This window comes from Hemitrygon akajei, chromosome 3 (genome assembly GCF_048418815.1).
Source record: "Hemitrygon akajei chromosome 3, sHemAka1.3, whole genome shotgun sequence".
Taxonomy (NCBI): domain Eukaryota; kingdom Metazoa; phylum Chordata; class Chondrichthyes; order Myliobatiformes; family Dasyatidae; genus Hemitrygon; species Hemitrygon akajei.
The window spans coordinates 128622077-128694165 of NC_133126.1; the positions used below are offsets into that span (position 1 = coordinate 128622077).

At 41.1% G+C, this 72089-nt stretch overlaps 1 long non-coding RNA gene across 1 annotated transcript; it reads right to left on the reverse strand.

The window, feature by feature from the left end:
* Window positions 1–32062: 32062 nt before the first annotated feature.
* On the reverse strand, window positions 32063–42555 carry LOC140725391 (uncharacterized). Its single transcript, XR_012098335.1, has 3 exons — window positions 40318–42555; window positions 34640–34844; window positions 32063–34166 (listed from the first exon to the last, which is right to left on the reverse strand). It is a non-coding gene; the product is annotated as an uncharacterized lncRNA (long non-coding RNA).
* Window positions 42556–72089: the final 29534 nt, after the last annotated feature.

The window sequence follows — 72089 nt, forward strand, 5'->3', positions numbered from 1 at the left end:
TCTCTCACCTTCTCTCCTTACCTGTCTATCACCTCCCTCTGGTGCTCCTCCCCCTTTCTTTCTTCCATCACCTTCTGTCCTTTCCTACCAGATTCCCCCTTTCACTAATCAAGATCCCAGCTCTTTACATCACCTCTCCCCGCTCCCGGTTTCACCTATCACCCTGTGGATCTTCCTCCCCTCCCCCACTTTCTTACTCTGACTCCTCAACTTTTTTCCAGTCCTGATGAAGGGTCTCAGCCCAAAATGCCAACTGTACTCTTTTCCATAGATGCTGCCTGGCCTGCTGAGTTCTTCCAGCATTTTAAGACCACAAGACCATGAGACATAGGAGCGGAATTAGGCCATCTGGCCCATCGAATCTGCTCCACCATTCAATCGTGCTTGATCCTTTTTTGTCTCTCTTCCTCAACCCCAGTTCCCGGCCTTCTCCCCATAACCTATGATGCCATGTCCAACCAAGAACCTATCAAGAACCTTTTGTGAGTGTTGCTTTGATTTCTAACATCGGCAATTTTTTTTTGTTTATGAATGGCACAAAGGGCATGGTTTTCATCAGATGATAATTTCAAGATCAGCATCAACCACTGCACATGGTATTTCTGACGTTACATTCCTTTTGTTCCATCATTTGAATGTGAATGTGGAGCTTTCTTCTCTGGTTTAGCTGTCTATATGTATTTGTTACTGCCTTTTTCTAGTCTCATGATGAATTGCAATCCACAATCTGCCTGTATATTGTGGACCCAAGCTCAGGACAGACTGCTGTCAAACAAAGTGGTATCACTGCTCTTCACATTTCTCAGTCTTTCTCCCTCAAAGGCTGCCACTCACCTGCAAGTGTCCTGTTCTAAAGGAGCTAATCTATAGGACAGATAGAAAACTTTTCAACTTATATCAGCTCCAGAAGTAGGTCATCCTAACTTCAAACATTGTAGGTACACACTCAGACACCAAATGCTGACTCTGACGCACTTTCCAGAGATGCTGTCTGAAGGCTGATTTATACTTGTGCATCGCATCTACGCCGTAGGTACTGTGTTGGGTGACGAGCACCTCCCCAAGATATTAACTCATGTGTCGCGGCGATGCAGACTGCAACAACTGTGATTGGTCCACTTGGCAGCATCACATTTCCTCCTACGCATTTCCGGTTGCTTCTTCTCCACCATGTCTGTACACCGATGTGAAATAGATGAACCAAATCATCAAATCTACCTGCCGACATGCGAAAATGTTTGAAGTACATTTCCTCGTCCATGTCACTCACGAAGAAACCAACACAGTGGCATTGAAACCCCACCGCCAACTAGCATTTCGGTGCACATGGTCGCTATGGCTTAGAATGACACAGACGTGAAAATCAGGGCTACGGCATAGGCTGCGGCTAGCCCATACGCACAAGTATAAATCAGCCTTAAGAGTGTTTAAGGTACTTTTGTTTTTAATTGCCTGTAATTGTCAACTTGTTCAATGAAGCATATATGAAAAAGGACTTTAGGTTTACCAATTGGTAAAACAAGACCCTTGACCAACCTGCCCCTGTTTCATAATATCCTCACTCCCTTCATTAAAGGCCCACAAAAGAACTTTGGAAAATACAAAATGCTTTCCATATCCTGGGATGCACTTCTCAGCAAAGTCAGACCTTGTACCAATGTGACCTTTGATTAACTGAGGAAAGAATGCTTAAGGATCAGGAGTTCAAACTCAGCATAATGTTAATGATCTTTAGACATTAGTGACAGCTGCCCTCTTGTATGTTCTTGAGTCATTACGATTTTAGGCTCTTGCAGATCTTTTGGTTGTTGGTAAATTGGTGTAGGCAGTATCTGGTTACATTAGGGTTACATTCCTGGGAACTCTGCATACATTAATTTTTTTGTAAGTAAATAGGAGCGATCTCACCCAAAACTAAGATTTTAAACATTGTACAAAATAGTTGAGCCTCTCTTTTCTGGCAGACCATTTCATGTTCTCTCAATAGTGCATCACAGTGGTCCATCTTCTTTGGTTACCTACGTATATTGCGTTGCTCTGCATTTTCTTCCTACAATTCTTTTGTTTCTACAACTAGCAATTCAAAGCTAAAGTGAAACCACCAATGCTGCCTCTCCAAAATCAACAAAATCTAATTGCTGGATAATCAGACTAATGGCACTGTCCTCCGCCAGGTCAAAATCTCCAGCAATTGGTTTCTAATTGGAGTTAGTCAGCTCGAATGGGCAGACCAAGTCACTCTTATATCTAACATCAGACGCCCAAAACACTCTATCCAAAACTTCCTTACAGTAAGAGATTAACAGATGTGTAAAACAATTAAAAATACTGTCAAAGTTTCCATGAAGAAATTTAACATCAAATGTGTGAATCCATGGTCCTTGAATACCTGTAATGGAGAGAGAATAGACAATAGACAGTAGATGCAGGAGTAGGCCATTCGGCCCTTTTAGCCAGCACCGCCATTCACTGTGATCATGGCTGATCATACACAATCAGTACCCTGTTCCTGCCCTCTCCCCATATCCCTTGACCCTGCTATCTATAAGAGTACTCAAGAACAGTGAGAACCTCAACAACACAAAAGCCAACTCTAGTGCTGTACCTCATTATTCTCTCAACCAGCATTTCAAAAAAAAGCCCCAAGATATGACTCAAGCAAGAGAAAATCTGTAGATACTGGAAATCCAAGCAACACACACAAAGTGCTGAAACAACTCAGCAGGGCAGGCAGCATCAATGGAAAAGAGTAAACAGCTTTCTATAGACGCTCCCTGACCTGCTGAGTTCTTCCAGCATTTTGTGTGTGTTCCTAAGATGTGGCTACTGAGTTTATTTGCTGCTTGGAGTCCTGTTAGTTTTCAACAACTCAGGAACACATTAATCATGAAGTGTGATGAAGAGCATTATAAATTCACTTTCTTTTTTCTTTCAAGTTGAAGTAATACTGTGGGCTTTTGCCCACAATGAACTGGATTTAATATTCTCCATTTTAATTCTTGCTGCATCTCTGCAAATGAAAAGAATGTTATATCTTGAATCTTAATTTTAACCTACTTGCCTGAGTTAACCCATGGAACAACTATTCGTCTATTCTGAAGGTAATTACTTCTTCAGAAACTTCTCTTGTAAAATTAGGTATTAATTTTATTTATCATGATCAACAGAACATTATTTGTAAAGGGCAATTTTCCAGTTTATTTGCTTAGTTGAAATGTTCCCTGTGGCAATGTCTAGATCTTCAGTTTGAAGTGAGTAAACCCACCTTCTATTCTATTTGTAGGGATAGAATACGTACAGTATTTTCACAAACAAGAGAGTATCTGCAAATACTGGAGATCCAAAGCAAGCAAACAAAATGCTGGAGGAACTCAGAATGCAAGGCAGCATCTATAGAAAAGAGAAGCAGTCGATGTTTTGTGCTGAGACCCTTCTTCAAGACTGGAAAGGAAGAGGAGAAGTCAAACTAAAGTATTTTTCTACAGTTTCTTTGACTTTTCTTTAAAGTTAAAATAATGTCAGCTGCAAGTCTATTCAAATGCAGTGAAGCAGAGACTATGTTCAGAATATTATTCTGATGGACATTCATTTCAGTGGGCCTCGGTAGTAAGACTTATATCAAAATTACGTTTTTCTTCAAAATGGGTGGACATATATGAAGTGCAGTATCATAGACAGAAACTTTAATTGAACAAGCTACAAGTCCAACAATAAGGACATGAACCAATGGATAAGCATATATTGGAGGAAGTTAATGGATGAAGTAGTTAATAATAATTGCATGAAATTATGTTAAACTGAGGAACTCATACAGTGATGTTATGCTGTATTTTTATTTATTTATTTACCTTTGCGAGTCTTGGAGTTGCTGGTGAGGCCAGCATTTATGACTCCATCCTTAATTGCCTATAAAGAGCTAGTGATTATGGTGAAACAGCTACAGTTTCTCTGGTGCAGGTACTAATAATATGCTTTTGATAGGATTTCCAGGATTTATATCTAGTGAGGATGAAAGAAAAGGCAATATATTTCTCTGTCAGAATAGTGGGAGACTTGGAGAAGAATATGAAGATGGCAATGTTCCTACGTTAATGAAGCCCCTGTGCTTCTTGATGGTGGAGATCGTGGATCTGAAGTGTGCTGTTGAAGTAATCTGTGTGAACACCTCCAGTGTAACTGGTGTGCACTGCTTCCACTCTGCATTGGAGGAGGATTAAATGAATGTTCCCATTGATGGAACAGGCAGTAATCATGTCTGCTGTTTAGTCCTGGATGCTCTCAGACATATTGAGTGGTGTGAGAACTGAACTTGCCTAGGTTAATCGAAAACATTCAATTGCATTCCTAGCTTGTGCAAGTAGATGGTGAGGAGTTTTGTACTCCAGACTATGTGGATATGAATATTAACAAGGTTTACAAGTTCTGGGCTACATTTTAAACTTGCAAGCACCTTTGATAAATACTTGTGTGGGGAATTTGATGTGAACCTCTTGTTCAATTGCAGTATTAAGGGCCAGGTAATTAGAAATTCTGTCGATAATCTGATTCCTGCATGCACTGAAATCTCTAAATTGATCACAGCTTTATCTTCAAAAGTAAGTACCATCTTAAATAATAATGAACTTGGAACAAAAATATTCATCAAGTCCGAAGGCCCATTGGCAATATTATTTTTGAAAAGAATATTTCTAATATTACAGTAGATAGACTGGTGAGAAATGAATAATAAAGAAGCATATAGTGATATTGGAAAACAGGTGATTCATTTGCTTTATCTTGAAATATTAGGATTTTATTTGGTACATTGAAGCAAATGTCCTAAACACTTTTTGTCTGTAACCTTGTATGTTAGACCATTGGACATTAAAGACTTAGGAACAGAATTAGGCAAATTGACCCATTGAGTCTGCTTGTCCATTTCATCATGGCTGATCCATTTCCCTCTCAAACTCATTCCCCTACCTTCTCCTTGTAAACCTTTCACACACTCTCTTATCAATAATCTATCAAACCTTAAATACACCTTAAATGACCTGGCAATGAATTCCACAGATTCAGTACCCTCTAAAGAAATAAATTCATCCTCATCTCCATCCTAAGTGAACGTTCCTCTATTCTGAGGTTGTGTCCTTTGATCCTCTACTCACCCACTATAGTCTGGGCCTTTCAGCATTCGATAAGTTTCAATGAGATCCCCTCATTCTTCTAAATTCCAGTAAGTACAGACCCAGAGCTATCAAACATTTCTGAGATGATATGCCCTTCATTCCTGGAATCATTTTTGTGAACCTCCTCATTTAGAAGATAGTCTATGCTTTTATTCCTTCTACCAAAGTGCAAGATCACACACTTCCCAACACTTCTTTGCCCATTCTCCTAATATGCCTAATTCGTTTTGCAGTCTCCCTGCTTCCACAGCACCTATCATCATATCATCCACAAACTTGGCCACAAAGCTATCAATTCCATCATTCAAATCATTGACATACAATTTAAAAAGAAATTGGTTCCATCCTCAGCCCTGTGGAACCACTAGTTACCAGCAGCCAATCAAAAAATATTCCCTTTATTCCCTTCAATTGCCTCCTGCTAATCAGCCAGTGCTCAAAATTCAATGATCTTATCCAGCATGTAGCTATAGATGTTACAGAATCAGCTTCTGTCATCCCTAAGTCATTCTAGATTCAGACCATGAGTAAGTTAAAATCATTCTCCTGAAATGGCTACCACGAGAGGACATAGTTTTAAGGTGCTTGGGAGTAAGTACAGAGGAGATGTCAGGGAGTGGTGAGTGCATGGAATGGGCTGCTGGCAATAGTGGTGGAGGTGGATACGATAGGGTCTTCTAAGAGATTTTTGAATAAGTACATGGAGCTTAGAAAAATAGAGGGCTATAGGTAACCCTAGTAATTTCTAAGCTAGGGACATGTTCGGCACAACTTTGTGGGCCGAAGGATCTGTATTGTACTGTTGGTTTTCTATGTTTCTTTGTTCTATGAACCACCCTTTGATCCTCTCTCTACCCCCACACCTACAGGAGGCTCTCCGTTGTTCAAGGTTGGCCAGGGATGTTGTGTTCTAGCTGTCTACATGATTTACAAGCCAGTATGGAGAGGGCAGTCCAATATGGAGACCAAACTGTTGCCAATGCAGCAGGCTCCATATCTCCCTTAACCCCCCTTATCAATCAAGAATCTATCAACCTTATACCCACTCTGCTGTTGGGCTAGACACTGAGAACCAGGACAAATTGATTGCTTTGAACTGATGAGCCTGCTGCACTGAGCTTTGTGTATATTACATGATCCCATTTATTTGCATGGTGTTTTTAACCTGAACTGCCAAGATATGTGTGGGGAAGTGTTTTTTAAAATTTATTTTAATCATAGTATCACAAGAATAAAATAATAGAATCCTACAGTACAGAGGAGAGTCCTGTTGACCCCCCCCCCCTCACCAATGCTGACCATATGCCTACCTTTGTTATTCCCATTTGCCAACATTCGGCCTATATCCATCTATGCATTTTCTATCCAAAACATTACAATTTTATCTGCCTCTTCCACATCTTCTGTCAGCTAGTTCCAGATAACCACCAGCTATGGTGCGAAAGCTTACTCCTCAGTTCACCTTTAAATTTCTCCCCTTTCACCTTAAACCTGTACCTCCAGTTACAGACCTCCCTCTCCTGGCCAAGAAGAAACCTGACTATTTATCCTATCCATGCCTCACCATTTTATAGACCACTATAATGTTAGTAATTCAACCTCTCATGTTTCAATGATAATAATGTCTCACAATCCAATCTTCCTTTATAACTGTGTTCCTTCATTCCAAGCAACATCCCACTGAATCTCTTCTGCTCTCTCTCTCTCTCTCTCTCTCTCTCTCTCTGTTTGTTACCACATCCTTCCTGCACACTGCCTGTAAATCCTGTCTTCACTACCCTATCACTACTGTCATGGAGGTAAACATTAGCACACCGAGGATTCTCTCTACATTCATGTACATGTACATTCATACATCCTATGTTTTCCACCATTTACTCTGTATGTCCTACTAGAATTTGACTTCATAAAGTGCATTGCCTCAATATTAATGTTGTTCATCGATTTATATAGCTTAGATGTGTTTAATGTACATATACTTTCTAAATTTTTAACTATTTCTGTTTAAAATTACTTACATTTCCAGTTATTTCTAAATGTCTTTCTATGTATGCTTCATTCAGCAAAATAGAATGGATTTCATTCAGACTTGTGACATACAACAAACAATAGTACTAACCTCTTTAGTCATTCCGCATCACTTTCCTCTCTTGCCTAGGTGGGTAACCTTCATATTATCTGCTTCCTTTGAAAAGGCATACACACAATATTCATTTACTACCTATTGCAGTTTCAACTTTCATGAAGGGGATGCCTTTGAATCTTTAAATGTTTGTCTGTGCATTTCATTGCCAGGAAGTTCATTCCTAATTGGAATCACTAGATGCATTATATAATGGCGTATCAGTAAGTGAACTGCCTAATAGTGGCGTTGTGTCTCATCCTGCCTTTAATATTGGATTCCATTGACCTCAATGGAAGAGAAAGATTGCATTATTATAGCCATTATTATATAGCATGTTTACTGACTGGGATTGAATTTCTTGGTAATGCAGTTACAGAATCTTTTGAGTATTCTCCTTGATATTGTCTGCTGATCCTTTTCTCATAACTTTGCTTTGCCTCTTATATTTAATTTACTGTAGAAAGGTAGGCAAGTCCTAAACTCAATACTGAAAACATTTATTAGAATGGTCTTGGAGATAAAGAAGTTCATTTTGGTGGATGGGGAAGCTGGTGTGGGTCACAATAAAACAATGGTTATTTTAGAAAAAAGTTTAAAATCACGAAGGGTCCAAATGGAAAGAAAAAAAACATAACTGCTTCCATTTATGGAAGAGTCAAGAACCAGGAGCAGAAATTCTGAGTCATTGATGAAAGAACAAAGGGTAAGAATTTTGAAAGGATATCAAGGTTTTGGGAAGGGGGTGATGGTGTTTAATTCCAAGGGGAGAATGGAAAAGCTTGGATAATTTCTTCAAACCAGAGCAGCTAATGAAGGACCTACTAAAAGCATTTAAAATTAGGAAAGTTTTTGATGGAGCACCTAGAGAAAATGCATTTCCTTTGGCAAATGGATTGGCCAGTAAATTTCTTAGCTCTGGCACAGGCATAACCAACCAACCAGCTTCCTTCTATATTGTACAATCTGATGAACTTTTAATTTTAAGTGCACCTCTGTTAGACATGAACTGATCTCTTATTCAAACCCTTATTTTTCTCAATCAATATAAGTCATACCCCAACCCAAGATTCAAAATTCAAAATGTGATTAGATTTAACTTTCTGTATCGCACAATCACCAAACTAAGTCTTCCACTCCCATTTTCCTCTCACATCCAAGTCACCAGTCAAGAACATCTTAGTCCTTTGGGCTAAGACTTTTTGATGCTCAAAAGTTTGCAATTAGGTTTGAATATATTTGCAGATTCTTAAAGACTTGCCTTTCTCTAGTCATGCCTGATCAGTTGGCTAAGCTTGAATAGCTACTTTTACAAGCTTATGAAGACATACAAATGATCAATAAGGCAGTAATTTATTTTCTGTTTAGAACACTCTACTACACACACTTAAGGAGTAACGAATTTGCAAATTGTTTATCTCAACAAAGCACTTCATTATTCATTAATTACCAAGTTTCATTTGTAATCCGGAACTACTCGTTCCATGATCTTAAAATAAATGTACTAATTCAATCTGCAGCTCAGTTTATCGGGATGATAAAGACAGCTGCCATGTGTGCACCATAATGGAATTCAAACTTCCTATTATCTAATGTTTCCTTTGTATATATCCAAGCTATTTACTTGTGGCCAGGAGTCATTGGTCAAGTCAATTGTATGTAATGTCCCCAGCCAAGGCTTTCAGGGATCACTTGCAGAAAAATCTTATTTCAAACCTATTCATTGAATAATGATATCCTCAAGCAATAGAGCATCTGATTCACAGCTCAACCACAGTGACACAGACATACACTATGCAGTCTTTCATTCTGAATTCAAATGTGCTTGGACAGGAATACAAGACAGCAGAAAGAAAAAAGGAATTTCTCTCTGTCAGTGAAAACTATGAAGGTTCAAATTGTTGTTAAAGTACTGGTTGGCATTTTCTTTTTCTAAGGTTTCGAAATGTTCTAATGTTACATTACTGTGTATAATTGTTGCCTCCCCCCACCCCAGTTTCTGGGTAGGATGTGCAATTTTGGACTTGTCATATAGAAAATGATGGAAAAATACAAGCATCAATTCCTTCATATACAAGACTGTCTTGTATAAGATAACTCTCTTAAGCACATTGTTCCTACAGGGGCACAGGCTACTGAGAGCAGCTCACTGTAGTTTTTGTCCTGGGTTAGTCCATCTTCTCCTTCCTCTTGCAGAGATGAAGTCTTTGGAGCTTCAGTTGGCATTTCTGTTGTTCTGTGGTTTTATGGGATGGGGTTGCTAGCCCTGTGTACAACCCTACTTCTTTCACAGCCGAGCTTGGGATCATCCATGGCAGAGTTTTGTATGAGATATGTGGAGTTGAATATTAGAATTATTTCAATATCTCTGTGTACTTTAAGAGGTGATTAACAGAAGAACATTCAGAAAGAAAGGGACAGGTACATGGAAGTAAAGATTAAGGAAACAGAATGATGGGAGGCTTAAATACATGGCCTTTCCAGCCAGTCATGATCATAAATCCCTGAAGTAATCTTAATTGATCTTGACACGTGGACAATGTACATTGAGGTAACCTTATTCAAGAAGGATATCAGGGATATACAGTACCAGGTAGTCATTGTTCAGTGAGACTAATGTTGAGGAGGCTAACAATGTTATTGGAAAAATTAGGAGGATTAGTCTATCTTTGGAAGCCAGTGTTGATCAGAAATTGTCAGCATATCCTTATTGGTGGAGATGCTGTCTGACTGATTTAATTGAGTTTTTTTAATAAGTAGCAAAATATGCTGATTGGGACAGTGTGGTTGGTATGGTGTTAATGGAGTTCAGTAAGGCCTTTGATAGATTCCATATGAAAGGTTGGTTTAAAAGATTAGTATCCATGGCTACCAAGGCAATTTGGTAAATTAGATCCAAAGTTCACTTAATAACAGCAAAGAAGCAAAGAGAGGGTGATGGTAGAGGATTGCTCTGTGATAGGAAGCTTGCCACCAGGGATGTAACATGGTGATTAGTGCAGGGACCCTTGCTATATTTTTTATATACTGGAGATATGATTAGTAACTTTGCAGATGACATGAAAACTGGTTGCATTGTTGCTTATGAAGATGATAGTCTTGGGTCACAGAATGATATTAATTAGCTTAACTAATTAAGTTTAGCAAAGCAATGACAGGTGGATCTTCATCTTGATAAGAGCAAAAACACGATGAACAGTCTAATAATAGTAGGACATTTACCATAGGTGTTAGAGCCCCAGGGACTATTGAAGACCATTGTGTACATATCCAAAGATCCATGATGGTGGCAGCACAGGACATAAATGAAGAAGTCTTCATTAGTCAGGACATAGAATACCAAAAGCCTGGATGTCACGGAAATTTACAAAGCACTTTTTGATTCCACAGCTAAATGTTATGTGCAGTTATAGTCACACATTATGAGAATAGATTGAGTCAACTTGGCTTTTTCTCCTTAGAGTGATGGAGGATGAGAGGTGACCTGATAGAGGTGCATAAGATGGTGAGAAGCGTTGATCGTGTGGATAGCCAGAGGCTTTTTCCCAGGGCTGAAGTGGCTAACACGAGGGGCCATAGTTTTAAGGTTCTTGGAAGTAGGCACAAGGGGGTTGTCAGGGGTAAGTTTTTCACACAGAGAGTGGTGGGTGCATGGAATGCACTGCTGGCGATGGTGGTGGAGGTGGATGCAATAGGGTCTTTTATGAGACTCTTAGATAGGTACATGGAGTTTAGAAAAACAAAAGGCTATGTGATAGGGTAACTTTAGGCAGTTTCTAGAGTAGGTTACATGGTTGGCACAACATTGTGGGCCGGAAGGCCTGTAATTTGCTGTAGATTTCTATGTTCTATATTCTTTTATAACAAAAAGGTGCAGAGGAGATTCACCAGGATGTTTCAATTATGAGGAGAGTTTGGAAAGGCTGGGTTTGTTTTCCTTAGAACAGGGCAGGCTGAGGAGAAACCTGATAGAGGAGGGCAAAATTAAAAGGAGCACGCACATACAGTGAATAGTAAGAAACCTTTTTCACATAATAGACATGTCTAAAGCTGTAGGGCATACTTTTAAGGTGCAGAGTGAGGAGGAGATCTGAAGAAAAGTGTCTTTATCCAGAGGATAGAATACACTGTCCAAAAGGGTGGTCTCTGATATCTCTAAGGTATCTAGACGAGCACTAGAATCATTTCTGAATAATTGGAATGCAGATTATTGGCGATTTACTGCACTTGCTGGCTTCCATGGACATAGTGTTGAAGAGGGCCCATTTCTCTGCTGAGAAATGCAAGTCTGTGATTCTATGCAAGGTTCCTTTTTTTAACAGGGCAGAGAAACTGGACGACATTGCCCTGAGGTCAACCATCATTAAGCACCCCTAGAGGAACATGGTGATAATCCTCCAGTGCTGAACAGAGAGACCAGCAGGCAAGCCTCAAATTTACCCAAGTCATCACCTCCTCCCCTATATATACATATTTGCCAATAATGTTGAACAATCTATCAGCTAACCTGATTAAAAACACCCCAAATCACATCCATAACAGTTCTGTACTTTCCCCCTATGCTGCTGCTTCTGGGTTCATCCAATTTCCCAATTCTGATCTCTCCACATTCAACATTACTGGATACTTGTGCCCTAACACAACATTTCCAGACTTCAAGGGTTCAAAGTTTCATTTATTATCAAAGTGTACAACTCTGAAATTTTTCATCTCCAGACAGCCACGAAACCCAGGAAGAAAAGAATGGCAGCACAATCATCAGTCCCCCCCAAATCCCACAAAAAAACGGAACAGGTACATTGACCCCTAAATCACACTCCCGTGCACACAAAAAAATGATAAAGATCAGGCAAAAAGCACAGAATATAAAAAAAACTAAAAGAATGAAAAGAGGTCTCTAGTCCAAGTCCATATCCAAAACACAGAAAGCCAGGGTAACATTTTCCAAGCATAGCGGCAGCCATTCCCCTCTCTGACCCCAGCGATCTCCCCTCTCTGATAGCAAAGCAATACCCCAACAAATCAGAATGCAGGTAGCTGGTGCTCACCTTCTGCATTTACCTGGATGCTTCAATCTCCTTCTTCATTTTAATCAGCGGAAAATGGAAGCTTTAATTGGTGAAATGGAGTCGAATGTTGGCTTGCGCCCCATCCCGCAGCCAGCTCACTGCCCCTGACTCCTGGAATCCTCTCAGAGACTGCAGAGCACGGAAAGACTCAAGCTATCTCCAAATGGCAAACCACAGACTCCAACAGTTCCAGAATCACATTCAAGATGAAAAACAAATGTAAACGACATAAAAGAAAAAAGTATATGGTTTCATGATCTATTCAGAAGATGTCGACTGAAGGAGTGTTCTACACAGGCACCATCTTGACCAAAAGGCTGATTCTTGGTGCCAGATCTCTCCAAGCTCCCTCCCAAATGTCTCCAAAGACTGCAGCCTCCCACTCCAATTTCTGCAGCCTTTCTGCCTAATTCTTGCAACCTCACTTTCTGGTTTTTTTTCCAACCTCACTCCTCAATGTCATCAACCTTCCTCCTGATGTATTTTGCCTATATTTATTATTACTGCAACTCTGGTTAACATGATTTCTCCCATCCCAAAATCTCTACATACTCCTTCATCCCCACCAAGTTCGTGACCAGCCTCCCAAGTCAAGAAACAGGGAGACAACACTGGTTGTTACACTTTCAGGCGTGGAATGCCTCACAACATTACTGAAGCCCCAAACACAGGAGCTCACTTGTCCATTAGCAGCCTGCCTGTGCTCCCCACAGATTATACTAGAATTTCTGAACAACAGTCCATTTGAGCAGATTAGGTTCATAATCTTATATTAATTGACTTCTTCATAGCTAATTCCCTTCCATTAGATCCACACCTCAAGGTTCAACAACAGCTCCATCCCCATTGCCCTTAAGTTGTAGAATTGTCCTGAAAATCCTTAATATTACCTCAGACTATATTTCTTTTTCTTTCGAATCTTGCACTGGCTTTGTTGTGTTTTATTTTGTTTCTTATCTTGCACATATGTAAGTCATGTATAATTCATTTTAATTTAAGTTGATATAAGCTTATCTTCATCCATGTACTGTGCTGCTGCAAAGAAACCTAATTTTTATGATATTTATACCTGTATTTGAATGGCTGTGACAACTTTAAACATGAATTTGAACTAAAATAATAAGATTTTTATTTTTATTTTTATTTTATTGATATAAAGCGTGGAATAGGCCCTTCCAGCCATTTGAGCCATGCTGCCCAGCAATCCCCCAACTTAATCCTAGCCTAATCACAGGAAAATTTACAGTGACCAACAAATTTACCAACCAGTATGTCTTTGGACTATGGGAGGAGACTGGAGCACCAGGAGGAAACCTACGCAGTCACAGGCAGAACGTACAAACTCCTTAAGGGCAGCAGTGGGAATTGAACTTCAGTCACTTTTACTGTAAAGCATTATGCTAACCACTACACTACTGTGCTACCCCTTTTCCCCTTCCTGCCAATAGAAAAATTACCATTTCTATCACTTTTGAGAATTTCCTCTAAATTAATGATCTTGGTCAAGTGTATCAATATTTTTCTATCACTTCAGCCTTATATAATCATATTTTTAAAACAATTCCTCCAATATTCACTCTGTACTCCTTTCTCTAAATTGGAAGCCCTATTATGTGCATTGTGTTCTGGCAATTATTTACACTGAGCACAATTGCAAATCATCAGTTTTGGATATTAAATCTCCAGGAATCCCTTTGGATATTTGCATTCAGAAGCAATTTGCTATCTGAAACAAATTCACCTCAACAAATACAAAAAAAAACCTTTTTACAAGTTTTATACAGTGATTAATGAAAACAAAAATTAGAGATATAGAAACCAGTCTTCTTATATGAATGTTATATTTTAAAAAGTTAAACAAATCATTTCATCCCCATCTATTTGTTTCTTTTCCCCTGATGAACTAAATTTTGTTGAATTCTATTAGCAATAATTTTCCAAAGAGGTATTTCAATGGTACATGATCAAACATTTGGAACTGAACTAATCATTCTAAAATTTTCAAGCTTCTGGGAATTTTCTTCTCTCTAACTACTTATGAAGTGAGTGTGCTGAATCTGCTTCTGTCCCACTCTCCCTTTCTTAATACTCTCCAGGACATGAGGACATGACATTATGTCATGATACTTTGTTCGCTTCAGTCACTCAATAAAAGTCTTCCTTGCTAATCTTTGATTTCATTTGATTGCTCCTGAGATCCTGATTATCAAGTCTAAAGTGAGGTTCCATTCTCATTGTGAATACTTATTAGGAATAAGCTTTCAAGAACTCAGACACATCTTTTTCTACAGTTCAATGATAATAGGTAAAGCTGAAGATTTTCAACATATCCAGCCTTGTCAATGGAGAAAGAAATAGAATTAAGTTTTCAGACCAGAATACTATGATGAACCATTGACTTGTTAACAATGTTTCTATCTCCATAGATGTTGTATGACTTGCTGAGTAATTTTAGGACTTGCTTTTTTTGATTTCAGATTTTCATCACATGAATTCTCTTGCTTATGTAAAACTCAATATTTTGTCTTTATTTTGACAGAGCATTGTGTCCTCCAGTGCATGCTGGTCACTTGCCATTTCAGGAGGAAGCCTACGGAATTCTAATGGAAACAAGATGACGGCTTTACATTTTTTTCAAGGGTTGCCATGTAGGAGAACATTGTCCCATCTTTACAAATGACAGCAAGGAATCACACAGGATTTTTTCTGCTTTCCAGGTTCCCAAGGCATCATTTCTTCTTTAATAGATATGATCTAAAACAGGCAGATTTCCATTTACCTCATTGCTATTGTGTGATGTTGTTCTACAAAATGATGATGAGATTGCTGAATAAACAAAAATAGGATTACACTTGAAAAGAATCATCCAGAGAATGCAAGATACAATTCACTATAATCTTTTTTTTTAATCCATACAGCAACATACACTTGGTGGCCACTTTATTAGGTACACTTGCTGATTAATGCAAATATCCAATCAGCCCATGACACAGCTGCAACTCAGTGCATAAAGACATGCAGACAATGTCAAGAGGTTCAGCTGTTCTTCAGACCAAACATTAGAATGGGGAAGAAATGTGATCTAAGTGACTTTGAGCATGGAATGATTGTTGGTACCAGATAGAGTGGTTGGAGTATTTCAGAAACTGCCGGTCTCCTAGGATTTTCATGCACAACAGACTATATAGTTTAAAGAGTATGATATGAGAAAACATCCAGTGAATAGGAGTTCTGTAGCTGTAAATGCCTTGTTGTTGAGAGAGATCAGAGGAGAATGGCCAGATTGTTTCAACAGGATAGGAGAGGCTTAATAACTACACATTACAACAGTGGTGTGCAGAACAGCACCACTGAATGCACAACACATTGAACCTTGTGCATGGGTTATAGCAGCAGAACACCACCAACGTTCACTCAGTGACCACTTTATTAGGTATAGGATGTGCCTAATAACTTTATTACAACTTATGCCAATATTTTTTCAGGATTTCTTTAAGGTGGTTAATGTGTATGAACTAGACAGATCTGATTTGCGTAAATCAAACCACAAAGAAGAGCACTCAGCTCATTCTCCAGATGTCGCATTGAAGAGTTGGACACCCCTCAGTCTGGATATTCTATGGCCCTGCTGTATAACATTTTACTGTTTGTAACATCACTGAATGATTTTGTGGCTGCATGTGTATATCATCATGGTAAAGAAGCAATATGGTCACAGAAAACTAGCTCCATAAATATTTATGTATATGATGTCAGTGCCTTATAGTTTGAAATAAAACAAATTCCACTGTTCAAGAAACTGCAGATGCTAGCACAGAAATACAAATTACTGGAGGGACTCAGTAGGTCATGCAGCATCTATGAAGGGATTTCTACTGCTCTCTAGCTCTTTGACAACATGACCGAGCTCCTCCTGCATTTGTTTTTGTCCCCACATTCCAGTATCTACAAGCTTGGATTTCCGTTTTATTGTTCCACTGCGGTCTCTTCAAGGTAGGCGGACTTTGAAGAAGATAACTTCTCATTGATGGGAGTTCATCTCTCTCTATTACTCTACTCTTCAGCTTCGTTCTCTCCACAGCTGCTGCTGAACCCACTGAGCTTGTTTTTCTTTTGCACCTCTGTCCAAGCTCCTGTGTTGTGCTGCTGTTCCTATAAATATAACTTAACAGTAGCCCAGCAGCATATTAGGTCTTAACGAGAATATTACAAGTTTTTGAAATTATTATAGGACACTGGACATGTTCCACTTATGGATTCTTGCATTCTGATCACTCTCTGGTAAAGAACCTGTTCATTAGATTCACAGACTTACTCTTCATTTAATTATCTACTAGTAGTCCTTCATCATTAATAAGTCTGCTTCAAAGCATTCAATTACAATTGTTACCTATACACACCTGCTGTTAAAGACACAGTTTCTCACTTCAATTATAGTTGGTAATAAAACCAGAGTAATTTATGAAGCCTTGTTGGGAATGCACAATGGCTTACTTTTGCATTGCTGTTGAGGTAAAGTTAAACTAATGACTACATTCACCAGGGAACAGTTGCCAACCAACCATGACTAATTTGGGATTTCAGAAATTTAAACTTGATCAACTGAAATTTGTACAGATGGGGAAAAAGAAGAAAGTTTACAAAGGACATCACTTCCACCACCTTGTTAAAGAACCAATGACCTATAATTAAAAAGCTTAAATATCCAATAGAAATATCAATCTTTTTGTCAGAAGGCATTTTTATCAAGTTTTGAAAATGCTTTCTGCTCAGAATCCCAAAGATTTCAAATTGAAATAACAACCGTGAGCCAAAATCTCTGATTTAGATTCAGTCATAAGCTAAGGACACTGGATTGTTTCCATGACAGTTTAATGAGACTCAATTCTTCATTCAGCTTGGTGTTCAGAGACCAGGCTATTTAGTATTGCTACAACCTCTTCTGTTAGTTTTTGGTGTGCCCTCTGCATTTCAGGAAAGATAATCGAACGTGGGCTCTTTGACCCTGTATACATTCTAGAATCCACAAATAGAACAGTGATAAACTGCTTACATATCACAGGATTAGCCTTTCAGTTCCATTTGAATACAAATTAAGTCTTGACCAGCATTTAAATTCAATGCAAAATGGGCCATTTTTATGTCAGCCACACATTCAAAACTACCAAACTTCTTTTTTGCATGAAAATATTTTCTGATTCAAGTCATTTTTCCCACATAACCAAATGTATCATCAGAAGAATTTAAGGGTGATGACAGGCATAATTCATTTTGAGTTCCATATCAAGAAACATTAGCAAAATAAAAGTCCAAGGCAAGATGGAAAATAGCTGGTGTCATCTGTTTTGGCCCCATATGTGCAAGCCTATTCGTCATTGCTACACATCGGGCCTTCCTACTGTTCGAACAGCATGTTCACTAAACTATTTCACACAGTAATAGATAGATGGAATCTCATATATCATCAAAAAGGGAATACAGTTTTGAACTGATCAAAAAAAATAGAATTGTAATCTATCTTGCACTTTAATTCAGAATTTCAGATCCCTTTCCAAACTCTTTCCTATAAAATCTGAATTGATCTCATGACTGCCAAGTTTTGAACTTACTAAAATGTGTTGCTATAGCAACAGCCAAACCCCATTGCTGCAGAACTCACTCTCATCAGCATTCACTGATAAACAAGGTCAGATCAGCAAAATGCATCTTTCTGACATTTAACAGAGAACAAAAGTTATGGTTGTCTTCTGGAAAGCAGAGGAATTCTTCTTTTTAACATTTCAGGGATCACATGAATGGCCTTTAAAAATAAATTCGTTAAGATAAGGTTCAATGACAAGCAGATGACCTCAATGAAGGCTCTGTGAGCTGGGTGATAAGATCCACTTATGCTCCTGCTGGCTGCCACATCATTAGCTCAGAAAATTGCACTAACTGAAAATCACAACAGGAGATTAATTTCTGACCTCGATTAATGAGACAAAGGTTGCCAGCCTGAAGAAAGTTAATGCAAGTTTACTCTTCATGATTGTGTTAAGAAATGGAAACAAAGGCGTCAGCAGATGTGGTTTATTTCCTGTTCTCTATATTTATTTATTATTTATAGTTCCTTAAGGTTGTCATAGCAATGGGTGGGGAGGGGATGCAGGTGTAGTGAGAATGAGTTGCCACTATCTATTAAATGCTTCAAATGGTGTGGATCTCAAGTAGCCTCTGAGAATCAAGTCCAGCTCCTGCCCTTCACATGTGGCTTAGCTACTAAGCCCAGCGGAACTGTTTCTACTGGGAGGTCAAGGGGCAAACATGGGTTACTGATACTTTAAGACCAGCTGCTTCAGGCAGATGTTGCTCGTCAACCATAGTTGGCAGCTCATCTAAGAGAAGGAAAACTCTGATCTCAGACCTCCGCTGCCTTGCGACTATACTTCCTCATGAGGAAGACCGGGAGTAAAACCTGAGGAAAAATCTACAGCTGGAGTCCCTAAGCTAGTCTTACGTTGAGTTCAATGTTGACTGGCACCTCCAGTATTGCTGCTGGTGCTAAACTGTATAGGTCTCTACCGTTCCCTTGGATACATCAGCTGTGTAGAGACGGGAAGCCTCCATATCATACTGCCCTGGCTAGCAGTTGTATAGACAGATAGGACACAACTGGGCAATGCACACACTCCTGTTTACATCAACACTGGTAATGCGCACAGTCATTTTTCCATTAAACACTGGGCAATGCACACAGGGTTGTTTACATTAACGTTGGGTCAACCCTGGTCAACCCTGATCAAGGAAGGGCCTCAAACTTCCCTGTCCATTATAATTCCCCTCACTTAATCCTGAAGACTCAGACTGCTCTTAAAACCCTCCCATGACTTGTTATTAAAATGGCGTGAAATGAGCTCCTATATAGATCACTATCCCAATGGGTCCAATACTTTACAATGCTTAGAGTTATTGAGTGCTCTGTAGAAACCTCCTCCAGCACAGATGCACCTCAAGGCTAATGTGCTTACTCACTTTATATTTAAGATGATGAGGCTTAGCACAACTCCAATGCCATATTTAAGTTTGCTGACAACACTACTGTCATTGGTGATGACAGATCAGCATATAGGGGAGAGAGATTGAAAATCTGTCTGAGTGTTGCTAGGACAATCTCTGTCTCAATGTAAGCAAGACCAAAGAGATGATTATTGACCTCATGAAGAGGAAACCAGATGTCAATGAGCCAGTCGTTATTGGGAATCAGAAGTGGAGTGGGTTAGCAATTTTAAATTCCTCAGTGTAATCGTTTCAGAGGATCTGTCCTGGGCCCAGCACTTAAGTTCCATTGTGAAGAAAGCATGGCAGTACCTCTACTTTCTTAGAAGTTTGTGAAGATTCAGTATGTCATCTAAAACTTTGACAAACTTCCATCGATGAGTGGTGGAGAGTATATTGACTGGTTGCATCATGGCCTGTATGGAAACACCAAAGCCCTTAAACAGAAAAGCCTAGTGAATACGGCCCAGTCCTTTACAGGTAAATAGCTCCCCACCATTGAACACATCAACAAGAGTGTTGTCGCAGGAAAGCAGCATCCATATCAAGGACCCTCACCATCCAGGTTCTTCTCACTGCTGCCATCAACAAGGAAAAGGAGCTTCAGGACCCACACCACCAGGTTCAGGAACAGTTATCAACCCTCAACCATCAGGCTGTTGAAGAAAAAAGGGATAATTTCACTCAACTTTACTTCACCCCACCACTGAATGGTTTACATAACATATGGACTCACTTTCAAGGACTCTTCATCTCATGTTCTCAATATTTATTGCTATGTATTTATTATTGTCATTATTTTTTTCTTTATTTTACATTTACACAGTTTGTTTTTTTTCACACATTGGTTGTTTGTCCATCCTGTTGGTTATGTTCTTTCATTGATTCTATTGTGCTTCCTGTATTTACTCTGAATGATGGCAAGAAAATGATTTCAGAGTTGTAAATAGTGACATATAGGTACTAAATTCAATGACTGACATCAAAACAAACAGAGCAACAAAACACAAAATGTTGGAGGAGTTCAGCAAGCCAGGCAGCAACTACAGAGAGAATAAAGAGTCGACATTTTGGGCTGAGACACTTCAAGTGGACAAGGAAAGGAAGGGGGAAGAAGCAAGAATAAAAAGGTGGGGTTGGGGCACAGAAGGAGTATATACTGGCAAGTGATAATCGAAACCAAGTGAGGGTGAAGATAGGTGGGTTGGGAATGAAACTGGGAGATGATATGTGGAAGAGTTAAGAATCTGGTAGGAGAGGAGAGTGGGAGAAAGGGTAAGAGAAGAAGAGAAGAAGTAAGAAGGGAGCCAGAATGGAAAAGGACAGAAGGGGGAGTAGTGAGAAATTATCAGAAGTTGGATAAATCATTGTTCATGCCGAGAGGTTGGAGGCTATCCAGACAGAATATGAGGTGTTGTTCCTCCAACCTGAGAATGGCTTCATCAAAACAAGACTGAATGTTTCATCTCACTCACACACTTCTCTCGCAGATCCACCATTTCCACAGTTAATACTACTGTTACTTGTAACCTTATGTCATTCTTGGCTCTAGAAGACATTTCAGCATCTGACTAGTTGAATTCCTTTTTTTTTTAAAACCACATTTGCACTGCTCATCGTTCTGCAGAGACTGAAGCCACTGACATAGCAGCTTGTGATTGCTGACACAATGGCTATATTTTCCTGCAGTTGTAGACACAGACACCATCAAGAAAGTACCAAGATACACATCTTTCCAATCTCTTCAAAGCTTAAAGTTCATAACTAGAACAAGGAATTACATGGCATGTCATAAATAATATAAAAATAGCCGCAGCATCACTGAATACAAATTACAGGATCATCATTGAATAAAATTTAATACCTAAGACAGTTTACAAGGAGCACATCAAAGATAGTGAGGAAAATGGGCTCTAGATACTTAGGATGGGAATTTACAACCTAGGACTCTGTAAAAGTGTGTTCAGAACTGGTGGAGAAATTGAAATTGGAAAGGCTTGAGGGATCAAACGCCGAGGACAGAAGAACTGCAGAAGGAGGTTGGGGTGTGGTAAATTAGAATGACAGGATAATTCAGGCTTCGGAGCTACTAGCAGTAATTAAATCAGGGTGTTGCTTAATTAGTCAATCTAATCCAGCAAGCTCAGTTGTTAATGGTTCAGTATGAGTTAAGATGCAGGCAACTGAATTTTGAATGAACTAATGTTTTTGGAGGAGAAAACAAGCAAAGCCAACAGTTGGACTAATTTGTTGGATTAGTCAAGAGAAGAGAAACAATGGCTTACAATATTTTGTATGTTTTGGGCTGAAATCCTTCAGTCAGTCCTGTACTCTTTTCCAAAGAAGCTGCCTGGCCTGCTGAGTTCCTTCAGCATTTTGTGTCTGTTGCTCAGATTTCCAGCATCTGCAGATTTTCTTTTTTTTGGGCTTACAATCGAAGGTAGTTTGGAGGCGATGTTTAAAAATTATGAGTTCCTTGAGAGAGCTGAGGATAGGTGAAAGCTTTGGAGATGCAACCTGAGATGAAGCAAAATAAGCATACAGTAGTCCCATTTTAATCTTTCCCATGGTTTTGTACAGAGCTTGGAGCCTACACCTTTCAGTATTGGTTATTGATCAGCTCAATGGCAACACTCCTAGATCTGAAGCAAAGAAATGTCTCCCAAAGGAACAGCTCCTTATATTCTGCCTGGATAGTCTACAACCCAATAGCATGAATGTTAAATTTTCCAGTTTTGGTTAACTCTCCCCTCCATTCTGAAGGAACTCTCCCCATGTTTCCCTCTCCTCTCTCAGCTTCTGAACTTCTGCATGTCATCCCATCTTTATCCACTCTCCCCTTTCAGCTTCCCCCCCCCCACCAGTTACCCCTTTCCCCCACTGCTTCATCATGTTTCCATTCACATACTCCACACAAAGTTGACCTGCAGGATTCCCCAGCTGATTCTGCTTCCATCTGTCTTTTATCTTTCCCCTGATGTTTCTCATTATTGGCTCCCTTATAGAGCAAATTCCAGCACTGGTAGGTTCTGTACTCCTATTTATCACTGTATCACCCTCCAGCAGCAACCTTCACACTTACAATTGCACCCTCTCATCTACTCATTTCATCTACATCTCATGTTTGTTCTTCTTTATAAAAGAAGAATCATCCACTGTACCCATCTGTCACAACCTTCCATTGTCTTTCAGTCTATCCATAACCTTGGACTCCTGTCTCATCACTCCTCAGGCTATTTCCCCTTTACACGCTCAGTCCAGACTCAGGCTTTTGATCCGAAACATCAATATTCTTTTCCCCACACTAATGCTGCATGACCAGCTGAGTTCTTCCAGCAGTTTAACTGTGCTCCAGATTCTAGCTTTTACACTCTACCAGTTCTCCAAAGAAATGTCTGATGGGCAAGGAATCACTTTCCAATGCAGCAGAGACAGAAGGTACCCAGTACCTTGGATGTGCATATTATAGAGTGAATGCAGAGAAAATTTGCAAGGATGTTGCCTGGATTGGAGAGCATGCCTTGTGAGCAAAATTGGCCTTTTTGCCTTTGAGCAATAAAGGATGAGAGGTGACCTGATAGAAATGTATAAGATGATGAGAGGCATTGATCATGTTGATAGTCAGAGGCCTTTCCCAAAGCTGAAATGGCTAACACAAGGGGGCATAGATTTAAGGTGCTTGGAATTAGGTACAAGGGGGATGTTAGGGGTTAAGTTTTTCACACAGAGAGTAGTGAAATACACTGCCAGTGATGATGGTGGAGGTGGATACAATAGGGTATTTTAAAAGACTCTTAGATAGGTACATAGAGCTTAGAAAAATAGAGGGCTATGCGGTAGGGAAATTCTAGGCAGTTTCTAGAGTAGGTTATGTGGTCAGCACAACATTGTGGTCCGAAGGGCCTGTAACGTGCTGTAGATTTTGATGTTTCTATGTTACATTCAAGTTGCAGTGTTATCCTTCCAATCACCAAATAATTAGCAAAAAGTAAAAGAGGAAAAGCTCTGGAAATTTTACTGGATGAATTTAGACCACTCCATAACTGAGGGACAACTTATATTTTGAAAGGGAACAGCAGCTCAATGAGCCCAGTTCATAAGCCCTGTACAAGACAAACTGTTCACAAGCATCTGGCAGTCTAGGCCTCCCTGATATAACATAAAGACGGCCCAAAGCAAAGAGAGCATGCTCTGTGTTGAGCAGACGGGAACTGATTGCATGCCCTACTCAAATAGGCAATAAGGATAACAGCCAGGTGGTACGAACAGTGACACTGTAATCAGAAAACTTGTCTCAGGCAAGCTGAGTTCAACAAGAGTTTGATTACCTGTTCCATTGGTGATTGCCTGAAATTAGCTACTTGAAACTTATATCATGGGAAGTATTTGAAGAGGGAAATTTGGGAAAGTTCAGTAATGGGAAATTGGCACAGTAAAGGAGCATTGGAAAGATCATACGGAACGGTGGGTAGTTCTGATGGGTGGAATGGCGTTCTCCTGCTCCTATTCTCAATACAGGATTTCATCATATAGTGGTGATACGTCTCTTGGGGTTTACCTGCAAACAAACAAGGATTCTCAGGATCAACTGTTCTTGTGCTCCCAGATTGTGGAGTTCTCACTATTATATGGTGCTTTCAGCAAACTTTCAGGGTCACTTTATTGGTGGTAACTGGCACCAACACCACATTGTGGGATGAATGTGTAGCTTTGGGGGAAGGGGCTGATTCTTTGAAATTTCTTTCCTTCATAAGCATTCAACTTTTTGAGTGTTGTTGCATCTCCATCACCCCTGCAGAATATAGAACATAGAACAGTACAGAAACAGGAACAGACCCTTGGCATGCAATGATGTGCTGAATCAATTCCAGTGGTTTTCAAATGGCTAACTATTGAATCTCTTAAGTCTGTACAATGTCCATATCATTCAATTTTCCTCACATTCATGTGCCTATCTAAACATCGCCTAAGAGTCTCTGATATTTTCGACTCTACCACCAGCCCAGGCAACAGATTACAGGCATCCACCACTGTCTGTGTAAAAGGCTTGCCTGTCACATCTCCTTTGAAATTACCCCCCTTACTTTAAATGCATGCCCACTGGTATTAGGCATTTCAACCATTGGAAAACAGTAATGTCTGTCTACTCTCTCTATGCCCCTCGTAATCTTATAAACCTCTATCAGATCTCCCCACAGCATCTGCTACTCCAAAGAAAATAACCCATTTATCTAATCTCTTCTGAGATAGCACATGCCCTCTAATTCTGACACATCCTGGTAAACTTCTTCTGCACCCTCTCCAAAGCCCTGACATTCCATCTAGAAAAGAGTGACCAGAACTGTATGCAAGTATTACAGTTCAGCATTCAACACCATACTTCCCTCCAGGCTCAACAAGAAGCTCAGAGACCTTGGCTTTCATCCTGCCTTGTGTAGCTGGATCCTGGACTTCCTGTCAGATTGCTGGCAGGTGGTAAGAGTGGACTCCCTCACCTCTGCCCCTCTGACTCTCAACACAGGTGCCCCTCAGGGCTGTGTCCTAAGCCCACTCCTTTACTCTCTGTGACCCATGACTGTGTCGCCACCCACAGCTCCAATCTGCTAATTAAGTTTGCTGATGACACTACACTGATTGGCCATAATCTCAAATAATAATGAAGCAGCCTACAGAGAAGAATTCATCACCCTGACACAGTGGTGTCAAGAAAACAACCTCTCCCTCAATGTCGCAAAAACAAAGGAGCTGGTTGTGGATTACAGGAAGAATGGAAACAGGCTAACCCCTATTGAAATCAATGGATCTGGGTTTGAGAGGGTGAACAGCTTTAAGTTCCTTGGCATACACATCACCAAGGATCTCACATGATCTGTACATACCGGCTATGTGGTGAGAAAAGCACAACAGTGCCTCTTTCACCTCAGATGTTTGAAGAAGTTTGGTATGGGCCCCCAAATCCTAAGGACTTTCTACAGTGGCACAACTGAGAGCATCTTGACTGGCTGCATCACTGCCTGGTATGGGAGCTGTACCTCCGTTAATTACAGGAGAGTGGTACAGACAGCCCAGCGCATCTGTAGATAGAACTTCCCACTGTTCAGGACATTTACAAAGACAGGTATGTAAAAAAGGCCCGAAGGATTATTGGGGACCTGTGTCACCCCCAACCACAACTGTTCCAGCTGCTACCATCCGGGAAACGGTATTGCAGCATAAAAGCTAGGACCAACAGGCTCTGGGACAGCTTCTTCCACCAGGCTATTAGGATGATACAATATTATTTCTATGTTACTCTGACTGTCCTGTTGTACATACTATTTATTACAATTTGCACGTTGAGACAGAGATGTAATGTAATGATTTTTACTCCTCGTGTATGAAGGATATAAATAATAAACAATTGAATTCAATTCATTTGAGATGCAGCCTAATTACAGTTTCATAAAGCTGCAATATAACTTCCCAACCTTTAAGTTCAATGCATTGACTAATAAAGGCAAGCATACCATATACCTTGCTACCACTCTATCGACTTGTGCAGACACTTTCAAGGAGCTATGAACTTGGACTGCAAGGCCTCCCTGCTCAACAACGCTGTTAAGAATCTTCCACTTAAGAATATACTGTCTCTTTGCATTTGAGCTACTAAGGTGCAACACTTCACATATGGCTGGGTTAAACGCCATCTGCCATTTCTCTGCTCATATCCGCAACTGATCTATATCCTATCATGCTATTTGCCAGTTATTTACACATTCCACAACACCGCTAATCTTCAGGTCATCTGCAAACTTACTAACCCACCCATCTATATTTTCATCCAGGTTATTTATATGCATGACAAACAGCAGAGGTCCCTATACAAAGCGAAGAAAATTCTACCGGTCTCCTTACCTATTCTATGTTAATGGTGAGGATGCTTTAGGGAGACAAATGATAAGCCACTCAAATCAGTCAGCCCAGTCTCCAACCTGGTCTAGCAGCCAAATAGACTATCACCATTAAATGCTGAATGTTTTTAAGTTAGACATTTGGAACCTGTATAATAAGGTTAATAAGAATAATAAGAATGTTGTCTGCAGAGGTAAGAACCACCAAAACTCTGGGAAGCACAAGATGAATAAATGAATATACTTTGAGCCGTGTACTAGAAGGCTGAATGTAAAAAGAGCATCATAATTTGTAAAGTACAGGGGACAAAACATAAGGTAACTTACGTGCAACAAATGCAATTGAAATAAAACTGTGGAGTCATTAGTTATAAAGTCATTACTTTTATGAAATGAGACCTGTGGAGCAGGATGACCCAAGCAAGGGCTATTGGCTGGCTTTAAATATCAATACAATTCAATCCATTATAACAGAATGGTATTTCATGCACCTCAGAGCACTGAAAGAATATATTACAAAAGCAGAAGGTTTCATTTTGAATCAATAGAGCTTAACTGAACATGATCGCCTGTCTATTTAAAAACTTGCTTTAAATAGTTAGACTACCTGGTAATGAATACACGTCAAAATGAACACAATTAGCAATCTGAATATATTTGCTTCAAGAAGTAAGAAAATTGGCTCTACATTAGTTTCAAATTCCAAAAGAGTATACATCTATTTATTATCTGTTATGTTTTTCATTTCTCTTCAACTGATATTTTATGAATAAAAATTAAGGCTGAATAAAAATAATTTTCCATCATTATTATTTGGTGTGAGCATCACCATAAGTAAAATAAGGTGCATTTGTGGAGTGCACGGATCAGCAATTTCTCCAAGCACAGTTGAAATATTACTCACCACTTAATAAGAAAACTGTTAGCAGAAACTAATAGCACAAAGTGCATGCTTCACTAATATGTAAATATGGGTCTTCCGATCCTGTATTGCACTGAAAATGCAACTCAGATTAAACAAAAATCTATTTGTGCATACAATAGAAATACTTATGATTCTTAATGTTTTCAAACTAGCTGGATGGTTGAATTGCAAGTCAAAGGATTTTTCTGAGGGTAGCAGGATCATAGTTGTTCACAGGTCTACGCTCAATAAGTCTGCCTTTGGATAAAGTCCAACAGAAACTAATTGGCTGCCCTATGAATGCGAGGTGAAAATGAGAAGTTCAGTACTATAATAAAAAAGAGATAAAATACATTTAAAAAGGCATTTGAGTGCTGCCCCGTTCACTCCTTAACACATGGACTCGTTCCATTCTGGACACCCAATCCAGAAAGAAGAGAAGTGGATATGGTGGAGAGACAAAAGTAGGAATGAAAAGGGGGAAATGCACGTCAAACTTGGTAATTCCAGATCAGGTCAGAGAGTGGAAAAAGTACTGGTGCACATGGTGATTTGCCTATACACACAAAATGCTGGTGGAACACAACAGGTCAGGCAGCATCTATAAGGAGAAGCATTGTCGACATTTCGGGCCGAGACCCTTCGTCAGGACTAACTGAAAGGAATGATAGTAAGAGATTTGAAAGTAGGAAGGGGAGGGGAAAATGCGAAATGATAGGAGAAGGCCAGAAGAGGGTGGGGTGAAGCTGAGAGCTGGAAAGGTGATAGGCAAAAGGGATACAGAGCTGGAGAAGGGAAAGGATCATGGGACAGGAGGCTTAGGGAGAAAGAAAGGGGGAGGGGAGCACCAGAGGGAGATGGAGAACTGGCAGAGAGATGGGCAGAAAGAGAAAAAAAGAGGGGGGAAACACTGAATATATCAGGGATGGGGTAAGAAGAGGAAGAGGGGCATTAACAGAAGTTAGAGAAGTTAACGTTCATGCCATCAGGTTGGAGCTACCCAGCTGGTATATAAGGTGTTGTTCCTCCAACCTGAGTGTGGCTTCATCTTGACATTAGAGGTGGCCATGGATAGACATATGGGAATGGGACGTGGAGCTAAAATGTGTGGCCACTGGGAGATCCTGCTTTCTCTGGCAGACAGAGTGTAGGTGTTCAGCGAAATGGTCTCTCAGTCTGCATCGGGTCTCACCAATATATAAAAGGCCACACCAGGAGCACCGGATGCGGTATACCACACCAGCCGACTCACAGGTGATGCTGCCTGACCTGCTGTGTTCCACCAGCATTTTGTGTGTGTTGCTTGAATTTCCAGCATCTACAGATTTCCTTGTGTGTGATTTGCCTATGTAGGGTTTGGGGACTCACTTGCCAATGAGAAGCTGTCACCAAGCAACTGGGACATGTCTTTGGGGTTGGTTAAGGCTGAAGATTACGAAGGATGCACTTCCCCATCTTGAATGTGAAAGTCAACAAAACCACGTCCTCTGGGCCACCAGACGTGGTCCTCACAGAAAATAATAGCTGGCTGTAAAGAAGGACAGCAACTTCAAGACAAATATCATTATTATTAGGCATTGCATGTTATAACCAGCCATAAAGAACACTTATGCAATCTATGCCTACAGGAACAAATATGCCTGATAACATTTGCAGTGATTATGAACAAGATCAGTTGTAACTTTAAGCAATTTTGGTATGCCAGGAACTATAATTTTCTGAAATCTGTCTTGCAGCTCATGTGGGTCCTTAAATAACGACTGCAAGGGATGAAAGAATTCAAAGTAGATTTATTATTAAAGTACTGTACATATATATCACCATACACAGCCCTGAGATTTATTTACTTGCATGCATACACAGTAAACCAAAGAACCACAATAGAATCAATGAAAGACCATACAGAACAGGAGGATTGACAAATATCCAATGTGCAAAGGACAACAAACTGTGCAAATATGAAAGAATAATAATAAATAAGCAATAAATATTGATAATATGATTGAAGAATCCTTGAAAGTGAGTTGTGGGAACAGTTCAATGATGGGGCAAGTGAAGGTGAGTGAAATTATCCTCTTTGGTTCAAGAGCCTGATGGCTGACACCTGTTCCTGAACCTGGCCGTGTGGATCCTGAGGCTCCTGTACCTCTTTCTGTTGGTGGTAGCGAGAAGATACGTGACTTGGGTGGTGATGATGGATGGTCATTTCATAGCTTGTCACACCAGACAGTCAGCCATTCTTGTCTGGCGCATAATCTCAAGGATTTGTCTCCTTTCAGATTAACTGGGTCACGGTATGAACATTCCTGACTCGACCCTTGTTTTTTATGAGGCCGAGTGGCTACATTGGCACTCAACCCAGCACAGATGGAAAGCATGCCCGGGTGGGTGGGGGGAGGGATTCGAACTTGGGAGCCTTCGCTTCCGAAGTCTGGCACTGATGCCACTGCACCACCAGCCGGCTATGATGGATGGTGCTTTACTGCCACACCGCTTCATGTAGATATGCTCAGTGGTGGGGAGGGCATTACCCATTATGTATCTAGTACGTTGTGTAAACATTTCCATTCAAGGACATTGGTGTTTCCATACCAGGCTGCAGTACAGCCAGTCAATATACTCTCCACCAGACATCTGTAGAAATTTGTCAAAGTTTTAGATGACATGCCATATCTTCACAAACTTCTAAGAAAGTAGAGGTGTGCCCACGCTTTATTCATAGTGACTCTTACATGCTGGACCCAGGACAGATCCTCTGAAGTGAAAACACCGAGGAATTTAAAGTTGTTGAATTTCTCCACCTCTGAACCCCTGATAACGACTGTCTCATGGACCTCTAGTTTCCTCCTCAATAATCTCCTTGGTCTTGCTGACATTGAGTGAGAGGTTGTTGTTGTGGCATCATTCAGGTAGACTTTCAATCTCCCTCCTATATGCTGATTCATCACCATCTTTGATTTGGCCAATTGGCAATGGTGTTGTCAGCCAAGTTAAATATGGCATTGGAGTAGTGCTTAGCAACACAGTCATAAGTATAATGTGAGTAGAGCAGAGGACTAAGCACACAGTCCACCTACATCTGTGGGAGTTTATAAAGGTTCCTCTATCTTTGATGGTCAAAGTACATAATCAAGGCTTTGAGTTTGTCTGGGAATGAAGCCTTCTTGTCTCATATGTCACTTGGTTTCACTTTGTAAGAGGTAATAGCATTCACGGCCTACCACAACTGTTGAGCATCCTCCACTGACTCAAGTTTGGTCAGGAATTGCCACTTTGCATGTGAGATGGCTTTCCAAAAATTGTACCTGGACCTCTTGTATCCTACTTAGTCACCAGAAATGAAAGCTGTTGATTGGGCCCTCAGCACATTTCAAATCTCATGGCTCATCCAGGGCTTCTGGTTGGTGAAGATTCTAAATTATTTTGTGGGTGCACACTTGTCCAAGACTGTTTTAATAAAGTCTCTCTCAACTATGCTGTATTAATTCAGATTCACTGAACGCGGCCCGGTCTGCTGACTTGAAGCAATCCTGTAGCCGCCCTTCTGCTTCCTGCAACCACTACTTGTTTTCCTTATCTCTGGAGCCTTGCTCTTTAGCCTCTGCCTGTATGCAGGTAGGAGAAGGACAGTCAAGTGACCAGATTTCATGAAATACAATCTAGGCATCGAATGGTAGGCATTCCTAATCATATTATAGCCATGGTTTCGTGTATTGGGACCCTTGGTACTGCAGGTTACATGCTAATGATATTTGGGCAGAGATTTGTTCAAACAAGCTTGACTGAAATCCCTGACTATAATTTGAAATGTGTTCAGGTGAGTGGGTTCTTGTTTGGTGAAGATAGCATTCAAGATCTCGAGGGTCAGGTTACTGTCATCATTTGGCATTTCATAAACTGTGGTCAGGATCACAGAGGAGAATTCTCTTGATAAGTAAAATGGTTGGCACGTAATCGGTAGATTAGGTCAGCAGAACAAGGGTGCTGCAAGACCAAGACCACTACGTCCACACACCACAGAGAGTTTATCACAAAACATAACACCCACCTTTTGCCATCTCAGAATCAACAGTTTGGTCCATCCTGTGTATCAAGAAGCTTCTGTGTATCGAGTCAGATCACTGAATTTGCCGTACTCAGAGTAAGGTATGTCCTTGTGAAGCACAGAATGCAACAATTCCTTATTTCCCTCCAATACAGCAATCTTGTCATTAGGTCCTGAATCCTGGTCTCCAGTGACTGTGCATTTGTTAATAAGATGTTAGCAACTGTGAAACAGAGACACCTCTTTTTCCCTTATTAGGGAGGGGGAGAGCCTGTGTTATGTCAAATTACCGGGTGAACAAGTATTTTTTGGGGTACTGTAAGCCTGTGTCTTTATTGATGCTTTGCTGCATACTTGAGTGCTCAGTGGGGGGTGCCAATACATTTTTCTGCTGGGGAGGGGGGATGCTTTGCTGCTGCTTACACATGGGTAGGGGGAGCTGGGAGGGGTGCTTTGTGATTTTATCATTTTAACTGTCATTCATCCTTTGGGGCACTCCTCTGTTTTCATGGATGGTTGTGACGAAAAAGAATTTCAGGATGTATATTGTATACATTTCTCTGAGATTAAATGTACCTTTGAAACCTTTGAAACTTTGACGATGCTGGTTAGAGGAACTTTGATTGCTTGGCGTTTCAGCCTGGCTTGGACTCCTCTGTTCCAGCAATGGCAATGTACCAACGTCTGCTTAAAGGTGCATGCTTGAGAGTTATGTCCACTGAGTCCTTCAGAAGATCATGAATTGGGTTAAAACAGGCAAAAATCAGGCATCTTTACCATCAATTAAAATAAACTTTGGCACAATATTGATTAGCTAGGCAGAGAGAATTTATTTCTGATGGCAAGAGAGCCCTGTCCTACAGGGTAGTAATACTTCACGCAGGGCTTTATGTGTGAAGTTAGGAAGGACTCACGCCGAGATTTGTGGAAGTTACAAACTGGTCAATTGATGCTGGATCAATGTAATACCAAAGTTGAAACTGACATAGATAGTTTGGAAATAAGTACATTGATAAATAGGGCAGCACAATCATGTCACTCGCAGTTACAGCCATGTACATTCAGTCCTCCAGTAACTTCCAGTCCTGTCTTTGTGGCGTTTGCATGCTTTCCCTGTGATCATGTTGGTTTCCTCCCACATTCCAGAAATGGGTAGATTATTAGCTTAATTTACTTTAAGTTCTCCCCCATGTGTGGCTGAATGATAAAATCTGGAGGGGCTAAAATGGGATGAGTAATGGATTAGTGCAATGGGGTGGCTAATTGTTGGTATGGTCCCTTCTGACTAAAGGGCCTATTTCAATATTACATCCCTCTATAGCTCTTTCTATGATTCTCCAACAAGAACAGAGGTAGGTCACAGACCCATCATGATCCCTTTGAGCAATGGAGTAGTCTGGCCTAATGCTGTTGCTATTATTCCAGAAGAGACACCCTCCCCCAGTCAGCATCAACTGAAGAGAGCAGAGAAAAATCAGGTTGCTAACAAAATAGAGAGAGTACAGAGGAGATTTACTAGAATATTACCTGGGTTTCAGCACCTAAGTTATAGAGAAAGGCTGAACAAGTTAGGACTTCATTCTTTGGAGTGTAGAAGGTTGAGGGGGGACTTGACAGAGGTATTTTAAATTATGAGGGGGCTAGATAGAGTTGACGTAGATAGGCTTCTTCCATTGAGAGTAGGGGAGATTCAAACAAGAGGACATGAGTTGAGATGTAGTGGGCAAAAGTTTAAGGGTAACACGAGGGGGAATTTCTTTACTCAGAGAGTGGTAGTAGTGTGGAACAAGCTTCCAGTAGAAGTGGTAGAGGCAGGTTCGGTATTGTCATTTAAAGTAAAATTGGATAGGCATATAGACAGGAAAGGAATGGAGGGTTATGGGCTGTGTGCGGGTCAGTGGGACTAATGAGAGTAAGTGTTCAGCACGGACTAAAAGGGCCGAGATGGCCTGTTTCCGTGCTGTAATTGTTATATGGTTATATATAGATTGTACTATCAGCTTAACCGTTTGCAAAATCAGTATTCACACCACTCTCCTCAGCAGTCAGACACATACATGAAAAGTACAACCAGTTCCAACTGCAATGCAGAATGCTGTCACTTGATGAATTGTTTTAAGTTTGATCCAGACTGGATCCAGCTGTTTAAATGCTGACTTCAATTAATGGCTAATTTCCAATGGAAATGACTTGACAAAGTGACTGATAGTGAAACACTGCTTCTTAAACTGCTTAAGCCGCTGTGTGGTGACTGGACTCAAGACTAAAATTAGTTTTATTTGTCACATGGACATCAACACCATCAGTGAAATGTGTTATTTGCATCACGGTCAGCGCAGTCTGAGGATCTGCTGGGGGGGCAGCCCACCACTGTCGCCAAGCTACCTGCGCCAATATAGCATGCTCACAGCTTACTAAACAATATGGGGTGGCATGGTATCATAGGGGTTAGCACAATGCTTTACAGCACAGGTGATCCATGTTCAATTCCTGCCATTGCCCATAAGGAGTTTGTATGTTTGCCCCGTGATGAAGTGAGTTTCCTCCAGGTGCTCCGGTTTCCTCCCACAGCTCAAAGATTGTTAGGTTAATTGATCATTGTAAATTGTCTTTAGGATTATAATTCATAAATTATAAATTGTAAACTAGGATTAAATAGTTCAATAGTTCAATAGTTCCATCTGGCCGGCTGGTGGCACAATGGCATCAGTGCCGGACTCCGGAGCAAAGGTTCCCGAGTTCAAATCCAAGTCGGGCCACCCCCAAGCACGCTTTCCATCCGTGCCGGGTTGAGCGTCGAGCTAGCCACTCAGCCTCGAAAAAAAACAAGGGTCGAGTCAGGAACGTTCATATCGTGATCCGGTTAATCCGAAAGATGACCAATCCTGACACCACGTGCCAGACAAGAATGGCTGACCATCTGGTGCGACACGCTAAAAAAAAAATTAATATCAGAGAAATGTATGCAATATACTGTATACCTTGTTCTTCACAGACATCCATGTAAACAGAAGAGTGCCCCAAAGAATGAATGACAATAAAAACTTTAGAACCCCAAACCCCCCTACTTCCCCCCACGCACAAACAGCAGCAAAGCAATGACCCTCCCCCACCCTCACGCACTTCCACAGAAAAAGCATCAGCACCTTCCACCCACCAAGCAAGCAATAGTAACGTCCCCATGAAAGACCATGATCTGCAGTTCAATGAAACCTAATCATTCACCCAACAATTCAACATACCACAGGCCCTCTCTCTCACTAATAAAGGGAAAGCACAGCAAGGGGGGAGACATGGGCATTGATAAAGTCTGTCACATCGCTTTTTTCCAAGTTCTTTGACTCAAGAATTGGCAATAAAATCTCCCCCACTAATGAGGGGAAGTGAGAGAGAGAGCGCTAGTCACCGAATTCAGAGCCTCCGACAACTGATCTGCTGCTTCAAATGTTGCACTTTCTCCCGCAATGCTTCAGCCAGTGGCACCAGCATAGAATTAAGCCTCGAAGCCCCAAAGGCTGGTCGTGAGCCCTGGGGAGCGGGTCCCTCCACTGCAAAGAACTGAAGTCTGAGAGTAACTCCAAGTCAGGGTCTTCAGCCGAACCCCATGTGCCCTGAAAAGGAAAAAGAGAGACATCAAAGGTAGAAGTTAAGCTGCGTCTGCAGGTGAGCTTGAAGGAGTCGCTGTTAAGTGCCATCTTAGCTCCACCCCCAGGGGTTTGCAGATGGCAAGGGGCAGGATGGGCCTGTCCACGTTGTATCTCAATAAACAAAAACGTGTGTGTTTGGAATGTGTGAGGATACCAAAGTGCCCAGAAGAAGCCGACACAAGTGGGAACATACGATCTCCTTACAGATGGCAGTGGGACTTGAACTTCAATCGACGGGCTGTAAAGCATAACACTAGCCGCTATCTTACCATATCACTGAGAAATATCTTCCCTTCATGCAAAAGCTAAGATAGTCTTTGTCTGTGAAATGTTTAAAGGCATTTGCTTGAACAATGGCAATGTAGAAATGTGGTTAAGTTACTGAACCAGTAACTGCAGTTTGGAGTATTGGTCTATAGATGCGAGTTTGAAGGCCATCATAGCAACTGTAGGAATTTAAATTCAACTAGTTAAATAAATCTGAAATAAAGAGATAATATAAGCAAAGGAAGATACAGCGATGATGTCTGCTTCGGATGATTTGCCTCGAATTAGGGCCACACTGTTAAAATAAGGAATTGGTTATTCAGGACTGAAGCAATAAAAAAGTACTTATCTAGGCAATGTTGAATTCTTGGAGCTCTCCAAGAGGAGAGATTGAAAAATTTTATACATATTGAAGGAACCATGGTAAATAGGAATAGTGTGAGAAAGTGGCACTGAAGGAAAAGCTCAGCTTATTGAGTGTTAGAATGGGTGTAAAGGGCTGAATGGCCTTTCCCTGTTTGTATTTCTTATAATGTTCCGAAGTTCCTTAGGTAAGTCTACTGAAATGACATAAATATATTCAGTACACTAATGTATTTCAGAGAAGAAAATTTGTAACTCTTCAGGGTTCTGCCAAGGGATATTTAACCAGAAATATTGGCTGTTTTTTTTTCCACATTTGTTGCCTAAACTGATGTGTGTTTCTAGCATCTACAGATTTTTTTTTGTTGCTCATTTTCATTCGTTGATGTAAAGAGAACTATTTCTCATCAGTGAGTGCCTGAAACCAGGGGACACAGATTTAATGTGCTTGGCAAGAGCCAGGCTTAAATGAGGAGAAGCATTCGGCTGTAACGATTTGGAATTTAGTACCTAAATATGTGAAGGAACCAGAGTCAGCCATTGCTTTCAGAAGGGAATGGTAATTTACTTGCAGTGCTCTGTGGAAAAATCTGGAGTTTACTGGGATACTTTTGCAGAGAACTGGCATGAGCCAGACATCCAGCTGACAATATATGCATAGGATCACCCATTGCAAATTCTCTTCTGTTAGCTTTCATAATTTAGCAATAAATTACTTTGGGAATATATTCCTCCATCACCATTAGGTCAAAATCCTGGAACATCCAGCCCATTAATCCTGATGGAGTAGCCTTATCACAAGTCATGTGTCAGTTCAGAACGGCGACTCAGCACCACCTTCTCAAAGACACACAGCGGTAGACAATAAATGCTCGTCTTGCCCATGCCCACTAAAATGAATACACAAAAACACAGCAGTTAATTTCTGTCCAGTAAGCTCTCAAAGACAAAAGTACAAATCATCAGATTTTACATATTTTTTGTGGTGTCAATAGGTTAAGGCTGTCACAGTCAGGGCTGGGATAAGCTCCCACTATCTATTAAATGTTCCCAATGGTGTGTGTCTCATATAGCCTCTGACAACCAAGTTCAGCCCCTGGCTTTCATGCGTGGCTTAGCTACTAAGCCCAGAGGAGCCATTTCTACTGACAGGAAGAGGGATAAAGTCAGGTTGCTGGTGCCTTAAAACCTGTTGCTTGTGAGCAAGCTCTGATCTCAAACCTCCTCTGCCTTGCGACTATACACACTCACAGGGAAGCTTGCTGGACTAACACCCCCCCCCCCCCGAGGAAAAATCCAGAACTCCAGAAACTAATTGAAAGAAAAATCATAGAATCCAGGATGGTGTCTACTTACATTTTCCCTTTTTTAGTGAGGCGCTCACATATGACTTGGTGGCGTAATGACATATGCCATTCACATACTTCTTATATATAACCCATAGTGAATTATGTAAACAACAAAGAAGACTTAATAAAACAATATATTAAAATAGTACTGAAATATTAAATACACTACACTGGAATCCCTAAGGCAGTTGGACTTTGTATTCGATGCTGACTGGCAACTCTTGCAACACCACTGGCACCAAATTGTATCAGTCTCTGCCATTCCTTGGGAAACGTGGAGCCTGCTGCACGGACAGCAACTTGCTCTCCACGTCGTACTGCCCTGGCTTGTGAATTAGCTTGTCTATCACTTAGACAGATAGGGTACGATAACTATGGTCAATCCTGACCAAGGAAGGGATTCAGTAGTCTTCAGGAGACTTGAACTATTTAATTTTTGTTTTTTTGGGAGCTCCTGTGGGACTTTGAGCTAAGGCAGCAGATGATTTATCTCTATTACATACAAAAGGCTGGAGGAACTTAATGGATCATGCAAGTTCTATAGAGGGAAATGGACAGTCGATGTTTCAGATCACCTCCCTTGAATATGTGATAGCTCACATTATGAAGTATCAGTGTAGGCACGGGCAAGTTTCTCAATTTTAGCTTGTATCCAGAGAGAACTCACTGAAAAGGACTAATCCTGCTATTTGAAACCACGGTGTTGGTGACACTTTATTATGCTCATTAAGATTTTATTGGAAGAAACCTTAAGCATCTACCAATTCCTTCCCTACTCATTCTCAACATCCCCAACCTTGTTGCTCAGCAACCTTTCCCAGCAACTGAACATCTGACACAAATGTCACACAAACCGAGACAACTGTCCACTGATTATTTGATTTGACTGCCTTCCCACCATACACATCCACTAATGATCTGAAACAAAGTATTTTGTCACGACCCCCCCAAAGAAAAATTGAGGGCTTGAGGGCCTGAAAATCCACCAATCGCTGTTATGCTGACGAGTCATTCTGTGTTTACACTTGCACAGTGAGATGAGGGCAACTTCTACTCATGCGCATATTCTTAAACATCTGCATATTGTTATTTGGACCCTTGGTTCAAGCCAAACTCCGCAAATGTCTCCTCATTAACTCCAAACATTTGCCCTTAACATTGCAAGAAAGTTGGCATTCTCTTCTGAAAGCAATGAGTGAGATTGACTCCTTCACATCTTTGGATGGTAGATTCCAAATCATCTTGAAAAGTATCCACGTGACATAAATGTGAAATAAAAGCTAGTATTGGAGGATTAAGGGCAAGGCCTGTTTCAGATCAAACATGAGATGCCCCATCCATTTTTCAATTCCATGCTTCCGAACGTGAGCTCCAGTGCTCAAGCTGTCTTCCTTGACTGCTTATCTTTCTGCTATGCAGTGGAAGCTGATTGTACATTTCTTTTCCCCATTTTACTTTGCAATTTTACCCTATTCAGGGTTTTACTTTCCATATATTATGAGAAAACTGTTTTTTCTTTCCAAAATGTATAGCATCACTTTAATCTATCTTGAAATTGCTCTTCAAGTTTGTTAATGACTTCTTGTAACTTGTTCCGTTTCCTCAGAACTGACTGTCTCTATCCAGCATCTCAATTTAACATTGTTTGAAAATTTATAAATTGTTACTAATTCTAAGAAAGTTGTGAACAGTTAACTTGATCCTTCAATAACTCAATGTTATGTTTTGTGACTGCCAATCATTAAACTTACTCAAAGGAAGATACGGGAGTCCGAAATTCAGGTCTAACTTCAAGTTTACGAGTTTGTGAGGTGTCCACGCATCATGTATTTATACGTATAACCCATAATGAATTATTTAAACAAACAAGTATGCTTAATGCTTAATCAACTAATATATTCATTCACAAGATTACTCAAATATTTCTTAAATATTAAATACACAACACTCAGCTTCTCATCTCCTGCCCTGGGAAATTGTTATCCTTCACCCATTCTCACCACTTTCATTTATCAGGTTAGGAAGAACCTCCTTAACTATCCAAGGAACTACTTTTTGGGTAATTTAGGATTATAGTTAATTATGGATTACAGTTAGGAAAATTCTTTTGCCTTGAATTTCCACTGTATCTCTGCCGATGTGCATTAAACATCTGTGGGATACTGTTTTATTACTATTACAACATGTACCAAGGTACAATGAAAAACTTGGTATTGCAATGCTATCATTGAGGATCATTTAATCACATCAGCACATTGAGATTGTACAAGGGAAAATCAAGTTCAAGCTTACTGTCATTGAAATGTACATGTGTATTCTGCCAAATGAAACAATGTTCCTCTGGGCCAAGGTACACAACACACTACACATAACTGAAACACACAACATAAAGTGATATTACCACAAATAAATTAACAAAAAATAAAGTGCGTCAGTAATCAGTAGCGGAATGAAAAATGTAGATCTGGTCACGAACCTGTCTCCTGGGAAACATGCCATATAAGGTTAGAAGATAAAGAGAACTACATGAATGGGGCAGAGGTTGAATGAAGTATGATTTTCCCCAAACTACTGAAAATATGAATGCAACTAAAATGCAATCTCAAAGTAATTGAGAGAAAGATATAACCACAACATTGACAGCTGCAACACTGGGCAATAAGCAGATAAGAAAGCTATAAACTATCTGCTGGAAGAACTTAGCAGGTCATTCAGTATCTATGAGGGAGATAAAGGAGTTGTCTATGGTTCAGGTTGTAACTTTAGATCACCATTGAGTAAAGCGGGTAAGGGAAATTTCTTTCCTCCCACAGATACTGTTCAACTTGCTAACTTCCTCCAGTTCCTCCAGATTCCAGCATTTGCTGTGTCTCGTGTCTCTCTAAGCAAATACGAAAAGCAATACACACACTGAGTCTAGTTTCTCAAAATGTGGAACTTTACCGTAAAAGGACCTGAATCAAGCCCTTGCCTGTTTCGATGCATACCCTAGCACTGCTGACACTTATCTTTTCCTGTAGCTACATAGCTCCTAGCAATCTTACCACCATCTTGTAACAGCTGCCTTGCAAGTGAGTGGCAACCAGTCCCCTAAATATCACATCCCAAGGTCCTGCCTGCAGCACTGCCCTGGCTCCCTCTGACAACTGGGCTTCCAAAGGGCTGCTTCACTATTTATAAATGCCTCTGATAATCCAAAGAATTTACACACAGCTGGAATTCATTTAAACGGTTATAAAATATTAAATCTTATTTAAATATTAGCTAATAAACAATAATAAGTGCATTACAAACTACAATTCATTGCTATTAATTAATTGAAGAAGTAAATTTACTGTGAATTCAATTAAAACAAAACCAACCCTTATCAACATTTAGCAGCATCTCTGCTGTTCAGCAACATATACCTTGCTAGTGACCTCCATCTGGCCCATTTCCTGAGAACACTGAGGAATTACCTGAAGAAGTAAGTGGCGTCTCCAGAGATGAAGAAGAAGTTCTGATGCACCAACACCTGATCTTTAGCTTGCTCTGTACTTCCGAACTGCAGTCCGGAGGTGCATGAAATTAGGAACTTCCAGTACGAGGGCTCCCTGCCCAGACGCAGTGGCTGTTTGGGGTCCAATCAAATGTACAGTTGTTCATCTTATATCGTTTTTGAGATGGTAAGTCAATGCTGGATACTACAAACATTAAGTAGAGCAGGACTAGTTGCTCGATAGCAATGGAGCTGGACCTACTGCATATCGTTGTGCTGTTGCCTGGACTTGTTGCATATTGCCATGCTGAGACGGTGTGCGACACAACACGCAGAGCAAGTGATTCAAATGGGCTGAGTGATTATCTTGGGCATTTTTATTAGGATCACAAAACCCTGTTGGACATTGCTGACATATAATACTCCAAGTCCATTCATTGGCGAGACCGATGCTGGGGCAGCTGCATTGCCTTGGTTGTGGTAAGGACTAGGCCTCGACCGTGGGGTCACCTTGGATGCAACAGCCTGTTGCAGCTGCCCAGTGGAGAGAGCAGGGGCCTCTGCTGGAATTGTGCTGGATTGGGAACTGGCCCCTCCTGTTGGCGCTGCTCTCCAGTGTTCACTCGGTTCTGCCTTCTGGTATCTGTTCAGTGCTGCCCTCCAGTGTTTGCTTGGTGGAAGAGCAAGCCAGATTGGGACAATTTATGGTTATGTCACTCGGAGACTTGGGATTTTCTCCCCTCTCTCTTTCTGACTGAATGTTTTTTCTGAAATCATAACCATATGTGCTATTTGTGCAATGTGTTATTTTCAGTATGTTGTGTGTTGTTGGTAATATGTTTTTTATCCTAGCCCCAGAGGAGTGCTTCTGTTTTGCTATACACAGTACGATTGAGCCAAATGAACCCTGCGTGGTCTCGGAGCCTTTCATCAGCTGCAGCGAGGAATTTTCAAGACAAGGCCTAGAGATACATAACTTCCATGTCTCTGTGTGCCAGCTATTACAGGGAGGAAGCCAGAACGGCTTCAGTGAGGCTGTCAGTTGCTTTGCAGAGGCAGGAGGTGGTCCATCTTCTGACGCCAGAGAGATCCAATGATGATCCTGGTTCTTGCCAAGGCTTCCCTACTCAATATTCATTGGTGTTCGAACTTCAGCCAACCTGGTTCCCTACAGAGTGTGGAAAGGAGGCCTTCATGATCCATCTCCTGACTGGGAAAGCCCTGGCAAGGCCACCATGTATTGGGAGCGAAGGTCAGAGATTTGCCAGGATTTGGAGCAATTCATGACTACCATGAGGAGGGTGTTCCATCATCCCACTGGAGCAACTGAGGCTCAGACCATCTGACGAAGGTGCATCAGGGCAGTTGGTTAGGAGCAGACCATGTCATTGAGTTTTGGACTTTGGCCCAGAGAGTGGTTGGAATGGGGAGGCCTTCATCAGTCTGTACCGCCATGGACTCTGAAACAAACTGAAGCATGCCCTTGCTTTGGAAAAACCAGTCCTGCCTTCAAGGACAGACAAGCAGCCTCCAGCCAACAGGCCCTTGCGATTTCAAACCCTGTCCAGTCAGTGGTGTGTTGGAGATAGAGAGAGAGGATCTCTAATTCAAGAGCAAGCCAAGGAGGTGCCCAAGTAGTTTGGAGCTCTTGCAGCTAAGTCAAAGGGCTGCAGTTATCAGGTTCCATCTAAGGGGGAGGCTGCAAAATGGAGACCCTTACAGCCTAGTCGCAGGAGCACGATGACTATTTGTCAGGCCTCACTGCCGTGTCTGAGGATACGGACAAGGACTTAGACTTTGATTTGGCCTCTGTTTTTACTAAAGACTCTTGTGAACTAATGGAGGAGACTCGGGGGTCTACCAAATCATTCCCATTACCTAAGGAGCCTCAAGAGTCATCCTCGGAGGAATGCTTGAGGGTAATTGCAGTACCCAAGCTAGTAGAAATCCCTTCTGTCTACAAGGATTTGGAAGAGATCTTCAACAAGGGAAAGGCTCAACTCTTCCACCGCACCAGCCCTATGACTGTGCTATAGATGTCCTCCATGGGGCTGATTATACCTGTTCTCAGGCCCAGAGAGAAGTACTATGGAGGAATATATAAAGGCTCTTTCCCTGGGATTTATTTGGCCCTCCACCTCTCTAATGAAGGTGCTGGCTTCTTCTTTGTACAGAAAAAGGATGGGAGCCTGCGACCATACATTGATTATAGAGGGCAAAATGGTCGAATTGTTAAACTCTTCCACTCATCAACACTGCCTTCAAGATTCTCCGAGGGACAAGACTTGCAGAGTGCGTACAACCTAGTTTGCATAAAGGAGGGTGATGAGTGGAAGACAGCATTCAACACACCGACAGGGCATTATGAGTACCTGGTCATGCTCTTTGGCTTTGTGAATACACCAGCAGTTTTCCAGGCCTTTATACATGATGTTCTCCAGGATTCTCTCCATATTATGTATTTGTCAACTTGGACAACATCCTAATTTTCTGAATGTCCATTGAGGAGCACATTGCTCACGTCAGTGATATCCTAAAGAGGCTTCTTGATCATGATCTTTATGTCAAACTGGAGAAGTCCGAATTTCACATAACCACCATTTCATTTTTGGGTTTCATCTTCTCCAATAGCAATCTCAAGTTGGACCCTGGTAAGAAGCAGGAAGTCAGAGCAACCATCTCCAATGATTCCTGGAATTTCCCAATTTTTACCAAAAGTTCATCAGAAGCTTCAGCCGCTGACAGCACTAAGCAAGAGATCTATGACCCTTCTGTTTGATCTGTCACAGTGGAGGCTGCTTTCGCAGAGCTCAAACAGCAGTTCACGACAGCTCTCATTTTGATTGCACCTAACCCGGACCTTCCCTTTCATCATGGAGGTGGACATCTTTGTCATTGGAGAAATGTTGTTGCAATGGACACCTTCAGACAAAAAATACAGCCTTGTATGTTGTTTTCCAGTTGGCTATCCCTGGCAGAGGTGAACTATGTCATTGAAAATAAAGAACTACTCACATTCAAGTTGGCTCTGGAGAAATGGCATCACTGGCTCGAGGGGGACAAGAACCCTTTTATCATATAGACAAACCACAAAAATCTGGCTTATATTCAGGGGATACGTATCGAGAATGACTGCTCACATAGGGATTGCCAGAATCCTCAAGTTCATTAAGAGAAGATATTGGTGGCCTGGAATGGTGAGGAAGGTCCATCAATACATGCAGGCATGTAAGGTGTATGCTTGGAACAAAGAGCCTCGGACCCAACCTCAATGGCTCTGTTCTGGGCAGACCATGGGCTCACAACTCCATGGACTTTGTCCCAGGTCTTCCTCTTTCCAAGGGGAAGACCGTTATCATGGTAACTGTGGATCATTTTTCTAGGCTTGCACATTCATCACTTTGGACAGACTACCATCTGCAACAGAGACAGACAAAATCCTCCTGCACCAGGTCTTCAGGATCCACAGTTTTTCGATGGACATTGTGTCAGATCACGGTTGGCAATTTATGTTGCGGTTTTGGAGGGCGTCCTCTAAGCTGACTGGGGAAGCATCAAGTCTTTCCTCTGAGTTTCACCCATAGTCCAAAGGCCAGACAGACCGAGTGAACCAAGGTTTGGAACAAACCCTTAGATGCCTGGCCCCTGAAAGATCGGGTGAGTGGTGCAACCATTTGATGTGTGCAGAAGTCACCCACAACACTCTATGGAATTTGGTGCACAGGATGTCCCCTTTTGAATATCAATTTGGGTATTGTCTGCCACTCTTCCCTGAGCAGGAGGTCAAGGTTGGGGTTCCTGTGGCCGAAGATCTTGTCCAACACTGCTAGGAGAGATGATTAAGACAAGGAAGATTTTGTTAGCTTTCATCAGGAAGGTTGAAATAAAGGCAAACTACAAGACAAGACAGGGACCAGTTTTACAGCCTGGGCAAGCGGTCTGGTTATTGACTCAGGATTTGCCTTTTTGAGTCTAAGAAATTGACACCTACGTTCTTTGGACCCTTCAAGATTCTCAAGAAAGTGACTTACACCTTGCAGCTCCCCAAAACACTCACGATCCACATCTCCACATTCCAAATTAAAACCTGTGAACAGCAGCCCTTTAACCCCACCAGCATTAGTCGTGCCACCACCCATGTTCGTCGATGAGGAACAGGTCTACACCGTGAGAAAACTTCTGGATTCACAGACTCTTTGGGGTGTTGTGGACTGGGAAAGATTCGGACCTGAGTAACAGAGTTCCTGAAAGGGACATCTTAGGTCCGGCTCTCATCCATGACTACCATCATTGTCTTTTTGAGCAGCCACGGCCATCAGGAACTGGCCAGAGGGAAGAGGGCCCTATTATAACACACACGCAACCACGCCAGCTTCAGGGTTTTAGGCACTCTAACTCCCTGGAATATGGATAGCTGGTGTGGCCCCTTTAATGATTCAGGCTGTCCTGCTAACTGCCAGCCATGTTTTGACGAAAGGATTTAATACTTAAAGAGGACTTGAACTGGGGTTCAGTGCTCAGTGATCAGCTCAATTTTGGATTCTTCATTTCAGTTTTGTATCGTTCCTCCACTCTGGTCTCAGATATCCAGCATTTGGGTCCTAATCATCCTCACCTAGGTCTCTCATCACAGCAGGAAGCATGAGAGGGACCTAACAGATGTTTCTAAAGTTATGAAATAAGTGATGCAGCTGCATCATTACCCTGTGGGCCAAACACAACTAGACACCATTAGATAAGGTTGATGACAAGAAATCAGATGGAGGTTCCAAAATAAATTCTTAATTATAAAAGGGATAAGAATGTAGAAGCTTCCTAGCTCAGAGAATGTTTGAGCTGATGAGTGTATTGTTACTGAGTGAATGATATGAGGAACAAAGTGAAGGACGCAAGTGGAGTAGATAAGGAAGGCTGTAGAAAGTAGAAAGTCATAGATGGGTTGAACTAAATGCAATATATTCTATAGACTGAAATATCTCTACTATAGGCTGAAATATCTTAACAGATCGCTGTGACTGCAGCCTGCCAAAGTCCCAAAAGCACCTGAACTCTTGTAAAACCTCATCTTACATCACCAATGAACGACCTTGCACGCTGAATGCAACCCACCAAATAGTCCCTAAAGCACCTGAGTTTTTAAAACTCGTGTGCCAATATCCAGGAATGACCTCTGGCACTGACTGCAGCCTGCTGAAAAATAAGCTGTAAAGAGCAAAGAAGGTTATCAAAGTTACAGTGCATTTTGTTTAGCTGAAGTTTGTTTAGCAAATGGAGTTCTATTTAAGTACGTGCAAGGTGTGAGACTTTGGAAAGTTAAACCAAGGTAGGACTTGCACAGTGAACTACAGGGTCCTGCAGAATGTTGTGGAACAGATGGACCTTGTCTCCAGGGTAACAATCTCTGGACCGCTGTCTGGTAAACGTGCCAGTGAGGCTTAGAATAGGGTGATTTTACAGATGAATCTGTGGTTGATGAGCTGGTGCAGGGGGCAGGGTTTAAAATTTCTGGATCATTAGGGATGTTGGGGTTGAGATTACGAAGTACTTGGAGGCACATGACAAGATAGGCCAAAGCCAGCATGGTTTCCTGAAAGGAAAATCCTGCCTGACTAACCTGCTGCAATTTTTTGAGGAAATTACAAGCAGGGTAGACAAGGGAGATGCAGTAGATGTGGTGTACTTGGATTTTCAGAAGGTCTTTGACAAGATGCTGCATATGAGGCTGCTTAGCAAGATAAGAGCCCATGGAATTATAGGGACGTTACTAGCGTGAGCGGAGCATTGGCTAGTCGGCAGAAAACAGTGAGTGGGAGTAAAGGGATCCTATTTTGGCTGGCTGCCGGTTAACAGTGGAATTCCGTAGGGGCCGATGTTGGGACTGCTGCTTTTTACAATGTATGTCAATGATTTGGATTATGGGATTAATGGATTTGTGGCTAAATTTGTCGATGATACAAAAATAGGTGGAGGAGTGGGTAGTGTTGAGGAAACAGAGAGTCTGCAGAGAGACTTAGATAGTTTAGGAGAATGAGCAAAGAAGTGACAACTGAAATACAATGTTGGAAAGAGTATGGTCATGCACTTTGGTGGAAGAAATAAACAGGAAGACTATTATTTAGATGGGGAGAGAATTCAAAATGCAGAGATGCAAAAGGACTTGGGAGTCCTTGTGCAGGATACCCTAAAGGTTAACCTTCAGGTTGAGTCAGTGGTGAGGAAGGTGAATGCAATGTTGGCATTCATTTCTAGTGGTATGGAATATAAAAGGAGGGCTGTGATGTTGAGGCTCTATAAGGCACTCATGAGACCACACAGAGTATTGTGTGCAGTTTTGGGCTCTTTATTTTAGAAAGGACATTACTGACATTGGAGAAAGTTCAGAGAAGATTCACGAAAGTGATTTCAGGAATGAAAGGAATGTATGAGGAATGTCTGGCAGCTCTTGGGCTGTATTCTCTGGAGTTCATGAGATTGAGGGGGGATCGCATAGAAACATTCCGAATGTTAAAAGGCCTGAACATATTAGATATGGCAAAGTTATTTCCCATCGTAGGGGAATCTAGGACAAGCGGGCACAACTCCGGGATTGAAGGACATCCATTTAGAAAAGAGATGCAGAGAAATTACTTTAGTCAGAGGGTGGTAAATCTGTAGAATTTGTTGCCACAAGTGGCTGTGGAGGCCAAGTCATTGGGTGCATTTAAGGAAGAGATAGATAAGTTCTTGATTAGCCAGGGCATCAAAGGGTACAGGGAAAAGGCAGGGGAGTGGGGATGACTAGAAGAATTGGATCAGCCCATGATTGAATGGTGGAACAGACTTGATGGGCTGAATGACCTACTTCTGCTCCTATATCTTATGGTCTTGGACCTGACCCACTGCCAGAGGCATCTGTCTACTCACGATTTTTCTAGATGCAGAGCTCCAGTCAAGCTGGTCCCACACACTTGCCACGTGTCCAGTTAGGTGAAATGTACTCCAGGTGACAAATAGACCCCAAGTGGTGCATCCTGAGACCCCACCCACAGTGTCTTCTTTAACAATGAAGCAGGGATAAGCAAAAGGTTTTAAATTATGCATTTAAAATATTTTTAAAAGGGATGTAGATACTTTGAAAGCATATTAAAACTGACAGATTATTAAAATATTGAAATGAAGTAAAGGAATTATTTACTTTCAAAGAATGAATGGGTCACTGTACACCAGCCCTCCCTGCTGTAGAGCTAAGGCTAGATGTCCAGTGTGTCTGATTCCTCTTGCAACATGTCCATGCCCCACTGCTGGGAACAATGTTGAATACAGCCTTAGGATTCACCTATGAATGCATGTCAGAATTCTGGGTCTAAATGGGGCCATATGGAAATTCGAAACACCCCAAGGCAAAACCTGACACCCTGCAATTGTCTTCAGAGCTGCCATATATCACTTAGCACCACTTAGCCCCATATAATACCTGTAGACATAGGAGCTCACGTACTTGGAAAGAAACCATCAGGCTTGCTGAATACTATTTCTGCTAGTTCACAGTTATTTGAAAACAAAGTAATATTTTACTCCTTTTTCCTTCATTTAAATTGATATCATTCAATCAAGCAGAAATCTCAGACCAATGTGAACGCACACAGTCCCAAGGCTGCATTAGTCACACTACTTAGTCAGAGTACGTCATTCTCCGGTAATATTCCACACAGAGTGCTGAGAGCTGGTATAATCATCAAGAGAAAATAAAAGAGATTATGAAATAATTAGCCCAGGGCAGACTCTTGCAACTGAGAAATAAAAGTCCATTTTGTTACTCACAGCTTCACAGAGTCAAATTCTTTGACAATGAAGTAAAAAATCAAAAAATTGAAGCTGAATTATCTATTCTGGAAAGAAATGCCTTTCCTGCAAATGTGCAAACTCACGTTTGTGTAAGCCAGTCTGCAGGGGAACCTATAAGAGCAACATGCATTTGAAAGAGGCCTCACTAACACCATCCCCAGGAGTGCCATTACAGAGACAACTGTTTGCAACTATCTGCTCCATTTCAGCTGCACGATGATCTTGTTCTGCAGATCGCACATCTCTTGGTTGCCAAGGATCCACCTTATTTTGTGATGATGTAATGGCAAAACTTAATTATTCCCCAATGAAACAAAAAAAAAATCCAGTCCCAAAATGCAGCTTACACATCAAGTGGGATGGCTGTTATGTAAATGATGTGTTAGTGGATCTAAAAGTGGACAGAGGATTACTAACAACAAAAGGAAGCAGACGAGTCTGAAGATTTAAAAAGCTAAGAGGCAAACTTGACGTAATACTCTAGAAGCATTTCGGCTTACAAATAAATCACTGTGGAATTACTTGTGGTAATTCAGAGAACTGGCTGTGTTACATGAAGGATAACACTTTGATATGGCCACTTAGTTCATCGAATTCAAATATTATTAAATTTAATATACGTCCTCTAAAAATTTACCTACTTGATTGGACTATTGGTATCTTACCTCAATATGATATTGACTAGCAGCACTTGAGAACAATCACCTCAGACTATGTTAATGATTGTTTATGTAAGCATATTCTAATATAGTCATACAGATTCAGCAGGGAAACAGGGCAACCTTCAAGCATAAATTCTTATACTGCTTTTAAATTATAGAATATAGAACATTAAAGCACTGTGTAGGCCCTTTGGCCCAAGATGCTGAGACGACCGTTTAACCTACTCAAAGATCAAATTCAGAATCAGGTTTAATATCAGCAGCATATATCATAAAATCTGTTGTTTTGCAGCAGCAGTACCCTGAACTACATAATAATTTTTTTAAAAACCTAAGTTACAGCAAGAAATATATGTAAGAATTAAATTAAACAAGAAGTGCAAAAAGAGAGCAAAAAAAAAGTGAGGTAGTATTCATGGGTTCATTGTCCATTCAGAAATCTGATAGCAGAAAGGAGGAAGCTGTTCCTGAATCATTGAGCGCACACCTTAAGGCTCCTGTATCTCCTCCCTGATGGTAGCAATGAGAAAGCATGTCCTGAGTGATGAGGTCATTAATGATGGATGCCACCTTCTTGATGCATTGCCTAATGAAGCTACCCTGGATGCTGGGGAGACTAGTGCCCATAATGGAGATGACCGAATTTACAATTTCTGCAGGTTTTCCAATCCTGTGCAGTGACCCCCTCTGTACCAGATGGTGATGGAACCAGTCAGAACGTCCTCCTTGGTATGCCTGTTGAAAAAATGCAAATCTTTGGTGACATACCAAGTCTCCTCAAATTCTCAATAAAACATTCTCAATAAAACTGTCGTGCCTTCTTTGTAATTGCATTAGTATGTCGGACCCAGGATAGATCTTCAGAGATACTGACATGTAGGAACTTGAAACTGCTCAGCCTTTCCACGGTTGATCCCTCAATAAGAACTGGTCTGTGTTCCCCTGACTTCCTCTTCTAAAGTCCACAGTCAATTCCTTGGCCTTACTGATGTTGAGTGCAAGGTTTTTGCTGTGATGCCACTCACCCAGCTGATCTTTCTTGCTCCGCATCACCATCTGAAATTGTGTCATCAGTAAATTTATAGACGCCATTTGAGCTGAGCCTAGCCAAGCAGTTGTGGGCGTAGACAGAGTAGAGCAGTGGACTAAGCACACATGGCCAGTGAGGAGGAGATATTATTTTTGATCCACACTGACTGGGGTCTCCCAGTGATTAATCAAGGATCCATTTGCAGAGGGAGATACAGAGGCCCAGGTTTTGGAGCTTGTTGATTGGAATGGAGGTTATGAACACTGAACTGTAATCAATAAACATGCTATTGTCCAGGTGATCAAAGGCCAAGTGGAGAGCCAATGAGATTACATCTGACACGCAAATTGCCGTTTATTCTGGTCATGACCAACCTCTCAAAGCACTTCACCATAGCAGATGTAAATGCAACTGGGTAATAGTCATTGAGGCAGCTTACCCTGCTCTTCTTGGGCCCTGGTATAACTGTCAGTGTTTTGAAGCAAGTGAGAGATTAAGCTCTTCCATTCCATCTAGCCCTCCATTTTTCTATTATCCATGTGCCTATCTAAGAGTTTCTTAAATGTCCTTAATCTATCTACCTCTACGACTACCCTAGCAATGCGTTCTCACACTCAGTACTCTGTGTCAAAAACATTAATTTCTGACATCCTCTCTATACTTTTCTCCAGTGACCTTACATTCCCCCGTCAGATTAGTTATTTCTGCCTTGGGACTAAGTGTCTGATTGTCCAAATTATTTTCTTTTTCCTACATTCCCATCAATTTCACCAACCCCTACCAATCTCTCCCACTCAATTTACACTATGAGCAATTTATATTGGCCAATCATTAGCCAGCCCACACATCTTCGGGATGTGGGAGGAAATTGGAAAACCCAGAGGAAACAGAAGAAAATCTACAGATGCTGGAAATGCAAGCAACACACGTAAAATAATAGAGGAACACAGCAGAACCTATGGAATAAAGTGCAGTCATCATTTCAGGTACTGGAGAAAAAAAGATGAAGAGTAGATTTAAAGGGTGGAGAGGGGGAGAGACAGCACAAGGTGATAGGTGAAACTGGGAGGGGGATGGATGGAATAAAGAGCTAGGAAGTTGAAAGGTGAAAGTGATACAGGGCTGAATAAGGGGGAGTAAGATAGGATAGGACAGAAGGCCATGGAAGAAAGAAAAGGGGGAGGAGCACCAGAGAGCAGAGAGCACCAGAGATGGGCACACAAAGAGATAAGGTGAGAGAGGGAAAAGGAGATGAGGAATGTTGAGGGAGGGTGGGAGCACTACCAGAAGTTTGAGAAATCGATGTTCATGCCATCAGGTTGGAGGCTACCCAGACGGAATATAAGGTGTTCCTCCAGCCTGAGTGTGTCCTCATCTCAACCGTAGAGGAGACGATGGATTGACATATCGGAATGGGAATGGGAAGTGGAATTAAAATGGGTGGCCACTGGGAGATCCCAGAGGAAACCTGCACGGTGAGAAGGAGTTCATGCAAACTCCACACAGTCATTCCAGGTGGATAGCCTGTCTCAGTAATTTGTCTAAAATTGTTGAGAAGGTAACAAAGAGAACTGATTAAACCAAGGTTTAAAATGTTGTCTACATGGGTATTGGTAAGGCATTTAACAAGATCCTGCATGATAGGCTAGTCCAGAAGGTTAAGATATGAGATGGAAGGCAAGATTACTAATAGGATCCAAAACTGATCGGAAGTTTTTGACTAGTGGTGCACTGTGGGAATTAGTGTTGGGTCCTTTGCCATTTGTGCTATACAGTACTGTATTGTTGATTTGAAAATTGGAGACACAAATTGTACGTTTGCAAAGGCATAAAAATTGCTGAGGTTGTGGATAGTGAAGAAGACTGCCTAAAGATACAGTAGGTTATATATCTGATGGGAATCTGGTCAAATCATTAGCAAATGGAATTTAATCCTGTTGTGAAAGACAATACATTTTGGGATATTAAATAGGGATACAGCCTAGATAGTAAATGATAAGGACTGAGGAATGTTGATGAACCCAGAAACAGAGGAAACCATGGCCTGGTTCTCGAAAAGCAGCAACACAGGGGTATACAGTGGAAAGAAGGCATACAGAACAGCTTGACTTCATAGGACCAGACATAGAATAGAAATGTTGGCATATTATGTTACAACTACAAAAGAATGGTTAGGCCACATCTGCAGAATTGCGTGCAGTTCTGGTCACTACACAATTGAGAGGATATGATTTGCTGGAGAGAGCCATAAACAATTATCACCCAGTAGCACTGACTTCAACAATCATGAAGCCCACTGCTGACTCATGACTGATCTAGCTCAACAGCGGTTAGCCTCATAGAAACATAGAAACATTGAACACCTACAGCACAATACACGCCCTTTGGCCCACAAAGCTGTGCCAAACATGTCCTTACAGGAGAAATTATCTAGGGTTACCCATAGCCCTCTATTTTTTTAAGCTCCACGTACCTGTCCAGGAGACTCTTAAAAGACCCGTTAGTATCTGCCTCCACCACCCTCACTGGCAGCCCATTCCAAGCACTCATCACTCTGTGCGTGAAAAACTTACCCCTTGAAATCTCCTCTGTACCTACTTCCAAGCATCTTAAAACTGCACCCTTTCATATTAGCCATTTCAGTGCTGGGAAAAAGCATCTAACTATCCACATGATCAATGCCTCTCATCATCTTATACACTTCTGTCAGACCACCTCTCATCCTCCACCGCTCCAAGGAGTAAAGGCCGAGTTCACTCAACCTATAAGGCATGCTTCCCGATCCAGGCAACATCTTTGTAAATCTTCTCTGCACCTTTTCTATGGTTTCCATGTCCTTCCTGTAGTGAGGAGACCAGAACTGAGCACAGTACTCCAAGTGGGGTCTGACCAGGGTCCTATATAGCTGCAACATTACCTCTCGGCTCTTAAACTCAATCCCATGGTTGATGAAGGCCAATGCACATTATGCCTTCTTAACCAGAGATAGTCAATAATGCTTTGAGCCTTTCATCTACAACTCTCCTGGTAAATGTCACAAACAGGGGGAGGAAGACCTAAGTGATCCTCTCAGAGTTTTTTTTACTATCCTCCGTATGGACTTGTAGTCTGATGTCTTGCAGTCTCTGTGCCACACAATGTTTGTAGCCAGACATGACACTCTCAATGGTGCTCCAGTGGAAAGTTGATGGCATGGGGGCAGGAATCCTTGTACATCTCAATCTCCTTAGAAAGTTTAGACAATGCTGTGTCTTCTTGACTCATGAGGAGGTGTTGTGGGCCAGGTTAGGTAATCTGCACACTAAGGAACTTTCTGCTCTTCACTCTCTCCACAGCAGAGTCATTGATGTACATTGGAGAGTGGTCAAACTGCACCTTCCTGAAGTCCACAATCATCTCTTTTGTCTCGTCCATGTTGAGACTCGGATTTTGTTCTCACACCATCTGACAAGCCTCTCCACCTTCTCCCTGTATGCCAACTCATCTTTTTTGCTGATGATGACTTGCAGCGGACTGAAAAGCTTAAGCATGTAGATATTAAGAAAGAGGATGTGCTGGAGCTTTATACCAGCTCTCAGCACTCTGTGTGGAATATTACTGGAGAATGACCTACTCTGAATAAGTAGTGTGACTAATGCAGCCTTGGGGCTGTGTGGAGGGCTCAGTAATTTGTCTAAAATTGTTGAGAAGGTAACAAAGAGAACTGATTAAACCAAGTTTTAAAATGTTGCCTACATGGGTATTAGTAAGGCATTTGACAAGATCCTGCTTGATAGGCTAGTCCAGAAGGTTAAGGCACATGAGATGGAAGGCAAGATTACTAATAGGATCCAAAACTGGTTGATGAAGGCCAATACACCATTTGCCTTCTTAACCACAGAGTCAAACTGCGTAGCAGTTTTGAGTGTCCTATGGACTTGAACCCAAGATCCCTCTGATGCTCCACACTGCCAAGAGACTTACCATTAGTGCTATATTCTGCCATCATATTTGACCTACTGAAATGAACCACCTCACACTTACCTGGGTTGAACACCATCTGCCATTTCTCAGCCCAGTTTTGCATCCTATCAATATCCTGCTGTAACTTCTGACAGCCCTCCACACTATCCACAATATCTCCAACCATTGTGTCATCAGTAAACTGACTAACCCATCCCTCCACTTCCTCATCCAGGTCTTTTATAAAAATCACAAAGAGTAGGGGTTCCAGAACAGATCCCTGAGGCACACTATTGGTCGCCGACCTCCATGCAGAATATGACCCATCTACAACCACTCTCTGCCTTCTGTGGGCAAGCCAGTTCTGGATCCACAAAACAATGTCCTCCTGGATCCCATGCCCCCTTACTTTTTCAATAAGCCTTGCATGGGGTACCTTATCAAATGCCATCCTGAAATCCATGTACAATACATCCATGGCTCTACCCTCATCACTGTGTTTAGTCACATCTTCAAAAAACTTAATCATGCTCGTAATGCACGACCTGCCTTTGACAAAGCCATGCTGACTATTCCTAATCATATTATGCCTCTTTCACATGTTCATAAATCCTGCCTCTCAGGATCTTCTCCATCAACTTACCAACAACTGAAGTAAGACTCACTGGTCTATAATTTCCTGGGCTATCTCTACTCCCTTTCTTGAATAAGGGAACAATCTGCATCCCTCAAGTCCTCCAGAATCTCTCCCATCCTCATTAATGATGCAAAGATCATTGCCAGAGGCTCAGCAGTCTCCTCCCTCTCTCCCCACGGTCACCTGGGGTACATCCCGTCCGGTCCTGGTGACTTATCCAACTCGATGCTTTCCAAATGCTCCAGCACATCCTCTTTCTTAATATCTACATGCTTAAGCATAATAAGAAGGCATATGTTTAAAAAGAGAAAAATTACTTTTAAAAGGGATGTAGGTGCAAGTTTTTTTTTTGCCTTACAGAAAGTAGCTGATATCTCAAAAGCACTGTCAAAGGAATCAGATAAAATTAATATGTTTAAAATAGATAACTAAAAAGGCAACAAATATGGGGATTCAAGTAAATAAGTTCATTGTAGAAAGGTTAAAAATAAATTTGGAATGGATGTGGTGGACAAAGCATTGGTTTCTGTGCTATGCAACTCAATGACTTCCTGATATCAGTGGAAGTCAGATTGAACTTGGTTGATGGAACTATAATACTGTGCTGCCCTTTTTTTAGATCTTTTTTTGGTGCCCTAAGGTATTGAATCCCATAATTCAGTCCTTTATTCTCAGCAAATTCACTGTAAATGTGTGTCAGTTGTTTCATTTGCCTTACCCATATTTTTTTTAACAAACAAGTTTCAATCACCCAACAAGATGAACGAATTGGAACAGAATTGAAACTCTGACAAAGCAGGTGCATTTCCCATCAGTGAACCAAAGGAGCACTTCAGGTTTCTAATACCCTTGCCGGCTGCAGGATCCAGCAATGATCACAATCTGAAAGGCTCAGGATGTGTAACTTCAGCCTACAAAAATTTAGATACATCAGGTGGGGAGGAAAGAGGAATGACAAAGGAGAATGAAAGAGATAATGAGACCTTATCATAAAGCCATGGAGTAATATAGTGAAGAAACAGCCCTTCAGTTCAACAGATCCATGCTAACCAAGATATACGTTGAAGCTAGTCCCATTTGCCTGTGCTTCATCCATGTCTGTCCAAATCTTTTTAAAGTGAATAACATATAGAGGGGCCAAAGTCACTGGTATAACCTGAACAAGAGAAATGCCCACAATAGCAAAATAAAACAATAAGGGCCAACTCTAGGAAATTTTATTTCATTGCTAACAGGAAAACCTGCAGGTAAGGAAGAACAGTCTGTCTGAGGTCAATCCCTGAGCAAGTCCTTGATACAAAGAATTTAATAAACATCAGGGGAAAAAAATCTGTTTTTTTTTTTTGTTTCCAGGATTTGTTTTTAGAGCCAGAAGGTAATTGAGAACCCCTGTCAAGTGGCAATTAAAAAAAAGTGACAGTGGGGATGGGAGCTGTAAGATGGAAAGCATGGACTGGCATCTTGTGAAGAAGTTGTCAAGATGTCTTTGTAGGAGCTCAACTGAAATTTAAAGATGAGCTGTAAAATTACTTGTCTTGCATTTTATTTAGGTAGTAGGTTTCTGAGATCTTCTTTGAACCAAACAGCTCTGTCACATGTTATAGATTCTCATATAAAGTGGCTATCTTAAGCGTATTTCCTTTGACTTGGGTATTCTGCTGGAAAGACAATGTCATGGCCCACCATTGATGTGCTTTCCTATATAGTCATCAGTGGAAGGTATGAAAGTATTCAGCCCCTGCGCAATGGCCAAGGTCTTAGGCTCGTTAATGTTTTGATCCATTCATAAAGAAGAAGACACTGTGGAGAAAAAAGACCCAAGAAATATCTAACCCTAATCACATTTTCATAAAAAAGGACCCTAAAGTACCCTAAAGATGTTTTGTTAATCCACCCTTACTTCGTCATTCAAACTGTGACAAGCAGTTGTTTATTTGCAGAAATGCCATCATAAACAACTCTGAAATTCTTGTCACTGAAGTAAATAAATGTTATATTAATAACCACAAGAAGAGCAACTTATGAACCAAAGGTCAATGAATACATAAGGAAGAGAAGTAAATAAGATTAACAAAACATCTTTAGGGTACTTCACAAAAATATCAGATCATCTGCACAGTATCCCTACAGTATATCTATTGTGTTATTGTAAAACAAGTCACCACCCCTAAGGCTGAAACCTTTGGGAGTTTTTATCACTCTCCAGTCATCATTTACTTTGGAACCTGATGGCACCTCTAGTTCTACAATTAGACAAATAGTTGAAAGTAGGAGAAAACATAGTAAATAAGCATCTGAAAAAGATGAAACATAGTTGGTCAAGAAAATTAAAAGGAGATGCACAACAATACTTTGTTAGCAAATGTGTCTTCACTTTGACTTTTGAACATATTCGAATATGTTCGAATCAGAGGCCTCAATTTCTCATGTTGAAGACTATGATTTAATTTCCAGTTTGCATCAGTTTAACTATTTTGTTCGCCAATTTTGTTAATCCAAGTGTAAATTTAAATAATTTGAAGAAACTGATAACATAGGTTGCCCTTCTCTACATCACAAGTAATGTGAACCATCTCAGGCAAAGTCTAAGAGACAGAGGGGAGTTAAAGAGAATCTAACCAACATCCTACTTTCTCACCACCAAGCAGACTTTTTATCATCTCAAATATTTCCATTTGATTTCAAGCTTACATCATTACTTTTCAAGTTGGGACAGAACAAAAATCAAGCAGAGAAGATGCAAAAATATGCAGGAACACAAACAAAATGCTGGAGGAACTCATCAGGTTAGATAGCATCTATGGAAATGAATAGTTAGTCGCGCTGCAGGTTGAGACTTCCTCGAGAATGAGAAGGAAGGGGGAAGACGCCAGAACAAAAAGATGGAATGCAGGGAAAGAGGCTAGCTGAATAGATGAAGCCAGGTTGGTGGGAAAGGGCAAGGGCTGGAGAAGAAGGAATCTGACATTACAGCCAAGTGACCACAGGAGAACAGGAAGGAGGAGGGGACCAGGAGGAAGTAACAGACAGGCGAGAATGAGCAGAAGGCAAAAAGCTGCTTATAAAAGTAGATGCAAAGACCAAAGCCCAGCCAGATGAATGGAAGGCCAAAAAGAAAGGAGTCAATGGAGATACAAAACAGAGAACTTGTCATAGAATGTTGTGGATGAGGAAACCAAGAGGAGAGATCATATCATAAAGGGAGCAATAGAAGGATTAATAAGAGAATACTCCAGTGAAGTAAATGCACTTTCCCAATATCAAGACACACAAACTGGAAGAAGAAAAATAAGGAGAAGAAAGGTGTCCAGAGCTATCAGAACCACTTCTTGCAGTGTCAGAGTTAACTCCTAATTCCACCATAGGGGAGGCCCCAGAACCGAGATTGTTTCACATGCTCAGCAGAGTGAGCCCCCTTGTCAGGGAAGAAATTATCCCACAGCCAATAAATCTTCAGGCCTGAATGGGTCAATATAAAATTTACTATACTGTGGATGTTTTTATATAGTTGGAATGCATTCTATATTGAGTTGGAGTTGTTAGCTAGGCAGGGAGGAGTGTTGTGTATATATCAGCAGTATTTGAGCAATATTGTAAATATATTGTTTGATTTAAACATTCTTGTTCAATTAAATAATTCACTATGGGTTATATGTATAAATACATGAATCACACTGCCACATTATACATACGCCCCTTGCTTAAACACAAAGTGAACACATTTTTAAAAATCTATTCAATATCCGTAATTGATTTACTTGTTTATTTATTATTATTTTTTCTCTCTCTCTGCTAGATTATGTATTGCATTGAACTGCTACAGCTAAGTTAACAAATTTCACATCACATGCCAGTCATAATAAACCTGATTCTGATTCTTACATTTTAAACACCCATATCACCCATATCTTCCTTTGAATTAGTTTAATGTTTTGACGTTACTAAACACGTCAGAGATGTGCCAAGTTTGTGCATTCAAGGTAAAGAAGGATGTGCTTATTTGACACAAATGAGACAGTATTCACAGAGTTAGTGTATATTCAGTTTTGCATACAATCAGGCTTATCCTTTCTCATTTCATATACACAAGTAATTAGTTTTAGTCAATGTGATATTAATGAGGTTAGCGTGTTTTCAATTCTTCGCATTGGCTATACACGCAGCCAATGTGTCACCATTTAAAGATATTCAAATTACATTCTGTAAAAATAAATCATTGGAAAGACGTGAGTTGCTATATGTTCACATCCAATTTCAGTTATTATCATCAACTTAGATGGTCAGATAGTGTGGTAATAATGATGAATCATGTATGGAAGGGATGGTTATTACAGCTTATTGTTGTTCTATGATAGATTGGCAACTGAAAATAAAAATCATTTCCATCAGCTGAGTCAATAGGTTTTGTTCTCCTTATCCACTTGCACAGCCAGCCGGTGGGGTAATGGCATCCGTACCGGACTTCGAGGCGAGTGGTCCCATGTTTGAATCTGGCCGACTCCTTGTACACTTTCCATTCGTGCTGGGTTGAGTGGCAAGCTAGGGCCTCAGCCTCAAAAAACAGACAAATGTTAAAGAAACAGCCTTGATGTGCCTCAAGTCGTGCAGAGAAACAACAACAAAAATCTGCTGCATAGAGTCAGAGTCATAGAACACTACAGCACAGAGAAAGGACCTTTGGCCCATTCAGTCCATGCTGAACCATTAATAAGCTAGTCTCATCAACCTGCACCCAGACCATAGCCCTCCATGCCCCCCTCATCCATGTCCCTATCCAAATTTCTCTTTCAATGTTAAAATCAACTCTGAATCCATTACCTGCACTGGCAACTCATTCCACACTCTAAGTGAAGTGCCTCCTCATGTTCTCCCTAAACATTTCACCTTTCAACCTTAACCCATGACCTCAGTGGAAAAACCTGTTTGCATTTACCCTATCTATACCACTGATAATTCTATATACCTTTATCAAATCTCCACTCAATCTTCTATGTTCCATGGAATAAAGTTCTAACCAATACATTCTTTCCTTATAACTCAGGTCCTTAAGTACCAACAACATCCTTGTAAATTTTCTTTGCACTCTTTCAATCTTGCTTACATCTTTCTTGCTGGCGGGTGATCAAAGCTGGACACAGAATTAGGCCTCACCAAAGTTTTTACAATTTCAACATAGCCTCCCCAACCGCTGTACTTAGTACATTGATTTTTGAAGGCCAATGTGTGAGAAGGTTTCTTTATGACCCTTTCAATGAATTTGGATCTGTTTTCCCAGATCCATTTGCTCTACTGCACTCCTCAATGTAAGACCCAATGTGTAAGAACTACCCTGGTTGCTTTCCCCAAAGTGCAACACTTCACACGTGTATGCATTAAATTCCATCTGCCATTTTTTATCCCAATTTTCCAGCTGGCCAAATCCCGCTACAAGTTTTGATAGTCTTCCTCATTGTACACTAAATATACAATCTTGGTGCTGTTTCCAAATTCGCTGATCCAGACTACCACATTATCATCCAGACCATTAATCATAGATGACAAACAACAATGGACCCAGCACCAGTCCCTGCAGTACACCATTAATGTTGTGAGGCTTCCAGTCAGAGAGGCAACCATCCACAACCAATCTCTGGCTTCTTCTGTGAAGCCAATGTCTAATCCAATTTGGTACCTCATTTTGAATGCTGAGCAACTAAACTTTCTTGATCAACCTCCCAAGCGGGAAGATGCCAATGGCTTTGCTAGATTCCATGTAAACAACATCCACTGCCTTTCCTTCACCAAATTTCCTGATAACTTCCTCAAAAACCTCTATAAGATTGGTTAGACACAACTTACCACACACAAAGCCATGTTGACTATCCCTAATCAGCCCCTGTCTATCCAGATACTTTTATATCCAGTCCCTTAGAATACCTTCCAATAACTTCCCCTCTACTGATGTCAGGCTCACCGGCCTATAATTTCCTAACTTATTCTGTTAGCCTTTCTTAAACAATGGAACAACCTTGGCTATCCTCTGGCACCTCACCCATAGTTAAATACCTCTGCTAGGGCCCCTGGGATTTCTGCACAAGTCTCCTTCAGGTTCTGAGGGAACACCTTGTGAGACTTGGGAGATTTATCCAGCTTAATTTGCATCAAGACAACAAACACCACATCCGCTGTAATCTGTATGGGGTCCATAACATTGCTGCTACATTTGCTCACATCTATAGACTGTGTCCGTCTCCCAATAATTACAGAAGCAAAAAAATCCATTTAAGATCTTCCCCCTTCTCCTTCGATACCATCCATAGATTACCAATCTGATCTTCCAGAGGACAATTTTGTCCCTTGCTTTCTTTTTACTCTTAATATATCTGTAGAAGCCCTTAGGATTCTCCTTCACTTTGTCTGCTAGGCCAACCTTATGCCTTCTTTTAGCCCTGCAGATTTATTTCTTAATTGTTCTCTTGCGTTTCTCATACACTTCAAGTATCTCATTTATTCTGACCTGCCTATATTTGTGATGCACTTCCTTCTTTTTCTTAAACAAGGCCTCAATATCTCTTGAAAACCAAGGTCCTCTAAACCTGTTATCCTTGCCTTTTATTCTGACAGGAACATACAAACTATGTACTCTCAAATTTTGAAGGCCTCCCACTTACTGAGTACAACTTTGCCAGAAAACAACCTATCCCAACCTTCACTTGCTAAATCCTTTCTGATGCCATCAAAATTGACCTTTCTCCAAGTTAGAATCTCATCCTGAGGACTAGACCTATCCTTATCCTAGTGGCATTATGACCACTAGAAGCAGAATGTTCCTCTACACAACCCTCTGGCTCCTGTTGTCTCTTTCCCTAAAAGGAGATCTGATGTGCTGATTAACCATATATAACCATATATAACAATCACAGCATGGAAACAGGCCATTCCGGCCCTCCTAGTCCGTGCCGATCTCTTAATCTCACCTAGTCCCACCTACCCGCACTCAGCCCATAACCCTCCACTCCTTTCCTGTCCATATACCTATCCAATTTTACCTTCAATGACACAACTGAACTGGCCTCTACTACTTCTACAGGAAGCTCATTCCACACAGCTATCACTCTCTGAGTAAAGAAATACCCCCTCGTGTTTCCCTTAAACTTTTGCCCCCTAACTCTCAAATCATGTCCTCTTGTTTGAATCTCCCCTACTCTCAATGGAAACAGCCTATTCACGTCAACTCTATCTATCCCTCTCAACATTTTAAATACCTCGATCAAATCCCCCCCTCAACCTTCTACGCTCCAATGAATAGAGACCTAACTTGTTCAACCTTTCTCTGTAACTTAAGTGCTGAAACCCAGGTAACATCCTAGTAAATCGTCTCTGCACTCTCTCTAATTTATTGATATCTTTCCTATAATTCGGTGACTAGAACTGTACACAATATTCCAAATTTGGCCTTACCAATGCCTTGTACAATTTTAACATTACATCCCAACTTCTGTACTCAATGCTCTGATTTATAAAGGCCAGTGTTCCAAAAGCCTTCTTCACCACCCTATCTACATGAGATTCCACCTTCAGGGAACTATGCACTGTTATTCCTAGATCTCTCTGTTCCACTGCATTCCTCAATGCCCTACCATTTACCCTGTATGTTCTATTTGGATTATTCCTGCCAAAATGTAGAACCTCACACTTCTCAGCATTAAACTCCATCTGCCAACGTTCAGCCCATTCTTCTAACCGGCATAAATCTCCCTGCAAGCTTTGAAAACCCACCTCATTATCCACAACACCTCCTACCTTAGTATCATCGGCATACTTACTAATCCAATTTACCACCCCATCATCCAGATCATTTATGTATATTACAAACAACATTGGGCCCAAAACAGATCCCTGAGGGACCCCGCTAGTCACTGGCCTCCATCCCGATAAACAATTATCCACCACTACTCTCTGGCATCTCCCATCTAGCCACTGTTGAATCCATTTTATTACTCCAGCATTAATACCTAACGACTGAACCTTCTTAACTAACCTTCCATGTGGAACTTTGTCAAAGGCCTTGCTGAAGTCCATATAGACTACATCCACTGCCTTACCCTCGTCAACATTCCTCGTAACTACTTCAAAAAATTCAATAAGGTTTGTCAAACATGACCTTCCACGCACAAATCCATGCTGGCTACTCCTAATCAGATCCTGTCTATCCAGATAATTATAAATACTATCTCTAAGAATACTTTCCATTAATTTTCCCACCACTGATGTCAAACTGACAGGTCTATAATTGCCAGGCTTACTTCTAGAACCCTTTTTAAACAATGGAACCACATGAGCAATACGCCAATCCTCCAGCACAATCCCCGTTTCTAATGACATCTGAAAGATCTCCGTCAGAGCTCCTGCTATCTCTACACAAACTTCCCTCAAGGTCCTGGGGAATATCCGGTCAGGATCCGGAGATTTATCCACTTTTAAATTTCTTAAAAGCGCCAGTACTTCCACCTCTTTAATTGCCATAGGTTCCATAACTTCCTTACTTGTTTCCCACACCTTACACCATTCAATATCCTTCTCCTTAGTGAATACCGAAGAAAAGAAATCGTTCAAAATCTCTCCCATCTCCCTCGGCTCCACACATAGCTGACCACCCTGATTCTCTAAGGGACCAATTTTATCCCTCACTATCCTCTTGCTTTTAATATAACTGTAGAAGCCTTTCGGATTTACTTCCATCTTATTTGCCAAACCAAACTCGTAACTTCTTTTAGCTTTTCTAATCTCTTTCTTAAGTTTCCTTTTACATTCTTTATATTCCTCGAGCAATTCCTTTACTCCATGCTGCCTATATCTATTGTTGACATCCCTCTTTTTTCGAACCAAGTTTCTAATATCCCTTGAAAACCATGGCGCTTTCAAACCTTTAACCTTTCCTTTCAACCGAACAGGAACATAAAGATTCTGTACCCTCATAATTTCACCCTTAAATGACCTCCATTTCTCTATTACATCTCTATTACAACGATTAACGAAACTTACCTGAACACATTTGACAAACTCTTTCCTATCCAGTCCTTTTACATCCCAGTCAGCATGAGTTAAAATTACTTACAATCATAACCTGTCTGTGACCAGTCTGCAACCTCTCTACAAATTTACTCCTCTAAATCCCACAGACTGTTGGATGGTCTATAATATAATCCCATTAATGTGGTCATACCTTTCTTATTCCGCAGTTCTACACATAAAGCCTCAGTAGATGATCTCTCCAGTCTGAGCACTGCTGTGACAATTTCCCTGACTGGTAATGCCACTAGTCCCCTTTTATTTCCTCCTGCTCTATCACATGCACAACAACAGAATCCCAGAACTTTGAGCTGCCAGTCCTGCCACTCCTGTAGCCAGGTCTCACTAATGGCTACAATGTCATAATTCCATGTGTTGATCCATGCCCTAAGCTCATCCACCATTCCAACAATGGTTCCTGGCATTGAAATGTACACAACATTAGTCTCACCATGTTCAACCTTTTGATTCCTGACTTTGTACATAAGCTTAATAACACTTTTCTCCACAACCAGTCCACTGTCTGTTCTGGCGCTTTGGTTCCCAACCCCCTGCAATTCTAATTTTAAATACCACCCCCCCACACCCCATGCAGCACTAGCAAAACTTCCCACTAGGGTATCATTCTCCCTCCAGTTCAGGTGAAAATCATCCTTTCTGTACAAGAATCTCCTTCCCTGGAAGAGAGCCCAATGATCCAAAGTTTGCAACCCTCTCTCCAGCACCATCTCCTTAGCCATGTGTTAAGCTGTAAGATCTTCCTATTTCTGGCCTCACCAGCTCCTAGCATGGGAAAAATCCTGAGATCACAACTCTGGAGGTCCTGTCCTTTAACTTGGCAGTTAACTCCATGAACTCACTTTGCAGGGCCTCGTCACCTATCCTGCCCATGTCATTGACACCAATGGGGACCACAACCTCTAGCTGCTCACCCTCCTACTTAAGAATGCTATGGACTCTATCCGAGATGTCCCTGACCCTGGCATCTGGAAGGCAACAGACCATCAGGTAATCTCGTTCTCATCCATAGAAACTTCTTTCTGTTCCCCTAACCAATGAATCCCCTGTCAATACAGCTCACCTCTTATCCCCACTTCCCTTCTGAGCCAGAGCCAGACTCAGTGCCAGAGACATGACCTACATATCCCCAAAGAACGTTGTTATTTATTCAGTATTCACTGAAATATCAGAACTTTGCAGAAAACTGTTAAAATTGCCTTCAGATGATCAGTGCTAATTGCCAATTTTTTGTCTTGTTCTGCAGAAATACAGATGCTTCTTTACAAGGGGTATTAAATAATGCATACACAAGGAAATCTGCAGATGCTGGAAATTCAAGCAACACACACAAAATACTGGTGGACCGCAGCAGGCCAGGCAGCATCTCTAGGAATAGTAAGAGATTTCTCTTACTATCTTTCCTTTCAGTTAGTCCTGACGAAGGGTCTCGGCCCGAAACGTTGACATTGCTTCTCCCTATAGATGCTGCCTGGCCTGCTGCGTTCCACCAGCATTTTGTGTGTGTTAAATAATGCATGACTTTTTTTTTCCAAAACTGTACCCATAATAAAATACATGAAAAGCTCTAAGGTCTAGAATGTATAATCGCCCTGACCATTCTAAAAGCAGAACAAATTTTCAAGTACAACCTCTTTATGCTTTTCTCTAAGATTAATTTCTTCTCTTGTTATTGCTGGTTATTATAAACAGGTACAGAGCAGTACATTTCAATGGTTCTGTCTTCTTTTATGCTTTCAGTAAGTTTTTTTTTATTTTGGTAGCAGTATCATAGGTTAAGCAGGTCTACTCTTCTGTATCACCACAAAAATCAGCAAGCCAGAGTTTGAGTAGATGCCTGACTTCGTCAGGTCCTGACAAAGGGTCTTGGACCGAAACGTCAACAGTGCTTCTCCCTATAGATGCTGCCTGGCCTACTGCGTTCCACCAGCATTTTGTGTGTGTTGTTCTGATTTATACCACAGTTTGTTGATGTTGACAGGAAGTGAAGCTACTTTCTTCTAATGTTCGGCTGTTGTGTAAATTCAATCTGAAAAATAATGATTCCTTTTTTCATAAATTATATTTCTTGTCTAAATGGGCCATTTAAAAATAATTGGCCATACGGTTCCAAATAGCCTCATTGTGTGTGCTAGCTGCAAATAGAAAAAAATGGTCCAAATAAGTTCTTGTTTTAAAAAATTGCTCTGACATATATTTGGTAATAACATTGAATTCAGTAAACACACACAAAACGCTAGAGGAACTCAGCAGGCCAGGCAGCATCTATGGATAAAAAATACAGTTGAGATTTTGGGCCGAAACCCTTCGGCAGGACTAGAGAAATGCTTCAGCCTGAAATGTCGACTGTACTTTTTATCTATAGATGCTGCCTGGCCTGCTGAGTTCCTCCAGCATTTTGTGTGTGTTGCTCAGATTTCTAGCATCTGCAGACTTTCTCTTGTTTGTGAATTAAATTCAATAAAAGCTGTTTTCTAATAGGAAGGATTTAAAGATCAAGTAATGCTCTAGAAACCCTATCTCATGGCATTGTAGGGTATGGAAAAAGTGTTTTTTTTTCTTTTAGTAAATCATGATTACAATACTTTGAATCACATGAATTTCTAAACATCAGGTAGTCTTACATATGAATCACACTTGACAAAGACAATTTTGCATATTAGGTATGGACAAACTGAAATCTTACACTGCCTTTTGCTCAATCAAATCTTAATAGCAGAGTATCCCTCCTCTGAATTTGAACCATATGTATTTTTGGCACTCTCAGCTTAAATGATTTTCAACAGCATTGCTTTCAATGCAATTTAAAGAGGACCTAATTGAGCAGGGTGGGTTCACTTTAACTTATTTATCTGAGCTTATTTACCCTTCGTCAAAAATTCCCTCTTCTGTAACCCTTCCTCCATCCTACATATCTACTCCCAAGTTACCATTGACTCATTGGCCTCATTTCATCCCATCCCCCACACATCAGTCTCACCCCCAGGTCCTAAGTTGCTAAGTAAGTATTTTTTTGGTTAGAATTTTCTTTGATGTGATCGAGTGATTCAATTAGCTGAGCGAGTTAGAATCTTCAGTTCCAAGCTTGCTTGGTTCGTACTCAGTGTCTCTTTGTGCTGATTCCATACAATTCGCTTACATACATCATAAAATATAGTTACAGGCCCTTCGGCCCATCATGTTTTGCTGAACAAATTAAACTAATGACTCTAAACGGTCTGCCCATACATGATCCACATCTCTTCATTCTCTGCATATTCACACACCTGTCTTGGAGCCTTTTAAAAGGCCTCTATTGAACCTGCCTCTATCAGCAACCCTGGCACTGCATTGCAGGGACTTGCCACTCTTCGTGTAAAAAAAAACCTGCCCCACACAACTCCTGTGAACGTTTCTACTTTCACCTTAAATACACACTGTCTTGTATTGGGCATTTTAATCATTTGAATAAAAAACATCTTTCTTATCTGCTTCTGTTAAACCCCTCATCAGTATTAAACCTTTAAGTAACAAATCTTTGTTTTATCTTCCCAAATTCACTAGGTTTAAGTTAATATTTGACCATCTAGATACTACCACTACCATTCTACCATTCATAGACGATCTGGACCTTGACTAATCATCTGTAGCTAGTCAACCATGTTGTGAAGCATTGGGTGTCCCAAAGGCCATTGTATGTTAAACTGACAATTTTACCAATGCTGGTATTTTGATTTTAATTGGACAGAATTCTCAGCATGAAACAGTCATGAATTCAGTATTGTAATGCAAACATTAAATCATAGACTCATATAGTCAAAGTTATTCAGCTTGCTAGTAGCCCTTAATTCTAACTGGCGCATGCCAGCCAAGATAGTCACATTTGTCTGCATTGAGTCTATATCCTTCTAAACCTCTCCTGTTCATATCCAACTGTATTTTATCATACCTGCCTCAACCAATTCCTGTTGTAGCTCACTGCTCCATGCTTCTCACCCGCTTTGTAAAAAAAGAGATTCCCCCCTCAACTTCCCATTTCATCTTTTCCCTCTCACATTAATTCTATGCCTCGAGTTCTTGATTCCCCAACCCTCGGCTTTCATCCATCTATGCCCCTCATGATTTTATAGTCATCTTAATTAATTTTCAGACATAAGGAAATAAAACAACTGGCAAATATTCAAAAAAAGGCAGACCAAATGTAGAAGTAGCTCATGCCAAGCCTGCGGCCAAGTGGCATAAAATCTCAAGTGTTCATACACCACAATCTGTTACCACTCAACCCTTTCACGCTTGAAGCTGGCCCTCGCACAAGTCCTCGGCTCACTGTACATGTCCATATTTCACTCTGGCTGAGAATCAAACTTAAAATGCAAATTAAAAGCACTATTAGCTCACAATCACCTCCACAGAGTCAAAACCATAAAATCTCATAACAGTAGCCAGCCTTATGTTCTCTGGTCACTCACTGATGCATTCCAGTGGACAGCAGGGTGAGAGTGCACTTGTGGGCTACACAACTGCAGGATTATTGTAAAAAGAAAGTTATAAAACAGTCTGCCTACAGGACAGAAAGGTTGCAAAATTGGCTTGGTGATAAGTTGATTCTGGTAGATGAGTAATCCGTAGCAAGTGGTGTACCGCAGGAATCATTGAGTATAAGACTGGGGACATCATCTTGAAGCTGTACAAACATCAGCTCAGGGCACATTTGGAGTACTGTGTGCAGTTCCGATCACCGCATTACAAGTAAGATGTGGTAGCAATAGAGAGAGTACTGAACATATTCACTAGGATGTTAGCTATAGCAAGAAATTGGATGGGCAGTGTTTGTTCTCACTGGAATGTAGGAGGAAGAGGGGGTTAATCTTTCTGAGGTTTATAATATTATGAGAGGCATAGATAATAGAAATAATTTCTTCCCAGGGTAGTAAAGTCCAGAACAAAGTCTATGAGGTTTAAATAACAATGGATAAAATTAAAAAGCAATTTGAAGTATAAGTTTTTTTTTCCCCACAGAGAGGAAAATGGTTATCTGGAAGAGCTGCCAGAAGACATAAAGCAGGAAGACACAATTCATGTCAAGTCAAGTCACTTTTTATTGTCATTTTGACCATAACTGCAGGTACAGTACACAGTAAAAATGAGACAACATTTTTCAGGACCATGGTGCTACATGAAACAGTACAAAAACTGCACTGAACTACGTAAAACAACACAAAAAAATCTACACTACAGACCTACCCAGGACTGCATAAAGTACACAAAGCAGTGCAGGCAATACGATAAATAATAAACAAGACAATAGGTACAGTAGAGGGTAGTAATTTGGTGTCAGTCCAGACTCTAGGCATTGAGGAGTCTGATGGCTTGGGGGTAGAAATTGTTACATAGTCTGGTTGTGAGAGCCCGAATGCTTCAGTGCCTTTTCCCAGATGGCAGGAGGGAGAAGAGTTTGTATGTGGGGTCCTTCATAATGCTGTTTGCTTTGAGGATGCAGTGTGTGGTGTAAATGTCTGTAACGGCGGGAAGAGAGGCCCCGGTGATCTTCTCAGCTGACCTCACTATCCACTGCAGGGTGTTGCGATCCAAAATGGTGCAATTTCCAAACCAGAAAGTGATTATAACATTGAAAAGAAATTTGGACAAGCAACTGAATTGAAATGGGACACAAGGATATAGGTCTAATGTGAACAAATGGGATTAGTATAGATAGACATCAATCTCAGCATGGATGAGAAAATCTGAGGAATCTCATTTCTGTGCTATACTACTCTATGATTCTATTTCTGCTGTACAGTGAAACTAGAGTCCGCCATTGCAATACTGTATTTAACTTCTTTTTCTGTGGAAAGCAGCCAGTGAGTGAGTGGGCCAGTGAAGGAGTGGAGATTTGAGGCTTTTTCTCGAGAGATTCTGGCAGTTTTGGCAGTTGGACTGTGCAATTAAGTCAATCAAGATTTGAATAGCTCAGCAGAAAGCCGTTGATTAGACAATCAAGATTTGAATAGCTCAGACTCAACAGAAAGCAGCTGATTGGGTAATCGAGGTCAGGTGACCAAGCAGTTTGAAAAGCTCAAACAAATAAATAGAGGGTTACCTCAAGCAGAGTGGCCAGTGAAAGAGTGGAGATTTGAGGCTTTGACTCGAGAGGCTTCAACGAGAAGAGGCTGAGGACGAGCTTCACTCCAAGTGAGGTAAGGCCAGGTAAGTTCCTTTCAAAGGAGAAAGTTTCAAAAGTTGAGGCAAGTTTTGGGTAGGTCACTGCAGCTGAGATCGGCCCCGTGGTTTGTTCATACTGCAGCATGTGGGAAATCAGCGATACTTCCAGTGTCCCTGACGACTATGTGTGCAGGAAGTGTGTCCAACTGCAGCTTCTGGCAGACCGCATTGAGCATCTGGAGCTGCGATTTAATTCATACTGGAGCATCCGTGATGCTGAGAAAGCTGTGAATAGCACGTTCAGTGAGTTGGCCACACCGCAGGTAAAGGCTACACAGGCAGAAAGGGAAGGGGTGGCCACTAGACAGCGTGGCAGTAGGCAGGTAGTGCAGGAGTCCCCTGAGGTCATCTCCCTCCTAAACAGATATACTGGTTTGGATACTGTTGTTGGAGATGTCTCATCAGGGGAAGGCAGCAGCAGCCGAGTTCATTGCACCATGGGTGGCTCTGCAGCACAGAAGGGAAGGAAAAGGAGTGGTAGAGCTATAGTGATAGGGGATTCGATTGTAAAGGGAATAGCTAGGCATTTCTGCGACCACAAATGAGACTCCAGGATGGTATGTTGCCTCCCTGGTGCAAGGGTCAAGGATGTCTCTGAGCGGCTGCAGGACATTCTGGAATGGGAGGGTGAACAGCCAGTGGTCGTGGTGCACATAGGTACCAATGATATAGGTAAAAAATGGGATGAGGTCCTACAAGGTGAATTTAGGGAGTTAGGAGATAAACTAAAAAGTAGGATCACAAAGGTAATAATCTCTGGATTACTACCAGTGCCATGTGCTATTCAGAGTAGAAATAGGAGGATATTTCAGATGAATACGTGGCTTGAAAAATGGTGCAAGGGGGAGGGATTCAAATTTCTGGGGCATTGGAACCAGTTCTGGGGGAGGTGGGACCGGTATAAACAGGATGGTCTGCACCTGGGCTCGACTGGAACCAATGTCCTAGGGGAAGCATTTGCTACTGCTGTTCAGGAGGCTTTAAACTAATGTAGCAGGGGGATGGAAACAAGTGCAGAGAGACAGAGGGGTGTAAAATGAGGGTAGAAGCAAAAAGTAGTAAGCTGAAAAGTAAAAGTGGCAGGCAGGCAAATCCAGGGCAAAAAGCAAAAAGGGCCACTTTTCAACATAATTGTATAAGGGCTAAGAGTGTTGTAAAAACAAGCCTGAAGACTTTGTGTGTCAATGTGAGGAGCATTCGTAACAAGGTGGATGAATTGAATGTGCAGATATTTATTAATGAATATGATATAGTTGGGATCACAGAGACACGGCTCCAGGGTGAGCTCAACATCCAGGGATATTCAATATTCAGGAGGGATAGACAGGAAAGAAAAGGAGATGTGGTATCATTGCTGGTTAGAGAAGAGATTAACACAATAGAAAGGAAGGACATTAGCCTGGAGGATGTGGAATCGATATGGGTAGAGCTGCATAACTCTAAGGGGCAGAAAGCACTGGTGGGAGTTGTGTACAGGCCACCTAACAGTAGTAGTGAGGTTGGGGATGGCATTAAACAGTAAATTAGAAATGCGGGCAATAAAGGAACAGTAGTTATAATGGGTGACTTCAATCTACATATAGATTGGGTGAACCAAATTGGTAAGGGTGCTGAGGAAGAGGATTTCTTGGAATGTATGCGGGATGGTTTTCTGAACCAACATGTCGAGGAACCAACTAGAGAGCAGGTCATTCTAGATTGGGTATTGAGCAATGAGGAAGGGTTAGTTAGAAATCTTGTCGTGCAAGGCCCCTTGGGTAAGAGTGATCATAATAAGGTGGAATTCTTCATTAAGATGGAGAGTGACATAGTTAATTCAGAAACAAAGGTTCTGAACTTAAAGAAGGGTAACTTTGAAGGTATGAGATGTGAATTAGCTAAGATAGACTGGCAAATGATACTTAAAGGGTTACAGTGAATATGCAATGGCAAGCATTTAAAGATCGCATAGATGAACTACAACAATTGTTCATTCCAGTTTGGCAAAAGAATAAACCAGGGAAGGTAGTGCACCCGTGGCTGACAAGGGAAATTAGGGATAGTATCAAGTCCAAAGAAGAAACATATAAATTAGCAAAAAAAAAGCAGCACACCTGAGGCATGGGAGAAATTCAGAGATCAGCAGAGGAGGGCAAAGGGCTTAATTAGGAAAGGGAAAAAAGATTATGAGAGAAAGCTGGCAGGGAACATAAAAACTGACTGTAAAAGCTTTTATAGATACGTGAAAAGAAAAAGATTGGTCAATACAAATGTTTGTCCTTTACAGTCAGAATCAGGTGAATTGATCATAGGGAACAAAGACATGGCAGACCAATTGAATAACTACTTTGGTTCTGTCTTCACTAAGGAGGACATAAATAATCTTCCGGAAATAGTAAGGGACCGAG